The sequence below is a fragment of the Perognathus longimembris genome, chromosome 28 (assembly GCF_023159225.1).
Source record: "Perognathus longimembris pacificus isolate PPM17 chromosome 28, ASM2315922v1, whole genome shotgun sequence".
In the NCBI taxonomy this organism is placed as follows: Eukaryota; Metazoa; Chordata; class Mammalia; order Rodentia; family Heteromyidae; genus Perognathus; species Perognathus longimembris.
The window spans coordinates 76,755,232-76,827,320 of NC_063188.1; the positions used below are offsets into that span (position 1 = coordinate 76,755,232).

The following is a 72,089-nucleotide window of genomic DNA, read 5'->3' on the forward strand; positions in this document are numbered from 1 at the left end:
TATCAATCATCACAACATTATGACCTCCGAAAGGAGAAACGATGGGCTTTCTCTAGAGTTTAATATAAATTTACCCTCCTAATTTGATGCAGATATGCTTCGTGGATGTGTCCACCTTGAATGTGGAAGATAAAGATTCCAAGGTGGGTATTTTCTGCTCAAAGTTGAAGGGGAGCAGGAAACTTCTGAGGATTAGCAGTGAAGTATGAGGAAAGGGGAAGGCTGTGCAGAGGGCAGAAAGAGGAAAATCAGGAAGAAGGCCACTATTTTTATGAGCTTAGAGTCTCTGGTTCTGAAGTTATTGTCATCCTTTGGGGTTTTTTGTGTGTGTCAGTATTGGGGCTTGAACTCAGGGTCTGGGCAATGTCCCTTGGCTTTTTCACTCAAGGATGGTACTCTACTACTTGAGCCACAACTCTACTTCTGGCTTTTTGGTGGTTATTGGAGATAAAAGCCTCATGTACTGTCCTGCCTGGGCTGCTATGGAACTGTTATCTTCAGATCTTAGTCTCCTGAGTAGCTAAGGTTACAGCCACGAACCAATAATGCCAAGCCTATTGTCACTCTTGATACCAAATCTCATTTCAGAAACCACTTAAATACTTGGTAAAGTTAAAATAAATCATGGAAGATAGCATGTGAGAAAAAAAATCTTTTAAAAATACAACCTATCCAAGAGTGGTGACTAAGCGAGTATGGGTCTTGGGAGTGATGGTCTTATAAGCATGTTGATACAAAGTAATAATTTATGGAAGGAATTTGTCTTTTTTCAAAGACTAGCATTTAGAAGCCTACTCTTGTGCAGAAAAAAATGGTAATAGACATAACATTCATAATCTAAAGTCTGGAAAAGCAACTTCATAAGAATCTCACCCCTAAGCTGAGCACCAGTAGTTCATGCCTGTAATCCTAGCTACTCAGGAGACTAGGAGCTGAAGATTGAGGTTCAAAGTCAGCCCCGGCAGGAAAGTCCATGAAACTCCAATTAATCACCAAAAAATAAAGCCAGAAGCAAAAGCTGTGGCTAGAACACTAGCCTTAACCTGGAAAAGCTCCGGCAAAATGCCTAAGCCCTGAGTTTAAGCCCAGGACCAGCAAAAATAAAATAAAATAAAAACCCTCACCTTTTAGCATGAGTGCTTAGAATGTTAAAGTGCTTGTCTAGCAAGTGCAAGAACCTTTGTTCAATCCCCAGTACAACCAAAGAAAAACAAATTAACCCTTTAATTTCATAGGGTGCTGCTGGTTCCAGGTCAGAAGGTGAATTAAATTTAGAAAATCTGGAAGAAAAAGAAATTATCGTGATCAAGGACACTGACAAACAAGATCGATCTAAGGTAGACTTAGCATCTGAGATTCTACCATTCCTAATTCCTAGGATCCAATATTGAGTCTGAGGACTCTGGTTCAGAGATAGTAAGAAAAGTACTGTTCAATAGGCCATCAGTTTGTATATTATGATATTCTAGACAACATAGGACTGAGGTCAACATTCAGGTACCTAAATACGGTAAGTTCAATACCTAGGTACTTAAAACATGACACTTATCAATCACAGGGTCTCAGAATGCCTTCTCCTCATCTCTAGATACTTACTCCAAACATAATCTTGCTATTCTTTACTCTAACAAAGATGTAATCTTATAATAGAGTGATGTGTTCTACATTGCCCAAAATCCTGAAAAGGAAGGAAGAGGAACATATAGTCGAGAGAACCCATAACAATGAAAAATTTAAGTACCTAGTTCTCATCTTCTTGTTCAAGGGAATCCCTCAGGCTGTAGAGCATCTTTGAGTTAGAAGCAAACAGATTTGCATGCCCCAGTCACATGCCAAATCCATTTGTTTCTGTATAAGTTTCAAGTTGTCTGTTAGCCTTTTGGTTTAAGGAAGGCACTAGTGCACACAAAAAAGCAGCCTTTCATTCCCACAAGCATAGAGTGGCTGGCATTAATATAGATATTCAGCTTCAGTGCAGAGGAGTCAACTGTTTTCTGTTCTGTATCTGTATGTTCATATGCTATAGCTGAAATATTTCTTGTCCCAGACACCTTTGAAATGAGGAGAGTAGCCCACCCCCAGGAAGAAAAATAAGTTATACAACATTAATACAAAAGGTTGGTCTCTTTATGACCTCATGTTTCCCAAATCTAAGTGTAAAGAGGGGATGAAGCAATGGAATGATAGAGCAGCAATACTTGGTAATGTTTTGAAGATTTGTGCATAGTACATAATACATTTAGCCAGACATGAATATACAGTCACAAAGCACAGAAATATATATATATATACATATATATAATATAAATATACAGGAAGTTAAAACAGATATCAATAACACGTTTACACTATTTAAAAGTGATCTAGTACCAGGGCACAGGTGGCTCACACTTGTAATCCTAGCTACTCAGAAGTCTGAAATCTGAGGGTCATGGTTGGAAACCAGCCTGAGCAGGAAAGTCATGAGACTTTATCACACATGAGACTTTTATCTCCAGTTAATCACCAAAAACCAGAAGTGGAGCTGTGGCTCAAGTGGGAGGCTCAGGGACAGTGCCCAGGCGCTGAGTTCAAGTTCAAAAAAGTAATCCAGCCAGGTACCAGTGGTGTACTCCTGTAATCTAGCTACTCAGGAGGCTGAGATCTGAGGATAATGGTTCAAAGCCAGCCTGGGAAGGAAAGTCAGTGAAACTCTTATCTCCAATTAACTACCAGAAAACCAGAAGTGGCTCTATGGCTCAAGGGTTAGAGCGCTAGCCTTGAGCTGAAATGCTCAGCCACAGCACCCAGGCCCAGAGTATAAACCTCATGTCTGACCAAAAAAAGTAATCCAAAATAATCCAGCTAAGTGTAGTGGCACAAGAGAGTCATGAGTGAGAAGCCAGCCTGGGCTGTCTTGCCTGTTTCAGGCTAGCCTGAGCTATATAGTAGGACCTTTCTTAATTAAAAAAAAAATGCCTGGCTACATGTAACATTTACAAACACATATGCATGGACAAAATAAATCTAAATACAGTGAGCATTCATATACATAGACCTATACACATATAAAAATATAGTCATGAGATGCAGTGACATGTTCACAAATGAAACACATGAACAATCATAGTCACATTCACACACACAATGCATAAAAAAACATATTAACACATAGTAACCATACAAATTCAGGTATATCTCAGCAAGTTTTATATCATCATACACAATAATGCTAACATGCATATACAAAAGCTTACCTAAAGTGATAGACTCACACACTTGTGTGATGCATTAATGAGCACTAATACAAATGAAATAACATCATTTATTCACACATATTTAAAGGTCCTGGAACATTCAACAGTGGCATACAAATCATTAAACACTGACATAATTTGTAGCATAAATTGACACACAATTTATCACTATCCATATTCATTATACAATCATCAATTTGCACATACCCATAAGACACATTCATGAATATATTATGTCATGATGGATAAAGTGAAGAGATTACTCAAATCCACACTTCCTTATCTGTATACTCAGAGACATACACAACCAAATATTGAGGTTCACAGACATGTACATATTAACATGGACATGTTAGCGTATATAGTAGACATGCACATGTATAATGATATCACCATATTATTCCAGCTGATTATACATGGTCATACATATGCACATGCACACACAGAATGGCACTCTTTCACACACGAGCAATACAGATGGACACATTTACAAATCTATTGTTCACACACACAAATTGCTTGATACATACATGTACACAAAACTGACGCTTTTTTTGTACAGGAACTTGGGCTTGAACTTAAGGCCAGGGCACTATCCCTTAGCTCTTACCATTTGAGCTACACTTCTACTTCCAGATGTTTGGTAGTTAAATGGAGGCTAAGAGTCTTACATACTTTCCTTCCTGGACTGGCTTCAAGCTTCAATTCTTAGATCTCAGCTTCCTGAGTAGCCGAGATTAGAGTCATGAGCCACCAGCACCAGGCTAGTTTAACATATTTTTTACATTGTGACAAACACATACATAAACTCAAACCACTGATAACAGTTGTGTACAGTTAAGTCAACAACGATATATACTCTTTTTTGTTATTGTTGGTTGAGTGGCTTGAACTCAGGACCTGGACACTGAGTTCATTTTGAGCCATTTTGAACCACAGCTCCACTTCCAACAACTGTACATTAATGTATAACACTGGATTTTATGTCCCATGCAAATTCCCTAAACTCAAATCTGTCTTTTAAATAAAATAGGGGAAAGTTGTATCCTACCCAAGCCCTTACGTATAGGTATTCTTCTCTTTTTTTAGACGGAGGGTTCAGTATGCCTATTCAAACAAGCTCCCTCTGATCCCCTCTGTGTCCTGAATTGGCTTCTCAATGATCTCCAGAAGTATGCCTTGGGTTTTCAACATGCTCTAAGTCCCTCAGCTTCTAGCTGTAAACATAAAGTAGGAAACACTGAAGGCGAACATTCTCATACCCCTGAAAACTGCTACAGTGTATATGCTGATCAACTGAATATGGATTATATAGGCAACGGACGTCTAGAAATGACAGCAGCCAAAAACACCAATAATAACCAAAGTCCCTCAAATCCTGCCAATAAATCTCCTAGCAGCCAGAGAGCAGGTAATTCCTCTGAAGGAGAATGCTCTATGGATGATCTTTCCTTTTATGTCAACCGTCTGTCTTCTCTGGTGATCCAGATGGCCCGTAAAGAAATTAAGGACAAATTGGAAGGTGGAAATAAATGCCTTCATCATTCCGTATTTCCACCCTCCTGTGAGAAAGGGAAAATCAGTCCTAGAAGTGCTGTTAGCAAGATTGCTTCTGAAATGGCCCACGAAGCAGTAGAATTGACATCTGCAGAAATGCGTGGACCTGGAGAAGAGGGACGGGACTGTGGCCGGAAAACCTTTCTGTACAGTGAATTATCCAACAAGAATAAAAGTGGAGAAAAGCAGATGTGCCCGAGAGATAGTAAAGAATTTGCGGATTCCATCAGTAAAGGGCTTATGGTTTATGCAAATCAAGTGGCATCAGACATGATGGTATCCGTTATGAAAACTCTGAAGGTACACAGCTGTGGAAAACCAATCCCAGCTTGTGTAGTCCTAAAGAGGGTATTGTTAAAGCACACCAAAGACATTGTGTCTGATCTGATTGATTCTTGCATGAAAAACCTGCATAACATAACTGGTGTCCTCATGACCGACTCAGATTTTGTTTCTGCTGTCAAGAGGAATCTTTTCAATCATGGCAAACAGAACGCTGCTGATATCATGGAAGCAATGCTGAAGCGTCTGGTCAGTGCCCTGCTGGGTGAGAAAAAAGAGTCAAAGTCTCAGAGTCTGGCATATGCCACTTTAAAAGCTGGGACACATGATCCAAAGTGCAAGAATCAGAGCCTTGAATTCTCAGCTATGAAAGCTGAGATGAAAGGAAAAGATAAATGTAGAACAAAACCAGACCCATGCAAGTCGCTGACCAGCGCTGAGAGAGTCAGCGAGCATATCCTCAAGGAAAGCCTGAATATGTGGAACCAAAAACAAGGGTGCCCCATCAAGATGCCTCCCAAAATATGCCCTAGTAAAGAGGACAAAAGAGAGAAGCTCAGCCCTTCCACTGATTCACTAGCTAAAGACCTGATTGTATCTGCCCTTATGCTGATTCAGTACCATCTGACTCATCAAGCTAAGGGAAAAGATGCATGTGAGGAAGAGTGCCCTGGTTCCTCAATGGGATACATGGCTCAGAGTACCCAGTATGAAAAGTGTGGAGGTGGCCAAAGTGCCAAAGCAGTCTCAATGAAACATCTTGAAACTCGTGGAGGTTGTGGACCATCTACATCTGCAAAAGAGAATCAACAGCTGGATTCACAGAAGATGGACATGTCAAATATTGTTCTGTCACTGATTCAGAAACTTCTTAATGAGAGCTCCTTTAACTGTGATGAACTATGTGAAGGCGAGAGTAAGCGTTGTGAACCCAAACCAAACAAACCTTGTACCTCCAAGAAACCGGACAAAGAAGACTGCTGCCCAGATAATCTAGAAATGGAGTTTGCTAGTGGAATGAAACAAATGAACCGCCAATTTATAGATCAACTTGTAGAATCAGTGATGAAACTATGCCTGATCATGGCTAAGTATAGCAACAACGGGGCTCTCGCTGAGCTAGAACAAGAAGCCTGCAGTTCCAGATGTCATGAAGGTGGGATGTCACAGAACTATCAAAATGCTTGTGGGCCAGAAGTCATAGTCAATAATCAGTGTTCAACAAGCAACTTGCAGAAACAACTCCAGGCTGTTCTACAATGGATTGCAGCTTCTCAGTTTAATGTGCCCATGCTCTACTTCATGGGAGATGAAGATGGACAATTGGAGAAGGTAAGCAATGGATCAAGGCACAAGAAAGAACAAAAGAATAGAATGACTAGGGGTAGGAAAGTCAGCTCAAGCACACCACGCACGCACGCACACACACATCCCACAGCTACATTAGATGGATTCCAGAAAAATCATTTAGCCAAATTATTTTCAATCCAGGAACTAAATCTATGTAGACAATCCTCCCTACCCTCAATCTCATGCTTTCTTAAGGGGAGCAGAATAACAGTAACTCTAAACCTTGACATAGCAATCAGCACAGACTAACTTAAGGACCTAACACCTGGTGAGAAATATTGGTAAACACAAGAATCTGTGATCCATGTCACTAGAGAAGGCTCAAGGGAAAAGAAAAGGAATGCCATCCATTCTGTGACACACTTTACTCCTTTAGAATCATGGGTGGCCAGGGGTGAGGGTGGGGGGGCTACGATGAGGGGGATTAAAAAGAGGCAGGGCTAGGGATAGATTCTTCCTCCAAAAAGCCTTGGAAGACTCAAACTATAACTTCTCTCTTCACAGCTGCCTGAAGTTTCAGCCAAAGCAGCAGAGAAGGGTTATAGCGTAGGAGATCTTCTTCAAGAGGTCATGAAATTTGCTAAGGAACGCCAATTGGATGAAGCCGTGGGCAACATGGCTAGAAAACAACTGCTAGACTGGCTGCTGGCCAACCTGTAAGCTGAGAACTCCAACTCCTCTCCATCTTACTCCTCCCCACCCCACACCCTTAGCAGCATTTCACCCCAGCTGGAGCCATTGCTACCATCAAGCAAACTGCGATTGTATTGCCCAATACATCTGAGCACTGCTCAAATACCGGGTGCCCTGCTGGGCAAGATCGTGAATAAAAAAAGAAAAAATTAAAAAAATTAAAATTTGTCATCATTCTCTCTAGCATGTGCTCTCTCTCTCTCTCTCTCTCTCTCTCTCTCTCTCTCTCTCTCTCTCTCTCTCTCTCTCTCTCTCTCGTTTGCTTCCCCCTCCCCCAACCATGGGGCTTGAACTCTGGGCCTGAGCTCTGTCTTTAAGCTTTTTTTGATCAAGGTTAGTGCCCTACCATTTGAGCCACAGCACCACTTCTGACTTTTTCTGAATAGTTTATTGGAGATAAGAATCTCATGGACTTTCCCGCCTGGGCTGACTTCAAACTGTGATCTTCTGATCTCAGCTTCCTGAGTAGCTAAGATTGCAGAAATGAGCTATCAGCATCCAGCCTGTTATTTTTTTTTTTAACACTGGTGATAATGTTGGATTTTTTAAGGACTCAAGACAGGTTATAACACAGGTACAAGTCCCTTAAGTAATCATATTAGTCCAATCTCAATTCTCAGCCAATTTAGAACTGGAAGAACACCACACTTAACCTGTGATAATTCCCTTTCCAAAAGCATGGATATCAAAACCTTTCTTAGTGTGGATTACAGGCTCATGCCTATAATTCTAGCTACTCAGGAAGGAGGCTGAGCTCTCAGGATCACAATTTGAAGCCAGCCTGGGCAGGGAAAGTCCATGAGACTCTTATCTCCAACTGACAATTAAAAGACAAGTGAAGGGCTGGGAATATGGCCTAGTGGCAAGAGTGCTTGCCTCATATACATGAAGCCCTGGGTTCGATTCCCAAGCACCATATATATAGAAAATGGCCAGAAGTGGTGCTGTGGCTCAAGTGGCTCAAGTGGCAGAGTACTAGCCTTGAGCAAAAAACAAAAAAAAAAGCCAGGGACAGTGCTCAGGCCCTGAGTCCAAGGCCCAGGACTGGCAAAAAAAAAACAAAAACAAAAACAAAACAAAAAACAAAAAAACAAGTGAAGCTGTGGCCCAAGTGGAGACAGGGAGTAAAAAAGCAAAAATGCTCAGGGACAGTACCTAAGCCCTGAGTTCAAACCCCAGGACTGGCATAAAGAGAAACAATAAATGGAATTTGAAGTGTGGCTCAGTTGGCAGAGCACTAGCTAGTGAGCCAAAGTGTCAGGTACCAAGTCCGGGACAAGAGCGTATGGATGAGCTATCTCAGACTACAAACAAGTTGAAAAAGACATTCCTGGCCTTGCCATGTGAACACTCACCCCCCCCCCACACACACCTCTTCCCAGTTCATGGCTAAATGCTACTCAGAATCACAGTGGAAACTGACCTACCCCAAAGTGTGAAATAAAGCCACCTTCAAGCCATTTCAAGTAATTTCCTTCAATTAATAAATTTCATTTTCTAACAAAATATTTCCAAAAACACAAAGGTATAGGATGGTAAGTTCCCTGTGAGTCCCCAAAATCTCCTTTGGAACCAATACTAAGTTTCTAGATCTATTCTGTTCTTTTAGTTTGCTTCTTGCTAGGCATAAGAACTTAGCAGGCTTAGATCATTTTGTTTTGGGAAAATCTAGTTTAAAAATTACACTGTTTTAGCCAGGCGCTGGTGGTTCACACCTGTAATCCCAGCTACTCAGGAGGCTGAGATCTGAGAATCAAGGTTAGAGGCCAGCTCTGGTAGGGAAATCTGTGAGACTCAACTCCATTAACTATTATAAAAAGCTAGAAGTAAAGCTGTGGCTCATGTGGTACAGTTCAAGTCTTGAGCAGAATAGCTCAGTGATAGCACCCAGCTCCTGAGTTCAAGCCCCAAGATCTGGAGAAAAAAAAAACACCTATAATTTTAGATATAAACTGGAAGAATGTTTTGTATGGTGTTTTTATGGGATGGATTGTATTGCAAATATAAATATGTGACAGAAACTTTATCTCCAAAAACTGTCCTAGGGCTGGGAATATGATCTAGTGGTAGAGTACTTGCCTTGCATACATGAAGCCCTGGGTTCAATTCCTCAGCATCACATACACAAAGAAGTGGCACTGTGGCTCAAGTGGTAGAGTACTAGCCTTGAGCAAAAAGAAGCCAGGGACAGTGCTCAGGCCCTGAGTTCAAGCCTCAGTACTGGCAAAAAACAAAAAAACCTATCCTAACACAGGTTTTATTCACTAAAAGATCTGAGTAGAGGAGCCACATAGCCACTTTTTTTTGCCAGTCCTAGGGCTTGGCACTCAGGGCCTGAGCACTGTCCCTGGCTTCTTTTTGTTCAAGGCTAGCACTCTACTACTTGAGCCACAGTGCCACTTCTGGCTGTTTTCTATAACTATGGTGCTGAGGAATTGAACCCAGGACTTCATGCATGCTGGACAAGCACTCTACCGTTAAGCCACATTCCCAGCCCCCACATAGGCACATTTTAGAGGAGGTACAAAGCACACAGTTTGCCAACTCCCCATAATGCTTGGACCAGCCAGAAAGAAAGGCAGACTCCTTCAAAGTAGGATCTTTCAAACTCACCAGCTCCATGAAAGCTAATCACACTACAGTTTCACCCCTCCCCAAGGCACCACAGTTCCCTCCATTTGTCCCTGAAGAAAATCCCTGATAAACAAATCTGGAGACCAAGACTACACTTCTAAAGACTCAGTCCTCCTAGAGCACAGCTGGGTCCCATAGTTTACTTCCTTGATTTACTTGGCTCTTAACTTACTCCTGATTTTTATTATGAGTTGACCTTGGGGATTCCTTGGAATGTAGAAATTGAGCAAAAGAAGTTATACATTCTTTTCAATGAGGGGATTTGGAGCAAGCTGGTCTCCAAGGGCCCTTTAGCTCTGACATTTGAGGATTTAAAGGACATGTCCTTTTCCATAATTTCTCTGGGAAACTTGCATGGATGAGATAAGTAAGTTCAGGGCAAGGAAACTTGATTTTTGCCAGAGCTAACTGACAGACTCCAGAAGAGAAAGGAACGCTTTGGGCTACAAGGTCCCCAGACAAGGTCTGGAGGAACTCAATCCATGGGGTTTATTACTGGAGAGACCCTGACCTTTGACCTTTGCAAATTAGAAGTGATCTTGGGCATCCCAATAAGCAACATGGCCTTGCTCAATACCAGCAATTGAAAATGGACAAGTACTTAATACTAAGCCGTGAGCCTTGCATGTACTAAGGAAGGGATGGCAAGAGCAGCCACAGATGGAAACATGATCCTCTCCTGGCAGGCAATAGAACAGGCTTGCAAGTCCCTTGATAATCTCAGTCTCTCTGAGATCAGGCCTCCATTTCTAAAGAAAATTTGAGGGAACTGTTTCCCCAGGCAATTTAGGATTGCTTTCCTAAGGCAAGAGTGGACTGGCTAATACCACAGGGGACTGGAAAGGAGTGGTAAGGATTGGTTGAGGAATGGTAAAGCCATTTCTTCTAGTAAAGCTAACCCATCAGAAATTAAGAGTTCCCTGTAACCAGGCTCATCCATGGACCACCAACATCTCCATCCTGATTTATTGCATACTATTTCCTAATTAATGACCTCACTTTTAAAAATTATTGTTATTATAGATGTTATGTACAAAGGGGTTACAGTTACATATGTGTGGTAAAGACTACATTTCTTTTTGGACAGTGTCACCTCTTCCCTCATGCTCTCCTGGTTTTTCCCTCCCATCTCACCATAAGTTATATGGTTAATTTTCAACATAGTATCCCGTGAGTACCATTGTTGCATTTTTTCACCCTTTGTCCCTCCCCTAACACTCTCAAAGACATACAAACATATAGAACAAAAAGGAAAGAAAACAAAAACAGCAAAAAAGAAAACTATTGTTTTCATTTCCTGCAGTTCATTTTCATAAATACTTTGTATGAGCAGATAGATGCACATAGGCATTTTATCTTTCTATCCCTCTCCTAAGAGTGTCTTCCTTTGGTCTCATTGTGTATGAATGCCTAGAGACCTGTACATTTTATTATGTGCTAGTATTTTAGATTTAACTAGCACTCTTTTTAACTTTAGGATCTCTCCCAATGCAAAGTTACATTTGCATTGTAATTCAGCAGATTGTGTTTGGCTTTTAGCAACTTTAGCCTGATAGCTACAAGAGAGATTTTTCTTTAAGAAACACTTGGAAATCTTTAGGTTATTTATGCTCATCTCGTGCTGGGAACTTGAATCCCTGAGCTAATTCTTTTCCTTTATTACTCTGTCCAGGGATACTAGGAGCAACCTAGCAAACATCACTGTATTCCCTAGTTTTCCACAAAGGTCCAAAAGTATTGTGTATAGAAACACTAAATTCGGGGCTGGGGATACAGCCTAGTGGCAAGAGTGCCTGCCTCGGATACACGAGGCCCTAGGTTCGATTCCCCAGCACCACATATACAGAAAACGGCCAGAAGCGGCGCTGTTGCTCAAGTGGGAGAGTGCTAGCCTTGAGCGGGAAGAAGCCAGGGACAATGCTCAGGTCCTGAGTCCAAGGCCCACGACTGGCCAAAAAAAAAAAAAAAAAAAAAAAAAAAAAGAAACACTAAATTCATTGCATCTCATGAATGATGAATTAGGAGTATTAAATGATTTTACATTGTATATGTCTTTAAACAATTTATGACATGAACTATGAGTGTTATCTATACTGCCAGGAGAATCTTTAGCAGCTTTAGGTGTAAATCAAATTAGCCAACTACAGAAAGCACAAAATCAATTATGGAAATTCATCCTTAAAAACTGCTTCTCTAGAACTCTCCTCATATCAAAATCAAAACTTGTAACTGTTGGGGATCTCTAGAACAGAAAAGAATTTTTAAATGGTTTTATGAGCACTGGTAGCTCACACCTGTCATCCTAGCTACTCAGGAGGCTGAAACCTGAGGATCATGGTTCAAAGTAAGCCTGAACATGTAAGACTCTTATCTCCAATTAACCAGCTAACTGAAAATGGAGGTTTGGCACAAATGGTCTAACCTTGAGTGTTAAAGCCAAGCAAAAGTGGAAGGCCCTAAGCTCAAGCCCCAATATCAGCACACAAACGCACGGACGTGTGTGCACACACACACATGCACACATGCATGTATATGCAAATTGTTATATACCGCAACTATAAAGGAGGTTTACTAGACTGGATTGTTGGCAGATAGGAAGACATGGACAGGAATTGGAAAAATGCCCCAGGCTAGGAGATCGCATCCTAAAAATCTCCCAGAAGGCCCACACTTGGATTAACAATTAAATCATGGCCTACACCTTGGGTCCATGATGAAGATTATGTCCCTTTCAAACAGGAAGTGTAAATAGGCTCAAATGAGAAGGGCAGAGAAGAACAAAATAGGAAAAGCAAATCAAATTCCAAACAGGAAGCAGATGTCTTCCAACATCTGGGTAGCCTCTGCTCAAACTGTTTGGCTTTAGTGTTTCAAAACTTAATAATCCTATCCTCTTAGGCAAAACCCCAACCACCAAAAGATTCTGGGGGCTGTTTTGGCACTTACACAGCCACCTCCATTACCCTTAAAGTGTACTATTTCTGTTTAGGTGGTTGACTTTTAACTGCCTAACTCATACCTGGAGGTGTGTATTTTGCTTCCTTAGGAAATCACTCTTTACTAGCAAAAAAAAAAAAAAAAAAAGAAAAAGAAAAAGAAAAACAGAAAGAGAATTGGGACCAGAAGTTTTCTGGGAAGTTATCTAAATATTGGTAGGGCAAGAGGGCTAATTGCCTTAGGGGTCAAAAATAGCAATCAAGATAAATATTTTAATAAAATATTTTTTTCTCAAGGCTAGCACTCTATCACTTGATCCACAGTGCCCACTTCTGGCCTTTTCTGTGTATTTGGTGCTGAGGAATCAAACCCAGGGCTTCATGCATGCTAGGTGAGCACTCTACCACTATGCCACATTTGCAGCCCCTTGATACAATATTTTAAAAATACATATTAAGCTGGGAATGTGGCTTAGTGGTAGAGTGCTCGCCTAGCATGCATGAAGCCCTGGGTTCATTTCCTCAGTATCACATAAACAAAAATAGCCAGAAGTGGCTCAAGTGGTAAGCACATGGATAGTGCTCAGGCACTGAATTCAAGCCCTGAGACCAGCAAAAAAAGTCAAAATTAATGTCCAAACCTTACAATGAACAAACTACGAACAGTTGTAATACAGAAGATCAGTAATGGTTCCATGTCAAGCCATAATATGGAGCACATGAAGTACAAGGAAACATTGGTAGAAGTGATTCTGTGGAAGTGAAACTTTATAGCAAATAGCTGCATAGAAAAAGTGTTGTCCTAGCCAGGTACCCATGGCTCATATCTGTAATCTTTGCTAGGAGGCTAAGTTCTGAGGACCATAGTTCAAAACCAGCCTGGGCCGGAAAGTCCTGTAGACTCTTATTGCCAATTAAACACCAAACCCTGGAAATGGAGCTGTGGCTCAAGTGGTAGAGTGCTAGCCTTGATCAGAAAAGCTAAGGGACAGCGTTCAGGCCCTTCATTCAAGCCCCAGGACCACCATTAGCACATGCACACACAGTTGTCCTGCCACTATCGCCACCACTAAAAAGGGTGAGATCCCTGCCTAAAGAACTTAGGAAAGGAACAGATAATAAACTAAGTTTAGAAAAGAGGGCAAAAATCCAGAGCAAAGGAAAAACCAAACAGAAAAAGTGATGTTTCACTAAACAAATCATGTTGGGGATTGGGAGCTGGTGGCTCACACCTGTACTCCTAGCTACTCAGGAAGCTGGGATCTTAAGACTGAGGTTCAAAGCCAGCCTGGGCAGGAAAATCTGTGGCACACTTATCTCCATTTAACTACCAAAAAGCTGCAAATGGAGCTGTAGCCCAAGTGGTAGACTATTAGCCTTAAGCAAAAAAGCTCAGGGACTGCTCCCAGCCCTGAATTCAAGCTCCAGGTCCAGCATAAAAAAGAAAAATAAAGAAATATAGATCACATTGAGAAATGCTTCAGTGCTTTCTCTTTTATGGTGATGTTTCCCAACAGAAGCTCTTAGTAGATAAATTCTGATTCAAAGCAGAAACCATACAAGATTTCCCGTTAAAAACAGTACCTTAAGATAGTTCTGATAATAAAAATAAGTTTAGAAAAAGATATGAAAGGTTAAAAATGCATTTTTGCAAATGATATGTTTATACATCCATGAAAATGAAATCTCTAAATACTAGAGGTAATGAATGAGTTCTGCAAGGGACCAGACAGATGATATTGGTGAGCTACAACAATTTATCACCAAAAAAACAATCCCAGCTGCTTTCTCCCCAGTGAGTCCAACATGCAAAAAAAAAAAAAGTCAACAGTTCTCCCACACTAAAGTTGTAGTGTCAGAACATAAAATACATCTAAAATAATCTATTAAATTCCTATATCTTAGGGCCACTCAGACAGAAAGAAGAAAGTCTATTTATAACAGTGATAAAATTAAAGGAGGAGTGCCAGACACTAGTACCAGGTGCTATAATTCCTTCAAGGAACCTTGTGAGACAGCTTCTTTTTTTAAAAATTTAAATTTATTTATTAATTAAACAAATATTTTTTGATAAGGTGTTGTGCAAAAAGGGTACAGTTACATAGTAGGGCAGTGTGTACATTTCTTGTAATGTCTTACACCCTGTTTTTCTTTCCCTTCCCTAGGTCAGGCAGACATATATACAATACCCAATGTACCAAGAACATATACAGTAGCCACATGGCCTACGCCAAAAAAAAATTCACCTAGGACTTTAAATGTAATGTCGACATTAGACAATATGTCGACAGTAGTCTTATAAGAACATACATACATAGCTTTTGAGCTGTTGTATTCCACTGAGAGGTCAATTTTTGACCTTTATATGTTGAGTAGTTGTTTGGTTTTAGTTACATAATGTTGGGTTGCTGACCCAATCCTGTGGGAAATACCATTTGACAAGCAGTTTTGGTTTCACAGACCTGGTCTCTATTGGTGAGACAGCTTCTTATTTGCTGCTTATTTATGAATGAGAAGTTAGAGGGTTGAATTTAAATTCCTTCCCAATGTCATATAATCAGTAAGCAAAAGAGATTTAAACCCAGGTTTATCTCAACTTAAATACTATGTTTTTATCTTCCTACCATACTTACTTCTTATTAATCCAGATCAATATGAAAGAATAAAAGTATAAAACACAGCTGGACACTGGTGGCTCACATGTGATATCCAATTAAGAGGCTGAGATCTGAGACTCACAGTTCTAAGCCAACCAGGGCAGAAAAATTTCATGGGCCTCTTATCTCCAATTAACAAGCAAAAAGCTGAAAGTGAAAGTATGGCTCAAGTTTTAGAATACTAGCCTTGAGTAAAAAAGCCAAGCAAGAGTGTGAGGCCCAGACTTCAATCCCCAGCACTGGCACGCCCCCCCCCCCCCCCCGCATACACCTATAAAACATAAGTGAGGAAAAAAATAAATAGAAAGATAGACAATACTCCTGATCTGTAAAACTATAGTAAAAGCACTCCCTAGTTTAACATATTGCCCTCGCATACTGCCAATTTAAATCTTTATGGGAGAGTCTCAATGCATGGCTTTCAAATTTTTAATTACAAAGGAAAAAGTAGTATTGTTACTATGGAGAAACTTCAGTCACATCTTAAGTAGATTATTAAGTTAGCATCACCACAGACACTGATATCACCTATTTCTTGCTTGATATCATGTGATGAGAAAGGTATATTACTAGTTTATCATTCTTGCTAAAGAGCCATAATCCCAGTTGGCTCATGACTAATTCTAGTGCTCTATATGATGAAATCTGAGGATCTAGGTTTGCAGCTAGGCTGGGCAGCAAGTTCCATGAGGTTCTTATCTCCAATTAACCACCAAAAACCAAGAATTGGGGGGAGTAAGATGGCGCCACCACAGTAGGGAGGCACCCCGACTCGCTTCAACTGAATAGTGAGCTGGGAACTCCAGCACCCAACACCCAATCAAGAACCCAGCAAAACCAGCAGCCAGAAGCAGTGGAGAAACACAGGAAAACAAAAAGGAGCAAAAAAGAAGAGCCGAAAACCTACACGGAGCCGGAGAATCTCCGGGTCACCCTCCCCCCACCAGCCGACCCTGGCCCGAACAGGGCCAGGCTGGGAAAGGGGACCTGGCGATCAGCAGACCGACTGCTGAAAACTCACACCAGGAGGGAGCGCAGAGTCCAGACAGCGGGACTCCAAGGACACCAGGGAGAGTGCAGACCAAGACACGCAGCAACAGCAGCGACGGGAAGTTTGGGTCCACAGGGCTGGGAACGGACATGAGTGGCTGGGGATCTGAGTGGTGCAGAAGGGGAGAGCCGGGGATGCCACCACAACCTTTCGCCACACCACAGCACTCCACCCCCAAAGGACCAATGGCGGCATGGGACACACACATAATCCAGGACCAGTGAGTCCCCCCTTACCCCTTCCCCCAACAGGAGACCAGCTATCAGAGACCCAAACCCTACAAAGAAGGTAGATCTCCCTCCCTCCCCCTCCCCACCCCAGGGAACAAAGAACCCCCAAATCAGGCGAGAAGGTCCCATCAGGCTCTGGGAAGACACAGGAGTTAACAGGGGAAGGGCGGAGCAGCGACAAGGCCGCCAAGGAGCCTGAACTGGTCACACCAGCCCCACCCCTTTCCCAACAGGGTCCGGGGGACGGCCGGCAGTGCAAACCCCACCCGAGGCGCCTGGACCTCGCGGACTTTTACAACTAAAATCACAGGTGCTGGTGGGCAATACCAGCACAGCAGAGACAACTGGGCCTGATCACGCGCCCCCCCCCCCACCAGCGGAGGTGCAGTTTGAGGGCGCTAACCTGCGCCCGGACAGTTGATCCCACTGTGCCCCTCATATACCGACCCCCCATAACGAACTCGCGGGAGGGCGCAAGCACAACCCAACAACCCGGGGCTCGCTCTGGTAGGCGTACCCCACTCAGGTGGGCAGGGCCACAGCTGCAGCGCCCATTGTAGTGGGCGCACAGCGCACAGGTGGGCGAGGCCCCCAGTGACAGCACCTGCTTTGGTAGGTGTGCCTGCACAGGAGGGCAGAGCTCTCCATCGGCCTGTGCCCAGTCAGTTTGGCGCATTTCGCACAAGTGGGTGGGCCACCCCCTCAACAACACCGGCCCCAGAACGGTCCACACAGGAAGGTGAACTGCCTGAGAGGTGAGCTCCTCTGACCAAGATACAGAGTGGAAAAAAGAACCAAAGAAGAGATAAGCCTCCATGCCATGCTAAATCAGTGACCAGCAAACCCCCACCAGGGGCACGCTAGAGTCAGCACAACACAGCGGCAGGACACTGTCCCTCAGAGATAGACACAGAACCTACCGGCCCCCAAGTGCAGGGAGAGTGACCACCTCAGCAACAACCAAGAAGGTCACGCTCACCCATTGGGAAGCAAGGTTCAATAGCCAAACCCAAAGCCAGAGCCAGGACACCAAGACACAAGGCTCCCACTGACGGACCAGCGGGAACCAGCACAAAGCCAAACCAGGGAATCCACCCACAGACCTCCAGATGCACAAATCACAAAGAAATATAACACAGTTCATCAAAGGGCAAGCCAACTCAATAGCTCCAAAAAGCAGCATGACTGAAGAGGAGATGGAGAATAAAAAAATCAAATAAGGCCATGTTAACAGAAATGATGGAAAGCGTCAGAAGCGAAATTAGAAAACAATTCCAGGAGTTTAGAGTGGAAGTCTTGAAGGACATCCAGGAAGCCAAGAAAGAAATGGAAGAAAAAATGGATACAATGAAAACCTCTGTTAAAGAAGACCTTAACATCCTGAGAAGTGAAATGCATGAAAAAATAGATTTAAAATACAACTCTTTATTTTTATTTTTTTATGAAGTATATTTTTATTCTTTTAGTGATTATGATAACATTGAAGAATTAAAATACAACTCTTTAAAGGAAGAAATTTCCACGATCAGAGCTGATCTGACAACCATAACTCTGACATCCATAAAGTCTGCAATTGAGTCCACAGCACAAAGAATTAACCATATGGAATTAACCATATGGAATCTTGGACGATGATGCAGCCGACAAGAAACAGAAAATTACCACACTCCAAGAAACCGTGAAGCTTCAGGGCAGACTAATCTAGGAACTAGTGGACAAAGACAAGAGATATAATCTGCACATAATTGGAATAGAAGAAGGAGCTGAATAGCAGAGCACAGGGCTTCATCATATTTTCAATAAAGTTATTGCAGAAGACTTCCCCAATCTCACAAGGGAACCCCTCCAGGTAACTGAAGCCTATAGGACACCTGGCAGGCCAAACCCCAGAAAAGCCACGCCAAGGCACATAATATTCAAGATTTCAGATCTCAAGAATAAAGAGCAAATTCTGAATGCAGCCAAAGCGAAGAAAGAAATTTACTACAATGGGAAGAGGATCCGAATAACAGCAGACCTCTCCACACACACCTAGCAAGCGCGAAGTGAGTGGAAGAACACCATCCAAGTTCTACAGGCCAACAACTTGCAACCTAGGATTAAATATCCAGCGAAGTTGGAGTTCACATTCGAGGGAAAAATCAGATCTTTCCATAGCAAAGAGGATCTAAAGGATATGTGAATAAAAAACCAGCCCTACAGCAAATTCTAAGAGGGGAATCCCACCCAACAGAAATCATACAGGACACACAGAATGAAACAGAAAGAAACTACAATAGCCAGAGCCCAACAGGAAGAGCAGCTCACTAAAGACAAGAAAGAAAAAAAAAAAGGAAAAAACGGCCCAACAAGAAAATGGAAGGAGAAAAAACACTCTTATCCTTGATCTCTTTGAATATAAATGATATAAACTCTCTGATTAAGAGGAGCAGACTGGCAAAATGAATCTGCAAACAAAAAGTTGGCATCTGTTGTCTACAAGAGACCCACCTTACAGCAAGGGACAAAAACAGGCTCCGATTGAAAGGATGGAGCAAGATCTTCCAAGCAAATGCACCTACCAAAACGGCAGGTGTAGCCATCCTGATCTCAGACAAGCTGGACTTTTCATTAAAATCAACTCAAAAAGACAAAGAAGGAGACTACATTTTAATACAAGGAAAAATCCAGAATCAAGACATCACGGTGATAAATGTATACTCCCCGAACAAAAGAGGCCCTACATATGTCAAGCAAATTCTCACAGTTCTACAGAACAAGATAGACCCAAACACAATCATAGTGGGAGAACTTAATACCCCACTCTGTCCAAGAGACAGATCCAACACCCAGAGGATCAGCAAGGGAGCTGAGGACCTAAGTAACACCATATCCCAAATGGATCTGACATCTATACAGAATCTTCCACCCTACAGAGACCCAATACACCTTCTTCTCAGCAGCCCATGGATCATACTCCAAAATAGACCATGTCATAGCCCACACAAAGAACCTCAGCAAATACAAAAGTATTGACATCATCCCATGTATTATATCTGACCACAGTGGATTAAAGGTAACCCTCAATAACAACGGTTACCACAGAGGCTATACACATTCTTGGAGGCTAAACCCCACACTGTTATCCAACACTTGGGCCACAGACCAAATTAAAGATGAAATCAACAAATTCATAAGCCACAATGATAATGAAAATACATCACAAAGAAACCTATGGGACACAGCTAAGGCAGTACTGAGGGGCAAGATCATTGCCCTCAGCACTCACATTAAAAGAATAGAAGCAGAGCAGGTGAATACCCTCACGATGAAACTAAAACAACTGGAGAAACAAGAAATGATCGAATCTAAAATGACTAGGAGGAGAGAGATCACAAAGATTAAAGAAGAGATAAATCTGATTGAAATAGAAAGACCATTCAACAAATAAATAAAACTAAAGGCTGGTTCTTTGAGAAAATAAATAAAATTGACAGACCCCTCACAAGACTTAGGAAAAAAAGAAGAGAAGAGACTCATATACGTAAAATCAGGGACTCCACCAGAAAAATTACAACAAGTACACACGATATTCAAACAATCTTAAGGAGCTATTTCCAGAACCTCTACTCAGTAAAAAACAATAATTTTACAGAAATGGATCAATTCTTAGAGAAGTATAAACTGCCCAAACTGAACCAAGAAGAAATAAATCAACTAAATAAACCAATAATTTACAGTGAGATACAGGGGGTAATCACGAACCTCCCAACAAAGAAAAGCCCAGGCCCAGATGGATTCACCAATGAATTCTATACAACCTTTAGTGAGGAGCCTATACCAATACTCCTCAAACTCATCCGCGAAATAGAAACAGAGGGAGAAATCCCAAACTCATTCTATGAAGCTAATATCATACTCATTCCCAAACGAGGAAAAGACGCAACAAAAAAAGAGAACTACAGACCAATATCACTAATGAACACAGATGCAAAGCTCCTCAATAAAATATTAGCTAATAGGATCCAGAAACTGATCAAGAAAATTATACATCATGACCAAGTAGGCTTCATCCCACAGACACAAGGATGGTTCAACATCCGTAAATCAATCAACGTAATTCACCACATAAACAGAACTAAAATCAAGAATCACATTGTTATCTCAGTCGATGCCCAAAAAGCCTTTGACAAAATAAAACATCCATACTTATTAAAAGCTCTGGAGAGAACAGGAATAGATGGAACATTCCTCAAAACAATAAAAGCCATATACAACAGACCAACTGCTAACATCATATTAAATGGAGAGAAACTTAAATCATTCCCCCTAAACTCAGGAACAAGACAAGGATGCCCACTCTCCCCACTTCTTTTCAACATAGTGCTGCAATCCCTAGCCATAGCAATAAGGCAAGAGGAGGACATCAAAGGGATCCACATCGGCAAGGAAGAAATCAAGTTACCCCTATTCGCAGATGACATGATCTTATATCTGAAGGACCCAAAAAACTCAGTCCCCAAACTCCTATACCTAATAAACCATTTTGGCAAAGTAGCAGGATACAAAAATCAATCCACAAAAGTCAGCAGCTTTTCTGTACACCAGCAATATACAAACAGAAAAGGAAATTATGGAAATAATTCCATTTACAGTAGCCAAAAAAAAGAATAAAGTACCTAAGGATCAACTTAACCAAGGATGTAATGGACCTATTTAATGAGGATTATAAAAATCTAATAAGGGAAATCAAAGAAGACACAAGGAGATGGAAAGACCTCCCATGCTCATGGGTAGGCAGAATCAGTATAGTGAAAATGGCCATATTGCCCAAATTGTTATACAAATTCAATGCAATCCCTATCAAAATCCCAGTCACATTCTTCACTGAAATAGAGAAAGCAATCCATAAATTCATATGGAACAGTAAAAGACCTAGAATAGCCAAAGAAATTCTAGGCAAAAAAAGCACAATACCAGACTTCAAGCTCTACTATAGGGCCATCATAACAAAAACAGCCTGGTATTGGTATAAAAACAGACCTGAAGACCAATGGATTAGAATTGAAGATCCAGAAATAAAACCACACTCTTACAGTCAGCTGATATTCGACAAAGGAGCTAAAGACATACAATGGAATAAACATAGCCTCTTCAACTACTGGTGCTGGGAGAACTGGGCAGCCATATGCAGAAAACTCAAAGTAGACCCAAGCCTATCACCATGCACCAAGATCAATTCAAAATGGATCAAGGACCTCAATATCAGACCTGAATCCTTGAAACTACTGAAGGACAGAGTAGGAAAGACACTAGAACTTATAGGCACAGGAAGGAACTTCCTGAATATAGTCCCAGGGGCACATCAAATAGGGGAGAGACTCGACAAATGGGACTACTACAAATTAAAAAGTTTCTGCACAGCTAAGGACATAGTCACCAAAACAGAAAGACAGCCAACCATATGGGAAAGGATCTTTACCAGCACAGCAACCGACAAAGGCCTAATATCTGTCATCTACAGAGAACTCAAAAAACTAAGCCCCTCCAAACCCAATAAACCAATTAGGAAATAGGCAAAGGAGCTAAAGAGAGACTTCACAAGAGAAGAGATAAAAATGGCAAAGAAACATATGAGGAAATGTTCAACATCCCTGGCAGTAAAGGAAATGCAAATAAAAACAACCCTGAGATACCACCTCACCCCAGTTAGAATGGCCTATACTCTGAACTCAGGCAACAATAAATGCTGGAGGGGGGTGCGGAGAAAGAGGAACCCTTCTCCATTGTTGGTGGGAGTGCAAATTAGTACAACCACTTTGGAGAACAGTGTGGAGGTTTCTCCAAAAGCTCAATATAGACCTACCCTATGACCCAGCCATACCATTCCTAGGCATCTATCCTAAACAGCAAGTCCCAAGATATCAAAAAGACATTTGTACTTCCATGTTTATCGCGGCATAATTCAAAATAGCCAAAATATGGAAACAACCCAGATGCCCCTCCACAGATGAATGGATCCAAAAAATATGGTACCTATACACAATGGAATACTACATAGCGATTAGGAATGGTGAAATATTGTTATTCGCAGGGAAATGGTCAGAACTTGAACAAATAATGTTGAGCGAGACAATCCTAGAACACAGAAAACAAAGGGGCATGATCTCCCTGATATATGACTGTTAAGAAAGGGAGATGGAGAGACAGTAGAGACCAGGTCTGTGAAACCAAAAACTGCTTGTCAAATGGTATTTCCCACAGGATTGGGGCAGCAACCCAACAGTATGTAACTAAAACCAAACAACTACTCAACATATAAAGGTCAAAAATTGACCTCTCAGTGGAATACAACAGCTCAAAAGCTATGTATGTACATTCATATAAATCTACTGTCGACATATTGTCTAATATCGACATTACATTTAATGCCCTAGGCGAATTTTCTTGGGCGTAGGCCACGTGGCTACTGTATATGTTCTTGGTACATTGTGTATTGTATATATGTCTACCTGACCTAGAGAAGGGAAAGAAAAACAGGGCATAAGATATCACAAGAAATGTACACACTGCCCTACTATGTAACTGTACCCTTTTTGCACAACACCTTGTCAAAAAAAATTTGTATTCATTTAATAAATAAATTAAATTAAAAAAAGATCTTTTGTCTCTGTTTTTGAAATCTACTTGAAAGATAAAATTTCTCAAAATTCAAACCCAAGCACCTCAGATATGGGCACAAAACTACTCATGAGACGTCCTCAGCTCCCATCCTTAACAATACTCTATACAGAGCCTAACACCACAGACAGACCAAGAGCCATTTGCCTCCCCACATTCTGAGCCTGGTTTTCAAAATTCTGCAGCACCAAGACCAAAGGGAGGTTGAATCAATGCAGACCCTGACATCTGGGGGTGATCTCCCCACGTTGGTGACAGCGACTCTCTCCTTTTAGCTTAATGGTAATTAAATGTTATTTATATCAAAGTAAAGTGCATTGGTTTGAAAAAAAAAACACAAGAATTGAAGCTATGGCTCAAGTAGTAGTGGCCCCAGTACTGGCACACATGCACACACACACACACACATACACATACACACACACACACACACACAAAACCTCTGTGTAATCATGAGAAATCAGCTACAAAACCTAATTGAGGGACATTCTAAACAATACATAACCAGAATTGATGGCCATATATTTTTAAAAATATATTCTTTTTAAAAATAGTATTTTTATTATCATTTTTCCTGGTCTTATGGCTTGGATTTAGAACCTAGGTGATGTTCCTGAGCCTTTTTTATTCTCAAGGCTAGCACTCTACCACATGAGCCACAGCTTTACTTCTAGCTTTTTGTTAGTTATTTGGAGATAAGTGTCCAACAACTTTCTTGACCAGGCTGGCTTTGAACCACAATTCTCAAATGTCAGCCTCTCTATTAGTTAGGATTACAGGCATAAGCACTGATACCCATCTGATATTTTTATTATCTTTAAGTAGTTGACAATGAAATATTAAGGTGGTTGAAATATTGTCTATATCTTGATAGGGAGGTAGCATACACAGGTACATTCCTCAAGACTCATTAGTCTGAACACTTAAATCAAGTAAATTTCATCCTACATAAATCCCATCTCAATAAATTTGGTTTAAATATGTGTAGGGCTAAAGATTGAATGGTAGAGCACATGGTTAGGACACATAAGACTGTTGCAAACTGCAGCCCAAGGCAGCACAATGGGATACCGGAACCTAAGAAATGAGAAAAACACCAAGAAGATAGAGAGAGTGGGGACCAGGGGAACCAAGGCTCACTAGCTCTTGGACCCTGAGTTCCTCTAAGCAAGTTTATTTAATAGGTTTAGTACAGGGACGGTTACTGTGGGTACATGCAGAAAATGATGCATCTGTACTGTTATCAGAATCAGAGACAAAACAGAAATTGTCAGAATAACAGGCTCCCTTATTGTTTTGAGAGTAGAGACTCTAACCGAGACAAAATCCAAACATCTAGCTTTAAAGGTCTAGCTCTCAGCCATTCTAGCACTAAGGAAGGGGGAGGCATTCCAGCCTCTTAACCCTCTACAGAGATGTCTGTTTTAACCCTTCTGTAGGCAGTTCTCAGCATTCTGAGTACTGTTGAGGCAGCATGCTAACCCCTCAAACCAGGTTTCCAGGTTTCACAGCTCAGCTTCAGAGTCCCACATATGAAAACCTGGGTTCAATTTCTAGTGCACACACAAAACCTGCTTACATTTAATAAATACATATTAGGGCGAAATCCCCTTTTACAATTTCAAATCTTTCTGACTTGGAACTCTAAGCTACCCTTACCTTGCAGCACTCTTCCTCCTTCTGCTTATCTGTGATGGTCTTTTGTTTTTATTTTTTGTCCTGGGGCTTGAACTCAGGGCCTGAGCACTGTCCCTGGCTTCTTTTTGCTCAAGGCTAGCACTCTACCACTTGAGCCACCAAGCCACTTCTGGCTTTTTTTCTATATATGTGGTGCTGAGGAATAGAACCTAGGGCTTCATGTATATGAGGCAAGCACTTTACCACTAGGCCATATTCCCAGCCCTCTGTGATGGTCTTGAGTAGGACCTACCAGATCCAGTTACATATCAAAGGTCAAAAGCTCTCTAGCTCAACTGCTCATCATGACAATCACCTTCTCAGGAAAGCCTTTCATCACAATCTTATCTCTTATAGTTACTTTTAATTATGTCATCCTCTTTTGTTTTTATCACACTAATATATGCTATTATTTAGTTGCTTATTTATTGTTTCTTACTAGAATGGTAACTTTAAGAGCACAAGTATCTGAGTATCTTACTACTACACTCTCAGTGTCAAACATAGTGCCTAGCAAATAGTAGCTTATTGAACACTTATTGAACAAATAATAATCCTTCTATTTCATGAAGAGGGGAATGAAGAGTCAAAGTAAACCCCATTTTCAGGCAGCCCCCGTTTTGCTGTCTGTTTAAACTATGAGCAAACCCAGGGCAAGCTTATTAGGGCCCAGCTGGTCAAGAACTCTAACCGCCTGGGAATGCTTACCTCTAACCGGCCCCGGAATGCCTCTAGCCCTGAGCCAATCAGATTTGTACCCGTGTCCTAATCTTGCTTGCTTGAACACCTGATTGCTGTAACTTTGTTTTTTGTTTTGCTTGAACACCTGATTGCTGCAACTTTGTTTTTTGCCTTTATAAGCCCTGTGCAATTGCAGCTCGGGGCTTCCTCCTAACCTCAGCTCGGGGCTTCCTCCTAACCTCCACTGTGTCGGTGGGTAGGACGAGGTCCAGGCCACGGCCCGCTTGAATGAAGTCTTGCTTTACTTTTGCATTTCGGAATGTCTGAGTCGCGATGGTCTTCTTGGTGGTCGTTTCGCTACTTGGCATAACATTTCAATGTTACATGGTAGGGGAAAATAAAATTGTATATGAAATCAGAAACATGGCATTAAACTAGGCCATCTAACTAACCTTGAAGGCTGGTGTTATTTTCATCTCAAAAAGTTGGATGCTTGCTAACATCTGTCATCTTACTTGTCTGGAGGTTTTATGCAGATCAAAAGAAGCCATCATAGGGAAGTTTGACAAGAATTGTCTGTGTCCATTAAAAAACTTCAATGTGAGGAAGTGGTGCTGTGGCTCAAGTGTAAGAGTGCTGGCCTTGAGCACAGAGAAGCTCAGGGGCAGTGTACAGGCCCTGAGTTCAAGCCCCACAACTGACCAAAACAAAACCTTCAATGTGAGCAGAGTTACTGGTGGCTTATGCCTGTAATCCTAGCTACTCAGAAAACAGATCTGAGGATCTTAGTTTGGAGCCAGCCTGGGAAGAAAAGTCCCGGTGAGACTCTTATCTCCAGTAAACTACTCAAAAAAGCCAGAAATGACACTATAGCTCAAGTGGTAGAATGCTAGCTTTATAGAACAAAGACGATCAGGGAGAGTACCCAGGACCTGAATTCAAGCCCCAGGACAGGCAAAAAAAGAAAGAATGAAATTGCAAGCCAGGCACCAATGGCTCACGCCTGTAACTCAGGAGGTTGAGATATGGGGAATCTTGCTCCAATTAATTACCAAAAAGCCAGAAGTGGAGCTGTGGCTCCAGTAGTAGAATGCTGTCCTTAAGCAAAGTAGCTCAGGGACAATCTCCAGACTCTAAGTTCAAGCCTCGGGACCAGAACACACACACACACACACACACACACACACACACACACACACACACATACACACACACACTTTTCAATTTGTGTTGAATTGAGACCACTTTGTACAACTACTTAAAGATAATAAAGAAAAAAATTCAAACTTCCTTACAAAACAAAGATAATAACATTTGTAGAGATTTCACTATGGGTTAGACTTTCTCAGTACCATTTAATCTTCCCACAACCTTATGAAGAAGTTATTGGCATCCTTATTTTGCAGATGAGGTAACATAGGTAGAGAAAGGATACAGAACTTTGCCCACAATCATACATCTAGAAAGTGGTAGGGCCCAGTTTCAAAAATATAGACTCCAAAGCTTTCTCTCTATACTGTTCTATAGAATATTATGACCTTGTCCATAATGTCACATGTCAGGATGAATCCTAGCATAGTGCTGGATTCTGGCAGAATGAAGTAGACACATCTAGGAGGTGATGAAGTTCCAGAGCAGGATGGATGAGTGGCTGGACAGATTCCAGCCTAGGAGACGGACATGTTTTCAATAGCTACTGCAAACTGAAGGAAGATGTGATCCTGTCCACAGGAGAAATGTACACATTACCTGAAGTGTGAAATAGTAACCCTCTTTATAACGCCTTAATAATAACAATACAATTATATTTTTAAAAACAAAAGCTAGCTAGTCACTGTTGGATCACACCTGTAATTCTAGCTACTCAGGAGGCTGAGATCTGAGGATTGCAGTTTTGAGCCAGCTCACTAAGGAAAGTCCATGAAACTCTTATCTCCAATTACCCACCAGAAAACGAAGTGGTGCTGTGGCTCAAGGTGGAAGAGCACTAGCCTTAAGTGAAAGAGTTCAGGGATAATGCTCAGGCCCTGAGCTCAAGCCCCATGGCTGATTGATAAATAAATAAATAAATAAATAAATAAATAAATAAATAAATGTATGTTGAAGTACTTTTGTACTGAGGAGCAAATATCTCAAGCATTCTAAGTGTTTTATAACTTCACTATCTCTTCTATCTGTCACATTCTAGCTCTCAGATACACTAGGGTGCATGTTTGTCAGCCTCTCACCAGCTGCTCTTTTACTCTGGATTCCCCTTATACCCATGGTAAGCAGCCTTGTAAACAAATATGAACTTCCCATCTGTTCTGTGAGGCTGAAATTTGGACACAGTTTCTGCTTGTTTTTAGGAATATTGCCCACTCTGTGAGTCCTGGGGATTATGCCTGCTTTAGGGGATGCCTAGAGCACAGCAAACATTTTAATAGCTAGTAGGAAGATTACGATGCCTAAAGTTTGAATATCATCCCTAAACTGGAAATTATAGTCTCTTATCTTTCCCAAGCTTTGGGGCTGGCAAAGTAATGACTTGGGATTAATACCTAAGTGAGTCTGATTGAGAAGCATGGGCAAGAGGAAAAAAAAAAACAAACCCTGAGTTACGTCTTCTCTCTCATACAGCTCTATTCTTATTTCCACTGTCTTTAAAAGTCCTGGTTTTATGCTTACCTTTTCACCAAATTGTAAATAGCTGGTAATAAGTGGACGTAAAAGACCTCCCACTGACCAGACAGACAGCCAGTCAACGTATATGGGATAATAGCAGATTGACCTGTGTGTTGACTTTGCCAGACGCTGTCTGTTGTTTACAGCATTCCCATTTTACAGCAGTCCCACTTTGCAAGCAAAAAAATGAAGACAGGCAGGTGCTAGTGATTCATGCTTAGTATCCTAGCTACTCAGGAAGCTGCTTAGGAGAGCTTAGGATCACTGTTCAAAGTCACCAGGCAGTTCTGGGGCTTGAACTCAGGGCCTGGGCATTGTCCCTGGGCTTTTTACTCAAGATTAGTGCTCCATCACTTGAGCCGCAGCTCTACTTTTGGCTTTTTTGGGTGATTAACTAGAGATAAGAGTTTCACAGACATTCTCTCCTGAGCTAGCTTAGAACCATGATCCTCAGAACTCAGCCTCTTGAGTTTCTATGATTACAGGCATGAGCCATCAACCCTGGGTCCAAGAGACTTTTATCTCCAGTTAATCACCAAAAAGCTGGAAGTGGAACCATAGCTCAGGTTGCAGAGGGCCAGCCTTGAGTGAAAATGCTAAGGTACATTGCCCTGGCCCTGAGTTCGAGCCCCAGCACACTTTTTTTTAAATGAATTAAAGGCAGAGAGCACCAGCAGCTTGTCCCTATCTGAGCTTAAACAGAAATAATAATTCTGAAGTTGGACTCTTAACTCCATGCTGCACTTGAGTGGCTGGTTGGTGGCCATACAATGGGCAGACAATCAGAGATAATGGTAGATGGCTTGTTTAGGAACTGGGTAGACATAGGTGAGCCGGAGATAATGGTATGTGAAGGGACAGTGAGGGGTGATAAAGCTAGGGAAAGTAAAGTGCCATCGAACTGTGAAATCTTGTAGATCATGTTTTAAATTTTGAACTGATTCCTGAGGTCAAGAGGAAAATATTTGCAGGATTGAACCCCTACCATTTCCAAGTGAGATTTGTGCTGGTGCTCTGGTATACATTCTTATTCCACTGTGAAACAGATGGATTGGAAGGAGCAATGTAGTGATCTTCTTTCTTTTATTGCCAGTGTTGGGGCTTAAACTCAGGGTCTGAGCACTGTCCCTGGCTTCTTTTCGCTCGTGGCTAGCACTCTACCTCTTGAGCCATAGCTCAAGGCCACTTCTGGCCTTTTTTATGTGGGTTTTTGTGGACTTCGTGCATGATAGGCAAGCACTCTACTGCTAAGCCACATTCCCAGCCCTCTTTCTTTCTTCAACTTCATCCATTTATTTCTATTTCTGTTTCATTCCTTTTTTCCTTTTAAAAATAATTCCCAGCCTCTGGATTTTACTGAAGGTTGAGTGAATTTTTCCACACCTGGGACAAAACACAGTTTATGAGGCAGATGGAGAAGGTGAAAGAAATAGACTAGAACTCCCAGCTATAATGGAGTCAATTGGTGAAGAGGAGGATATTTTAACTTTTCTTCCCTGAGGCTTCACTTTGTCTCATGGTATGTATTTCCACTGTCCCACCAGATGCCAGGAACAGATGTCCCTCCCCTAGTCCCTCACCTATTCCAGGTGACCAGTAGATGTATTTTTCTCTTACCCTGAAGTGGTTTTGCACAACACCTCCCAGAAATTATAACTCCTATCTGTGGATTCAGCAGGAGAGGAGATGCAAAAGAAAACACCTTGACCTACTAACCTCCCTCTTTGGGCTTTAGTAGCATCTGAATCCCAGAGATCTTACGTTTAGATAAGGAAATTCTCCTCCTACAGATTTCAAATTTCCTTTATCAGCCATCCTCATGGTATAGACTATCTGCTGATAGGAATGAGGGGAGATGTAAGGAAAATATCTGGGCACCAAATGGTCTCTGGGCATCAAATGCTCCAAACTAATGGAGCAACTTAGTTCTCTTTATCCCAGTGCAACCATCAGGCATACCTCCATTAACTTGTGTTTTCTCATTATCCTCCTTTGAGTCCATCTTGGAGTTTTCTTCCTACTTCTCTGGGCATTCTTTCCTTTACAGTGTCTTTCATGGAATTGACTTTATCTGACATATGTTAAAAGGTCTCAAGAATTGGCCTCCGCTGGCTGCTCTTCTTAATACCCTCACTTCCTTACTGCACCTGCTTTACAGGGGTTTTGAATAGGCTCAGATGGGACATTACTAAAGTGAACTCACCCCAGGATTTGGTCCTAAAGGATTGCAAGAGTTGCAGAAGAAAAAGTAAGTGGAACTAATCAAGTTGTGTTTTTCAGCTGCAGACCTGGATGATGATGATGATGATGATGATGATGATGATGATGATGATGATGATATGATGAGGATGATTTGACAGTACTGAAACATGAATTCAGAGCCTTGACTTTTCTAGGCTGCCACTCTACCACTTGACCTCTGCCCCTCCCCCCAGCCAGGATTCTGAGACAATTCTAATTTTATTCTTTGCTGGTTCTGGGGCTTGAACTCAGGGCCTGGACTCTGTCCCTGAGCCTCTCTATGCTCAAGGCTAGCACTCTACCACTTGAGCCACAGTGCCACTTGTGGCTTTTTCAGAGTAGTTTATTGGAGATAATCTCACAGACTTTCCTGCCTGGGGATGGCTTCGAACTGTGATCTTCAGATCTCAGCCTCTTGAGTAGCTATGATTACAAGTGTAAGCCACTGGTGCCAGGTTTTAATAAATTAATTAATTAATATTTGCCAGTTCTGTGGCTTAAATACAGGGCCTAGACATTGTTTGTGAGCTTTGTTTTTTGCTCACAGCGCCACTTCCAGCTTTTTCTGCTTATGTGGTAGTGAGGAATCAAGCCCAGGGCTTTTTGCATACTAGGTAAGCACTCTACCACTCAGCCACATTTCCAGCCCTCCCGACATTTTTTTTTTTTGGCCAGTCCTGGGGCTTGGACTCAGGGCCTGAGCACTGTCCCTGGCTTCTTCTTGCTCAAGGCTAGCACTCTGCCACTTGAGCCACAGCGCCGCTTCTGGCCATTTTCTGTATATGTGGTGCTGGGGAATCGAACCTAGGGCCTCATGTATATGAGGCAAGCACTCTTACCACTAGGCCATATCCCCAGCCCCCCTCCCGACATTTTTAAAATGCAAAGTACCAGGCTGGGTGCCAGTGGCTCATACCTGAAATCCTAGGTACTCAGTAGGCTGAGATCTGAGGCCCACAGGAAGTCCATGAGACACTTATCTCTAATTAAGGTCTATGAGACTCTTATTTCCAATGAACCACTATAAAGCTGGAAGTAGAGCTGTGACTCTAGAGGTGGAGCACTAACCTTGAGCAAAAAAGCTTAGGGACAGTGCCCAGGCCCTGAGTTCAAGCCCCAGGACTGCTACACACACACACACACACACACACACACACACACACACACACACACACACACACACACACACACACACACACACATGCTAAGTCCCAGCCTGCCACAACCAAGGAAATTCTCCATTCGATAGCTTGGGTCTACAACATAGCCATGTGTGTTTTGAAAAATCTTCTCCAAATAATATTCCTGCCCTCCATCCTGCTTTTCCACGTGTTTTTTTTTTAATTTTGCTTTATCTAACAAGAGTGACTAAAATTATGTGAGGGTTGTTTGAGACAAGACCTTGTTATGTAGCCAAAACTGGCAGGAGCCTCTGCCAGGTCCTGGTGACTTTTGCCTGTAATCCTACCTACTCAGGAGGCTGAGATCTTATGATCATGGTTCAAAGCCAGCCAGGGCTTTGAGTTCATGAGACTCTTATCTCCAATTAACCACCAGAAAACCAAGAGTGGTGCTGTGGCTCAAGTGGTTGAATGCTAGCTTTGATCTGAAGAGCTCAGGGACAGTGCCCAGGACCAGAGTTCAAGCACCACAACAAACAAAAATAAGTAATTTTCCTGCTTCAAGCCTCTTGAGTACCAAGGTTATAGGAGTTCACTACCATGTCTCTCCTAATATTATTTTTTGTTTGTTTTTGTTTTTGTTGCCAGTTCTGGGGCTGGAACTCAGGGCCTGAGCACTGTCCCTGACTTCTTTTTGCTCAAGGCTTGCACTCTGCCACTTGAGCCACAGCGCCACTTCCGGCTTTTTCTGTATATGTGGTGCTGAGGAATCGAACCCAAGGCTTCATGTGTATGAGGTGAGCACTTTACCATTAGGCCATATCCCCAGCTCTCTCCTAATATTATTTTGCTGAACCCTGAAAGTTAGTGTACACATCATGATAGTCCCTAAATCTGCCAACGTATACCTCCTAAGCACAAGAAAATTCTTCTACATACAATTAACATGCACTTGTTCTTACATACTATAGTAATAAATATTGAATAATAAATTTTCCTCAAATAGCTCAATAATGAATGAGCCGATGACTCATACCTGTAATCCTAGCTACTCAAGAGGCTGAGATCTGAGGATCGTGGATCAAAGCCTGCCCAGGCAGGAAAGACTATGAGACTCTTATCTCCAATTAACCACCAAAAAGCTGAAAGTGGAGCAGTGCTTCAAATGATAGAGCACTAGCTTTAAGCAAAAAAGTAAAAAATAAAACATCAGGGGAAGAAGAGAGGGAGGTGGAGGAAGAAGATGGCAGGTGCCTTGGAGGAGGAGCAGAGACCAGAGCGGGATAGAGAGGAGAAGGCTCCTGGGTGGCCTGGTATTCCTTCTCCCCCAGGCCCTGCTCTGTCCTGTCAACTAGGGCTGAATCCCTGCAGGATAAGGAAGCCTGTGTGGGTACAAACAATCAAAGCTATAGCTGTGACACTGCTGTGGACAGTCTCCGAACTGCAAAGATTACTAAAAACTCTGGTGGTTCTGGCTGGTGTTGGCCATCATCATCATCATCTTGAGCTGCTGCTGTGTCTTCCATCACCACTAAGCTAAGCACTACCTTCAGGCTCAGCAGCAGCAACATGAAACCAAGCTGATGGCCTATTAGGAAGCCCACAACTACTTAGCACTGCCATTTTTGTCAGTGTTTGTTTTTTTTTCCAGTCCTGGTGCTTGAACTCAGGACCTGAGCACTGTCCCTGGCTTCTTTTTGCTCAAAGCTAGCTTTTTCTATATGTGGTGCTGAGGAATCAAACACAGGGCTTCATGTCTAGGAGGCAAGCACTCTACCACTAGGCCATATTCCCAGCCCTAGTGCTGCCATTTAATTTCAGGTTTTTGTCAAACTATTTACTATCTATTTATGAGGAAGTGGTATATAGACCTCGAACTTGTCCCCCACCGTACATTGCCTTCCAACTACAGTAACAGCAGCCCCAGCAGCCTCTGTCTCCTCAGTGTGACTCTACAGATGGCAACCCCCAAGGGCTAATCCCACCTAGGACTCTTAGGGGGCACAGAGTAGCTCCTTGTCTCAGTGTTGTGGAAGCAACAGAAGGTCCCCAAGAACCTTTGATCCTCAGTCCAGCTGACCAAACAGCCAATAAGACCACAAGAATGGAGCCTGGTGGCTCAGTGGCTGGCCTCATGGGGCTGGACTCTTGAGCCTTCCTGGATAAGGATTCAGAATGTAACGAGCAGCTGCAAAAAGATTCCAGCTGACAGCAAAGACAAGATGCCTGGCAGACATCACCCCTTCACAGGTGCCTCAGGCATTTAGGTGTGTGTGTGTGTGTGTGTGTGTGTGTGTGTGTGTGTGTGTGTGTGTGTGTTTCAGTTCAGCTGGTCCTGGATGATCTTCTGGACTTCTGTTTTTTTTTTTTTTTGCCAGTCCTGGGCCTTGAACTCAGGGCCTGAGCACTGTCCCTGGCTTCCTTTTGCTCAAGGCTAGCACTCTGCCACTTGAGCGACTTCTGGCTGTTTTCCATATATGTGGTGCTGAGGAATCGAACCTAGGGCTTCATCTATATGAGGCAAGCACTCTTGCCACTAGGCCATATTCCCAGCCCCTCCTCTGGACGTCTGTGACAGATGCCATGTGTGACCTCTTATTGCTGAGAAGGAAGGCCTCTGCCAAGACCTCTAAGGAGCAGGCTTGAAAGCCTGGGCACCTACCTGCCATGGCCACTAGAATGCCTGCTGCTGAACACCATCAATGAGCAAGACTTCCCCAAACTCCCAGAGCAGCAGTTTCCCCAACTACAGAAGGTCCTGCCTGTACTTGAGAACAAGCCACCAAGGTGGAGAAGACCTACAGGAGAAGTATTAAGCAACTTTCAGAAGTGGTGGAGCCACTTTGTTCCCTTTTTGTTTGTTGTGCTCTCCTCTCCTACATTTCCTACATCTCCAGGCACAGTTTGGAGTGTGGATGCCTTATCCCCACAAAAGCTCAATGTTGTGTAGGACTGAATTCTGGTTCTGTCACTCATTCCTCATGACCCTTTCACATCCTCTTCTCCAGTTTTCAGTCCTATCTCACCCACCTACCTGCTTGGGTTAGGGTAATATGTGTTTTCAAAAGCACTCCAGGAGTGGGGGCTTGAACTATACCCCAAGAAGATGGACTGGATTTAGGCTTTTTTTTAGTTTAAGAGAACTTTACTGTATCTCAGTCCAGGAGAGGCAGTTTATCTTGGCCCTGGAGGAAGAAGGAAGACCTCAGGGGCCAGGGCATTGTCACAGTGTCTAGAGCTGGCATTGAGGTAATCCTGTAGAAGGATAAGAGCTGTAGATTGTTGAGCTCTCAAATCCCAGATGACAACTTCAATGTACCTCCATGCATCCTTGAGGAACACTTTCCTAGGAGGCTCTGTTGGCTGTAACTGATTCAGGATATACTGCCTTTGACTTTTTCTTTTAAAAACAAATAAAAGATGGTTGGAAATAAGAATATGACCAGTGGTCAGGGAGCAGTTCTCTTCTGGACAAGATGGCTTTCAAAGACCCTGGCTGCAGTTGATTCAGAAGGGACTGTGGGCAGGCCTGAGTGGTGGTGGCTCTGGGCTTTCTATAAGCACAAGGCCCTAAACTTGGGGTGGACACAGGTGCAGCTTTCTGCATCTCTGCCCTTTGGCCTGTGTCTGCAGGTGAGCAGTGATCTCATCTATCCCAAGCATCCTAAATCTGTGGGCCATTATGTCTTTCTGTCTTTTATGAACAGAGGGACTACAGAAGCTCTGTGTCTTGGGAAAGGCAGCCTCTTAACCTGGCTCTCAGTATTTTCTCTTTGATTCTGAGTGTGTCTTGTTTGTTTTCAAATGACCACTTGGAAGAGATACCTTGATTATCTGTGGTTCTCGCGGTCTGTTTCTGCCCCTTGCGTGTTAGAGTGGGGTGCCTCCGGAACAGGCCTGAAGACCAATGGAACAGAATTGAAGGCCCAGAAATGAACCCACAGAACTACGCCTACTTAATCTTTGATAAAGGAGATAAAACAATAGTATGGAAGAAAGATAGCCTCTTTAACAAGTGGTGCTGGCAAAACTGGCTCAACACATGCAACAAACTAAAACTAGATCCTTATATATCACCCTGCACCAAAATCAATTCCAAATGGATTAAAGACCTTGAAATCAAAACAGACACCCTGAAAACATTAAAGGAAGGAGTAGGAGAAACACTTGGGCTCCTTGGCACAGGACGGAACTTCCTTAACAAAGACCCAGAAAGGCTACAAATCAAAGAAAGGTTGGACAAATGGGACTACATCAAACTGCAGAGCTTCTGCACGGCAAAGGACATAGCTCGCAAGATAAACAGAAAGCCCACAGACTGGGAGAAGATCTTTACTGGACATTCAACAGACAAAGGCCTCATCTCTAAAATATAAGCAGAACTAAAAAAATTACCTTCTTCCAAAACAAAACCGCAAAGAACCAATAGCCCCCTCATCAAGTGGGCTAAAGACTTACAAAGAGACTTCTCTGATGAGGAAATGAGAATGGCCAAGAGACACATGAAAAAATGCTCTACATCACTGGCCATAAAAGAAATGCAAATCAAAATAACATTGAGATTCCATCTCACCCCAGCAAGAATGTCATATATCAAGAAAACTAACAATAACAATTGTTGGAGGGGATGTGGCCAAAAGGGAACACTACTTCATTGTTGGTGGGAATGTAAACTGGTTCAGCCACTCTGGCAAGCAGTATGGAGATTCCTCAGAAGGCTAAATATAGAACTCCCCTATGACCCAGCAGCCCCACTTTTGGGTATCTATCCAAAAGACCACAAACAAAATCACAGTAATGCCACCAGCACTACAATGTTCATCGCAGCACAATTTGTCATAGCTAGAATCTGGAACCAACCCAGATGCCCCTCAGTAGACGAATGGATCAGGAAAATGTGGTACATATACACAATGGAATTTTATGCCTCTATCAGAAAGAATGACATTGTCCCATTTGTAAGGAAATGGAAGGACTTGTAAAAAATTATACTAAGTGAAGTGAGCCAGACCCAAAGAAACATGGACTCTATGGTCTCCCTTATTGGGAGTAATTAGTACAGGTTTAGTCAAGTTACAGCAGAGCATCACAAGGCCCAATAGCTATACCCTTATGAACACATAAGATGATGCTAAGTGAAATGAACTCCATGTTATGGAAACAATGGTTATATCACAGTTGTAACTACTTTCAACGTCCTATGTGTATCTGTAGCTTCTATTATTGATGATGTTCTTGTATCACCTTCCTGTGGTTGTACCTACACTTTCTCTGTAACATTATCTGAGTATATTGGAAACCATGTATACTGGTATTGGAAGTAGGAAATTGAAAGGGAATACCAAATTTGAGAGACACAGGGTAAAAAAAGACAAACAACTACAAAAGCAATACTTGCAAAACTGTTTGGTGTAAGTAAACTGAACACCTCCGGGGGGGGGAAGGGAAAGGGGGAGAAGGGAGGGGGGTATGAGGGACAAGGTAACAAACAGTACAAGAAATATATCCAATGCCTAACGTATGAAACTGTAACCTCTCTGTACATCAGTTTGATAATAAAAATTTGAAAAAAAAAAAAGAAAGAAAATAAATATCTGCTTGCACTGAAAAAAAAATAGAGTGGGGTGCCTCACTTTCCTGTAGCCCATGTAGAATCTCAGGGGCCTGAGTAAGACTCAAGGGGTGCCTCCAGCAGTGTCGGGCTCGCGCATGTCCCGCCCCATCCCGCTGGGCGGGGCGGGGGGGGAAGCTGGAGTGCAGCCCAGTGTGCAAACCTTGGGGGTGCGTAGTTGCGAGACGCCCCTCCTCCCCTTGGTCCCTTAAAGAACGACACAGGACGCCAGTGCGGGCAATCTAGGGGTGAGCTTCTGGAACTCCCACTGGGTTTACTGGGGGGTGGGGTGGGGGGGTGGGGCGGGGCTTATATAACAGTAATGGCAGCAGGAAGGGGAGGGACTAACTGGGTATTAACGATTGGCTACTGAACTGTCCATCACGGTGATGTCACGGGACTTCCCGCAGAGGCGGAGACCATGGCCCACAGAACCGCCTCCTTGGGCTTGGCCTAGCGCCATTATGATATCACATGTGGCCGAGGCAGAAGTCGGGGCTGGTTTGCTATCTCTTCCGGTAGAACCCGGAAGGGGGTAGGAGTGGATGGTAGCCACGCAGCCCCGGGTCTTAAAGGTATAGCCATCCCCTACACAGCAGGACCACAGATACTTGGTATTGTTTTGTTTCAGTACAACTGTGATAGGAAAACTCATAAAGAAGCAAGCTTCCAAAATAAATATTCACTATCCAACCATATTCATATAAATTTTGTTCTTCCTGTGCTCTTGAACAAGGATATTCAGACTACTTATTGACATTATGGTAAGAAATGAAAAACAAACATATAAACACACACACACACACACACACACACACCAGACAAGTCCAAGACTGTGAGGCAAATGAGTGTCTGCATGTGGATCTCACAAAACTAAAATCTATGTTGAACAAAGTGAAGTCTGTACACAATGATTTTGAGAAATGTGTATGTGTGCATGTGTGTGTACTTGTATCTATATATCTCTGTTGTGTGGTGTATGCTGTGTAGGAGCTCCAAGCCCTGTTTTCCTGTGAAACTACTTTGAGCGACAGCCATTCTGCTCATGATAGGCACATCTGGAGCAGGTGTGGCCCTTTCAAGGTAATTTCTTCCTTTTTACTATTTACTAAACAAACGTGTACCTGTGTACTTGGGTGTATTCAGCAGCATGTCCATTGCTGCTGCCTGTTTGCCACAGACACTGCTTTCCAGGAGATGCTTTGCTCTGATCACTGCAATTTGCATAGTGTTCCATGGACACTCAGAGGCCTGTGTTCTTTTCCTTAAACATGGAAACATGCTCCAAATAAATCTTCCTGCCTCTATTGGTCTTTGCTCTCCATGTCAGCCCTCAGTGGTGTCCACAACCACCAGAGACAGAAGGTGAAGTGTTGGGTCCTCCCAGGAAAAATGGCCCTTTTCTCCTTTTGTATTCTTCTATGTACATGTGGCCCCAGTCCTAGAAGTCCCTGCCTAGAATTTGTAACCCAGATAATTGGTACACCAGGGGACAGTGAGAGGTTCCCCCAGGCTCTGAAGTCATGTCTGTTTTCACTGCGGCGACATCTTCTTCTGCCCTCTCGTTATAGAACCAGTATCCATGACACAAGTTGCTCCTTCCTCTCTGCACACCTCCATCTGGTACAGCCCTCTGTATACCTCCACCTTGTATGGGGCAGGCAGTTCAGTTCTGCTAATAAACTCTCCTCTTCCTGAACAATCACACGGAGGTCTCCTTTATCCAAACCTTACATGTGGTGCATTGGCCAGGAAGAGATAGTGTCAGGAGTTGCCAGACCTCTTCTCTCTCCAAGTCTGCCTCCTGGCCCCCCTCTATGGATCCAAACTACCCAAGGAGCCCACACTGGATTTCTCACCTTTACCATTGCTGACCACACATTCACCACACTATCTGTGGTCATCTATGTCTGTTGAGTGACTCCTGTTTACCAGTTCCCTCTAATACTCTCTGTCTCTTTCTCTCTGACTCTCTCTCTTTCTCTCTCCCTCCATGCCAGAGGGACCCCTTACAAATTTTGGCATACTTTCTATGCCCAAGGGACTCTTCTTCGATACATCCTCACCAGACTCCCCTTAAAGGACTCCACAAAGTGAAAAATGCCTTATTTTTATTGCAACAATTTCTGCCAATGTGAAGGTAAATGGTCAGAGGATACATTCAGGCTTTCTTTGTTCTCCCTGCTTGTCCTTCTCTCTGTCTCTCTCCTATGTCCTAGGCCTCCCAGATATCTTCTTTAGAAAAGTAACTTTCCTTGTCTCTCCTTCCCACTCCCCCTCTTTCCTTGTGCCCTTGAGAGTGAGATGCAGGCTGGGTCCTGGGGCCCCACTCTAGGTTCCCTCTTGAAGGATAGTAGTATCTTCCTTTCTGTTTGTCTGCTTTTTGTCGACTTATCTGCTTGCTTACTTAATGCCGTTCTACCAAGTTTTCTTACTATTGTGACTTGTCCAGAGATTCACCATCTTGGCCACGTGGTGAGTTTTCATGTGACCCCCATCCTTCTAGCAAGTCTTCAAAGGCCCATTTATATGCAAATGTGTCACTTTACCAAAATTGTTTTAAAGGTTTTCTGGTAACTACTTAACTGGCTCCACAAGCCAAAAAGGCAAGGGGGGGTGAGGGGGGCATTTAAAAACTCAAACTGCATGCAGTTCTAAGGTAACCAAGACTTAACTGGCTCCACAAGCCAAAAAAGGGCAGGGGAGCAGTTTTATTCTCAAGCCACAAAGATTTATGTGTGATCAAATGTATCTAATGTCTGTTTCCCAAGTGTGTAAGCTACCTTGGATACAGAGCTGAAAAGGGTTTCAATCTTAATTAATACCCTAAATTGCTATATTCAGTTAATAATTAACTAAATTGTTTAATCAATTGCTATTTCAAAACTCTCATCATGTCTACTATTGAGTTTTGTCATGGCAGATTTTACCCTCTGCAACATTTAGTCAGACCCACAGAGGGATAAATAACTCTTATAAGTATGTGTTGGTGAGAATTCTATTCATAACATGTCCCAGGTAAGCCCTACTTAAAAACCATTTTTATTGATCTTGTTGCTGCGGTTGAAAATCAAAAGGATCTTGTGGCAAAAAACTCACTTGCTTGATCTTCTACCTCACCTTTCACCATGGGACATGCCATCAGCAAACTGGGACATGCCAACCCAGCTACTAGCAAAAATGCCAACTGGGACATGATATCCCAGTAATGAGTAAAAATGTCAAATGGGACAAGCAATCCCAGCACCAAGCACCTAGACTCCCTGGACAAAGCTAGTCCTGTTGATAAGGGATCATGGACAGGAGTAAGAGGGAATAGTGTCAGACTCTAAAGGGAGTCAGTTTGTACTTTCCCTTTCAAAACTAACCAGAGCTGAGAGATCAAAAGAAAATAGTAAGCATGCCTATCTAATGTTCATACATGTCTACCTTCTAACTGGACAGGAACTTATAGCTATTGCCTGCTATTTCTATTTATAGTGGGTCTTCCATCCATAGTCTATAGTCCAGACATCTATAGTTCAAGAAATGATCAAGACCTCCCTTTGGGCCCTTAACCACTTCAATCCAGCTCCAGCTTCTGACTGTTTAGTCTTAACCAGTCCACTATGTTCTCCCTCTACCCAATTACCAGTTGTTAATCAGTCAGAAGTTGCTAAGGATATGATTCCTCAACTCCAGGACCACCTGGAACACAGGAGACAGGAACTAGCCAAGTCATCCTTTTTTTTTCTCTTCTACCCTAAATGGATGGCCACCCTTCCTTCTGCCGTTTGTATGCCCTCTAATAATATTTTTCCGATTCAGCCCCTGCCTCATAAGACTTCTTTCAGATTTCATCCAAAGACATGTATGCTCACCACCATGTAACTCTTAATTGCTGCTTTCTGCTGGACCGGACCACATCTCTGCCTTCTACCCTTAATGTTGATGCCCTTTGCCAGAAGGAAGTAGCCAGAGAGAATCAGTGCCTCTTTATAACTATCAAAAGGCTGGAATGTGCCAGGTGCTTCTGGCTTACACCTCTAGTCATAAGTCTGAGTTCTAAGGATAATGGTTCAAAGCCAACCCAGGCAGGAAAATCAATGAGACACTTATCTCTAATAAAGTATTTAGAAAAAGCAGGAAGTAGCACTGTGGATCAAGTGGTAGAGCACTAGCCTTGAGCACAAAGAGGCTCAGGGACAGTGCCCAGGCTCTGGGTTCAAGCCCTAGGACCAGCAAAATAAAAAAGCCTGGAATGTTAAGTCTGCACATTCCCCTTTTGTTTTTCCTCTGTGAACATAGGGCTCATTCCCTAGAAGTACCTGCCCAGCATCTGTAACCCAGGTAACTGGTGCAACTAGGGGCAGTGGGAGGTCCCCCAGGCTCTTGAGGTTGCCTTTGCTTTTGCTGTGACCACACTTCCTCCTGCCTTCTCCCTATATAACTAGTCCCCAAGCCATAAGTCACCCCCTTCTTCTCTGCACACCTCCATCTGGTACAGCCCTCTGCACACCTCCATCTTATGCAGGGCTTATGGATCAGGTCTGCTAACAAACTCTCCTCTTCCTGAACAACCACATGGAGGTCTCCTTTATCCAAACCTTATATGAAGGTGAAATTTCATGCCGAAGCTTGGTTAGATCTTCAGTGATTAGCCTAGACTGTCTGTATCCCAGAGCTTGTCTGTTCAGGATTGCTAGGAAGCCTTGGCAGACATCCTGATGCCACAGTCCAGACTACCATCCACTGACTCCTGACAGAATCCAACAGGTGAGTACAGCTGAGGCAGCAGCCCTTACCTGTCCTGCTACCTTCTTTATTTTTATCTTTTGCCATTCATGTGGTTTGAACTCTGGGCTTAGGTGCTGTCCCTGAGCTTTTAAGCTAGATCTCTCCCACTTGAGCCACAGTGCCACTTCTGGTTTTCTGGAGGTTAACTGGAGATAAGAGTCTCGTGGACTTTACTGCCCAGGCTGGCTTTGAACTGTGATCCTCAGATCTCAGCCTCCTGAGTAGCTAGGATTACAAGCCACCCGTGCCTAGCTCCTGTTACCTTCTTTGAAACCCAAACAACTCACTGAAGTGGCTCAGAGGAGAACATGTTTTACCAGAACAAATCCTCCTCCACTTCACTGGTCAGATGATGAACTCTGACCAGATCAAGCCTTGCTCCCCACTCATCAGTGGTCTGTGTGATGACTGCTGGCTTCCCTGCAGTGTCCTGTCCTGAAGGCATGAGAAGAAAATGCAATAGCTGACAGTGAGTAAGAGCTAGAAGTAGGGAACTGAAGGAAGAGTCAAAGCAAGAGAAGACCTAGATTGAGTCTGCTTTCTGTCTTGATTTAGGAGAATGACAAGGAAGGGATTGGTGGAGGGTTTGGAGCTACAGATGGCTGGAAGATTTGCAAATGCTAACATATTCCCATAGGAGGCACATTCCCATTTGTCAGTTATTGTGAATATGTGTATTTTAAACAATAAGATGCAGCTGATCAGACTTTTCTGGGCAATCTTGGTGATGCATTTCCTGTGCTGTGATCGTTCTGAAGACAGAGTGGCTCTAGCCACTGTGAGAAGCCCAAATACAAATCAATCCAAAACAGCCACCAAATAAAAATCAGGGACAGTACCGAGGCTCTGAGTTCAAGTCCAAGGTGGCATACACACACACACACACACACACACACACACACACACACACACATCCAACAATAGCCCCTATAGATGTTTCCCTGTATCTCAGTCCATATGCAAGCATTGTCATATCCTTTTAACCCAGAATAGTTCCCTGACTCTCTTTTCCTGGTCTTTCATGACACTGCATTTTAAAGACTCATAGCTAGTGGTTTTGCAAAATTCTGAGAGATTTTGATCAACACCCATGGTTAAGAAGTTTAAACCATAGTTTTTGAGGTCATGACCAGACAATGAACTAAGGACCAAAATGGAGATAGGATCACCAGTTAGGAATGGTATGAAAACCAGCAGGCATTTTGGAGTTAAGTGAGGAAAGATGGTGGCTGAATGGGTTAGACTTGGTTTCAAATGTAAAATCAGTGCATTCAACCTTCTTTCTTCTGTTTTGAGATATACAGTGCACAGGGAAATATATATGTATGTGTATATATATATGTATATATATACATACATATATATATATATATATATATATATATATATATATATATATATATTTCCAAGACACCACACTGGCTGAGTGCTGGTGGTTCCTGTATGTAATCCTAGATATTTAAGAGACTGTGATCTGAGAATCACAGTTCAAATCCAGCCTGGGCAGACAAACCTGAGAGACTCTTATCTGTAACTCATTAGAAGTAAATTGAAAGTGAAGTGTAGTTTAAGTGGTAGACTTCCAGCCTTGAGTAAAATAGCCAATCAAGAATGCAAAGCCCTGAGTTTAGTGCAGACATACACACACACACACACATACACACACACACAAACACACACACACTCTACTGTACCCTAGATATATCCAAATATTATGTGTCCATCAAAAACTAAACTTAGGGGCTGGGAATATGGCCTTGTGGCAAGAATGCTTTGTTGGGGGCTCGGGACCCCCTTCCCCCCCCCCGCGTTTCTCCTGGGGGGATGCCTGATCCCAAATTGTGAAAGACACTCGGCCCTACCCCTCCCACCGGCAGAAGGAGTAAAGCGTATCTTTGTGGACAGCGCTAAGCTGAGGAGAGATGCCGAAATCTCCTTCCCCGTCCGTCCCCCTCACGTGTCCGGAGCCGACACAGGAAAGAAATTCCAGAGAGCCGGTCTGGATGGTCCACCAGTCTCAAAAAGCTTTACTCAGGGAAGGGTTTATAACGATAATGGCAGGCTGGAAGAGGAGGGACTAATTGAATATTAACGATTGGCTGATGGGGCTGTCCCTCAAGTGATGTCACCGAACTTTCTCTATGGGCGGAGACCACCGCCCCCCAAGGACTGGGCCTCTGGGGGTCTCCGGCGCCATTGCACACGTGCTCGCCCCCAGGGGTGGGGGCTGCTTTGCTTCTCTTCCGGCAGAACCCGGAAGATGGGAGTGGCTAGCTTTAACACTGCCCCAGGGCTCGGGGAAGGGCAGCATGAATTCCCAACAGTGCTTTCCTCATATACATGAAGCCCTAGCTTCATGTAGCAGCACCACATATATAGAAAAGGCCAGAAGTGGTGCTGTGGCTCAAGAGGCAGAGTGCTAGCCTTGAGCAAAAAGAAGCCAGGGACAGTGCTCAGACCCTGAGTTCAAGCCCCAGGACTGGCAAAACAAAACAAAACACAAAAACTAAACTTAATATAAACTAAACTTAATATAACTGTATAAAGCCACACCAAGTATTCTTCCGATGGGTCCAAATACCACAATACAGTCAGCTGTGATTCACAGGATGATTTCTTCAGTCCTCTCACTCACCTCCCACATTCCAGGCCCTTACATTGTTTATCATCAACTTTTACTCATATACACAGTATGTCAAGCACTGTCTCAATACATTACATATATTATCTCATTTAACCTTCACCCCAAGACACCCTATGGAGCAAGACTATGCTTATCCATGTTTGATGGCTGAAGAAATTGAAGGCTAGATGGTTAGTCACTTGTTTGATGCCACATTGCTAATGCTGGTACTAGAATTTGAAGGCAAGCTGTCTTAAAAGTCTCCACAGCCTTCACACACACACACTCACACACACACACACCCATAATATGTAATACATAACTATATATAACATAAAATGTATATTACATTGTTGGACCCGGGAAACTGCAACCGTATTCCGGACACGGGGGATGCAAGGCGAGTGGACCAATGCATACTTTATTTCAGTAGGGCCAGAGTTTATATAGGGTTAGAAATCAATTTCACAACTTCAAGGGTAAAAATTAATACAGCATGATATCCATCTCAAATACAAAAGTGGGGGATGTTACTACTGTGAGGGAGGAAACTAATACAAATCTTTCCTATTACAGGAGGTAGTTACCACAAAGATTGTTGATATCAAAACAAGGGATTATAACCAGTTGAGGCAAAATTCTAATTATCACCTAGCTACTATTTCCTCAAGACTAATTAACTTTGATCATGACTTCTCCATTTACTTGTGAAGAGACTTTCCTATCTACAGTGAGAATCTTTCCCTAAAGGCAGCTGGTCAAGCCAGTCTCCTCGGGGAGACTCTGGGGGTGGGGGGGAGGGGAGATTCTCAAAACAAAAGGTGGAGTCCTTTGGACTGAAACACAAAGGAACTCATTAGGCAGGATTTTTCCCCACAGGCCTATTAGTGTTCTAATGAGACATCTGAGTAACTGTGCAGAGGCTAAGTTTTCCACTGGTCAGAGAAGTTAATTCTCCAACATTACATACAAATTAATATATAAATATTATACATAACATAAATAAAATATACAATTATATAACATAAATATATTATATTATATGAATTCCTTATTATTCCTCAAATTTGGCTTTTCTTCCTTTGGTTTATTTTTCTATGAACTTAAAAAAAATAACTTGAAATAGTAACCCCTGTCCATCCCCTTCATCATAATAAACAAAGAATAAAACTAAAAATTATCTTGCATTGGTTATAACGGGGGAGATTTTATTGTTTCCTTTCCATACATTCTGACCATACATTTCAATCAATGTCGCCCACTCTGTCCATTCCTGCCCCTTCCCCCTACTCCTGTGAATTTTCACACGTATAGAGTGATGGAGTCCCGTCACAATCAAGGACAGAAGAGTTTTGTGACTCCGCAACTTGAACTGCCTCTGCGCCCCTCCCCCAAAAGGGGAGACCCTGGCTCCCCAGCAACCACCCCACTCCCACCCCACCTTGCTTGTGTTTCCACCAATAGCAGCTCAGCTTCCAAAGGCCGTGCCAAAGGAATCTACCGTTTTCACCTCACGTGATCACCGGCTCAGTAGGCCCTTTAGAAGTATGATGTGACTGTCCTCAGAAGGTCCCTGGGGGTGCGCGAGCTCGGTTGACTTCGCGCCCCTGAAGGATCGGCTCCCAGGGACTGGGAGCGTTTTCTGCGGTGGCTGGAGCCGGAAAAAAAGACAATGGCATCCACCGAGTGACTTGGGTCCCTCCTCAGGGGGCCCAAGTAGGTGGCAGTGGTGGCAGCGTTACCGCCACCGAAACTGACCGTGCCCGGTTTCCAGCCCCCTGGCCTGGCAGTGAGATCCAGCCGGCAGCGGCCTTGGCCTAGGCAGAGGCCCAGGCCTTGCGACCGCGACTCCTCACAGACTGCGGCCTGACTGAAAGAGACCAAACGAAACCTGACTGAGCAGTGGTGATCGCGTTCTCCGTGGCCCAGTGTCTCCAACAAAGACGTCCATTCTCCTGCCTCCCTCCCTCCTCAGCTTTGCCCGACAGACAAATCGCCAGAAACTTCCATCAATCCTGGAAAGGTATCGTTGCCTAGCCCTAGACTACATCTTTGTGTTTCGAAATGGCGACCAGCAGCAACAGCAGCACTGTACCCAAGGCCAAATTTATAGCAGGCGGCAAATACAAACTAGTGCGGAAGATAGGGGCTGGGTCTTTTGGGGATATTTATCTGGCAATAAACGTCACTAATGGGGAGGAAGTGGCAGTGAAGTTAGAATCTCAGAAGGCCAAACACCCCCTGCTACTCTATGAAAGTAAACTGTATAAGATACTTCAAGGTGGGGTTGGTATTCCTCACATTCGCTGGTATGGCCAAGAAAAAGACTATAATGTGCTAGTCATGGACCTTCTGGGTCCCAACCTTGAAGATCTTTTCAATTTCTGTTCAAGGAGGTTCACCATGAAAACTGTCCTTCTGTTAGCTGATCAAATGATAAGTAGAATTGAGTATTTGCATACAAAAAATTTCATTCACAGAGATATTAAACCAGGCAACTTCCTCATGGGTATTGGGCGTCATCACAGAAAGTGTTCAGAATCCCCAGTAGGAAAGAAGAAAAGCGGGACACAGACTAGCTCTCAAAACCCATCTTTCTCAAGATTAAATCAATTGTTCCTTATTGATTTTGGTTTGGCCAAAAAGTATAGAGACAACAAAACAAGACAACACATACCGTACAGAGAAGATAAAAACCTTACAGGCACTGCCCAGTATGCCAGTATCAATGCACATCTCGGTATTGAGCAGAGTCGTCGAGATGATATGGAATCACTAGGATATGTCCTGATGTATTTTAATAGAACCAGCCTTCCATGGCAAGGACTAAAAGCCACAACAAAGAAACAAAAATATGAGAAGATCAGTGAAAAGAAAATGTCCACTCCCGTTGAAGTTTTATGTAAGGGATTTCCTGTAGAATTTGCCATGTACTTAAACTACTGCCGTGGTCTGCGCTTTGAGGAAGCCCCAGATTACATGTACCTAAGGCAGCTATTTCGCATTCTCTTCAGAACCTTGAATTTACAGTATGACTACTCATTTGACTGGACAACGATAAAGCAGAAAGGGCCACAGCCAGCAACCTCTTCCAGTGGGCAGGGGCAAAAGGGCCACCATCCCCCCCCTGGTTTGTAAGCATTAACTGGTGAACAGAAGCAGCAGAGTACAAGATCGGAGCAGCAATTGTTTATCCCAAACGTTGAAATTTTAGTTCATATGTGCACTGGCCAGTGGTTGTAGACAACCATTTCCTTCGTATAAAGAACTTAATAGAAACTGGTTCTGGGCAGCATTGGTAATGCTGCATCCTGAATTGTACCTGCTGTTACTTTGTGAACTGTGATGTTAATAAAACCAAGTTTGTGAGGTTTACCTTTAGTTCAATGTTCATAGTCTTTGTTTTGCTAATTAAGATTATAAAACTCATGCAATGGTCAAGGGTAAACCATAGAGTTTGGGCCCATTTTCCTGAGTTTTTTGTTTCCCATTATGTTCCCAGAACTTTCTTGTTCCCTGGCCTCCAGTTTATAGTAAATGACCCATGTCAGAAACTAAGCTGACTGAGCTGTGTCTGGGCTATGAGGGAAGGTATAGGTTGGGGGTGGGAAGAGATAGAGATTTTTAAAAGTAAAAAAAAAAAAGGAGGGTAAAAAAAAAGTAAAAAAAAAAGTAAAAAAAAAAAAGGGTAGGAAGGGAGGATAGAGAGAAGAGAGTCAGAAAGAGGCAGGGATGAAAGGAAAGAGGAGGAAGGAAATGGGAGGGAGGAAAGGGTAAGAAGGCAAGAAGAGGTGGGAGGGAGGGGATAAAGAAAAAAAGTGAAAAAAAATACCACAAAGGCTTGGTTTTGGGCTCTCTTTATAGAGCTGCAACACCTCTGAATAAGAAAAAAAGATTCTGCAGATTTTTGATTTCTGCAGTTTCCCATTTGGGTTGCTCTACTGTCACACCACCCTAATTGGAGGACTGCCTGGTAACCAGAAGACAAGACAATGGTAAGAGGTAGGACAGGTAAAAGCACCTACAGCGGGATGGTAGTGTGTTGGGATCCGGCCTTTAGACTTAACGGGGGGCTTGACGCCCTTCCCCCCAAGCCCTAGGGGAATGCGGAAGCAGGCTACTTTCTCTGGGTCCGGAACCAGAAGAACTGGCTTTGCACCCAGCCCCCAACTCCCGCCAGCCCAGGCGCCTACCTGTCCCGCCCTGGCTCGGCGCTTTTGAGTGACGTTAGCTCAAGGGGATCAGGTGACAGCTTTCAGCCTATCGGCGTCCTGGCCGATCGCCTTCTCTCGGAATTATCTCCCTTTACCTTCGCCTTAATAAAGCAGTTGGCTCCAGAAGCTTTCTCCGAGACTTGTGTACATCTGACTTTATCGGTAAGGAGGCAGGCACGCTTTCTTGTTAGGCCATGCGCGTGTGAGGTCGGCCCTGACCCTTCCATCCCATCCTGGCTATCTGCTGGCCGGGTGCCCAGGAGAGAGGACGAGAATAGGGGGTGGCGAGAAACCTAGCTGAGCCTTGTTCCCCACACCGGGAGAGGCTACCGAGCCCGACAGTAGTGGTTTATGCCTTTAATCCTAGCTACTCAGGTTGCAGATATCTGAGGATCTGCAGTTTCCCATCCTGAGTTGCTCCACTGTCACATCACTCTAATTGGAGGACTGCCTGGTAACCAGAGGACAAGAGAATGGTAAGAGGTGGGAGAGGTAAAAGAAGCACCTGGAGTGGGCGATGGTGGCTTATGCCTGTAATCCTAGCTGCTCAGGATACAGATATATGAGGGTCACGATTCAGATTGCAGCTCAAAGCCAGCCTAGGTAGGAAAGTGCATAAGACTCTTATCTCCAATAAGCTACCCAGAAAAAGCTGGAAGTGGTGCTGTGGCTCAAGTGGTAGAGCACTAATCTTGAGCACAAAGAGGCTCAGGGACAGCAGCCAGGCCCTGAGTTGAAGCTCATGAACAGCAAAAGCAAAAAGAGAAGCACCTACAAATCCTCCACTCTCATTTGCTCCTCCTACTTCAAGAATAGGTTTCTTCTACTGGATCTGTTTAGAGCAGTATGCTTTTTTTTTGGCAGTTGTGGGGCTTGAACTTCAGGCGTAGGCATTCTCTGGTGGCTAATTGGAGATAGGAGTCTCTCGGACTTTGCTGCCCCGGGCTGGCTTGGAACCATGATCCTCAGATCTCAGCCTCCTGAGTAGCTAGGATTACAGACATGAGCCACCAATTCCAGGCTTCTGGTATGCATTTTCTTATCCAGGTTGGGTAAAAGAGATGTTAGAGGAGCAAATGTCATAAACTCACAGTGCCATAGGTGGTTAAATTCTAGCATTCTTCCCTGATCAGCCTCCTGATACTTTTTCACAGCTTTTTAGAGTTGTCCATGCATTTTGTACAAGTTGTATAGTCAAGTTCCATCATACACAAAATAAACAATAATTCATATCCACTGTGCCTTTTCACATAAATTTTCCTTAGATAACTTGTCAGTCTAAGAAACTGGAAACCTCAGAATAAGGAGTATTAATTATGCAAACCCAGCCCAAGTCTAAAAGTTTGGAATTCCTGGAGAGTCATTGTTGTGACTCTCCTGTGCAGGCCCTGCCCAGGGCCCTGTGCATACCTCAGCACTCGCCATTGTGAACAGATAACTTGTGACCAGAACACCATACACATAACATCCCAGAATTTAGGCATAACTTTGAGGGCTCACATGAAAAACTGAGGGCAATTTTTTTCTCAACAGTGAAGGAATTAGGTGTTAAAATGATTTTATTCCACTTTTAAAAATTCTAAACAAATGTGCTTTTCAACTGAAAGACTGAGGTTTCTATCTCCTACAGTGATCAAAGCTCGTACTAAAGCATAAAGCATATGTGTAACAATAAATATAAAAACCCTAGAAAAATAGATTACTTCTAGGCTTAATAATTTGGGGAAGTTTTTCTTTTGCTGGTCCTGGGGCCTGAAGTCAGGGCCATGGTCCTGTCCATGAGCCTATTGGTACTCAGGACCAGTGTTCTACCACTTGAGCCACAGTGCCACCTCCGGCTTTTTCTTAGTATATTGGAGATAAGTGTCTCACAGACTTTTCTGCCTGAGATAGGCTGGCTTTGTGCCATGATCCTCAGATCCCAGCTTCCTGAGTAGCTAGGTTTAGAGGCATGAGCCAGCAGCACCCAGCTTGAAAGCTTACTTTTTTTCCTGAGCTGGCACTGTGGTGCCAGACTTCAGATGAGTAAAGTAGAATGTGGGCTGATTTTCAGCCACTGAATCACACACAATCTGAATATCTATACCTAGCAATCCTGAGTGAAGGATTGACCCCCTACTCTATTTTCCCAGTTGCATAGAGACTTCAGGCAAGCAACCAAAGATATGCACAGACTGCCTGACACAGGCAGGGTGATCCGTCCTAAGCCCGGCTGTAAACATTCCATTGTAGGCCTAGCCTGTAGGGTTCAGAGGCTGAACCCTTAGGCCAGGAAAGGGTTAAGAAGTTGGAAGGCTGAGAACTATATCCTGTGAAGGTCAAATTGTCTGGCAAGATAGATGTAGAAGTGTTCGAACATTAAAACACCTGAGACCTTGGATAATGGAGTACTTACCCTATTCTCTGCCCATACCTGCAGTCACTACCCACCCCCATTAAAATCAAGTAACACCTGTCTCCTTACACTCCATAAAAGCCTTAACTCTACCCCCCACCCCCAGACACAACTTCCAAGCCTGTGGGAAAACTTGTTGCTCCTTAATAAACAGTCCTAGCCTGTGAAAGATCGAGTCCAGCCTGTTTCCTTCATTTCTCCTCCATTTTCCTAACATTTGGTGCCTGAATCCGGAAGAGGAAAAGCACCAGGAGTAACTGGGTCTCCTCCACTGAAGGACCACCAACTTCCTGGTCACCTTGCATCAAGCCTTTTTCTACCCTCCTCTTTCTGAGTCCTCTCTCCACTAGGAGCACGGAGCCTCCTCTGCTAACTATTCACACTCTATTGTCCCCAGACTCTTGATTTCCAAGCAAGAGACCCTCTACAGTTTGATGGGCTTCATCCACACCCAGAAGCCTTCAGGACAAGGTATCCAACCTTGGTCCATGGCAGAAGTGCCCTGACATGGATGAGGGGACTCCAAGAAGTCCCCCATGGACCCAGGGGCTCTGAACAGTCCCCCACTCCCTGTCTGAGGGGTTCCCAAAGACTTGCGTCTCTCATTCTTTGCGGATTCCCTGGAGCCCTTCAATTAAGACTTTTTGGGCACCCTCTCCTAATTATTGGTATCTGTTCATTTGCTTTCCCAAAGTATGGGGGATGCCTGAAGTTGTGTGACAGGTCACTCCATAGTCCTACAAAATTTTCCAAAATGGGCTCCAAATTGTCTGTTCCTGGAGATACCTCATTGGCTTCCCTGTGGTCTAACCTTAACACTCTCGGGCTAACTGATTTATAGCTTTAAAAAAAGGACTCACTTATCTACTGAAATGTGGTTTCACTCTCCTTTAGACCATGGCCACCACTGATCCGAATTCGGAGCCTTTGATTTTAATATTCTTACTAATTTAAACAATTTTCTCTAATGAAATGACAGAGTCTGAGGATGTATATGCCCATGCCTTTTTGATCCTATGTTCTAAACCTTCCCTCTGTTCATCTGTCCTGCCTCAAAAATTCTCCTTTGCCTCCCACCCTCCTCAAATTCTAAAACACCACCCAAATTGTCTCTATCATCACCTAGTCTTCTGAACTTTAAAAAAAAATTTTATTGTCAAACTGATGTACAGAGTGGTTACAGTTTCATACGTTAGGCATTGGATACATCTCTTGTACTGTTTGTTACCTCCTCCCTCATTCCCCCCTCCCCCCTCCCCTCTTCTGAACTTTGACCCTGCCAATGAGCTTCCTTCTTACTCACCCATCCTTCCCCTGCCACACTTTCTGTCCCCACTCCTGAGGCCTGTGGACCTCCAGAACCTCTAGCCTCTACCTCCCAATCACCTTCTGCTCCATCTCCTCTCATTGCCCCCATTCCACTCTTCCCTGCCACCTTTCACTCAGTCACCAATTCTCACTCACTATAAAGAGGCATATGCTTCCCCTTTTTGAGATAGCAGGACAGGATGGACCCACTCAAGTCCTTGTTCCTGTCACCCTAAATGAGAGGGATTATATTGAACAAAGATTGGAGTCATTTTCAAGACATCCTCTCTATTATAAACAACAACAACAAAAACAGTCTGCCAGGATTTCCCAATACAACTCTCTTGCCTGGCATGATATTCAGCATATTCTTAATCCAACCCTAATACCAGATGAAAAAGAGCACATTTTAAAGTTGTCCATGTATTACACTGATAGGCTAAATGAACAAAATGTCCCCTCCCTCCTGGGAACAGAGGCTGTCCCTGCAACCAACCCCCACTGGAATTATCAGAACAACGCCAGTGGTTCTGAATGCTGTGACTTCATGGTTACCTGCCTGGCAGAAGGCATGCATCAAAGTGCCCACTTGAGAGTCAATTATGAAAAACTTAAGGAAGTCACTCAAGTCCCCCATGGAAACCCCACCCTCTTCCTTAACTGCCTCTCAGTATATTAATGTTAAGATTCCACAGAGGGCTCCCTACAGGTTCACTTTATGAGCCTGTGCACACCAACGTAAGGAAAAATTTACAGCTCCTGGAAAAGGGGCCTTCCACCACCTCCCACCCCAAAATGAGCTTCTTGACTTGGCTAAAAACCTTAAAAAGGTTTGTAACAGCAGGGAGGAGGAAGCTAAAAAGAAAGAACAGGAAAGAAAGCAGGAAAGAAAGAAGCACCAGGCTGACTTTCAGCTGCTAGAGGACACCTTCCAAAAGGCCCAGTCCACCACATTCAGGGCTACTGGCCCCAGGCCCTTCCTCTCAGCCACAAGGAGGTGGACTCAGCCCCTGTTGCTTGCTTCAGATGCAGTCAAAAGGGACATTCACTCAAGGAGTGTTGGAATCCAAAACCCCCTACCAAGGCCTGCCCTAGCTTCGGACAGTGGGAACAATGGAAATGTGAGTGCCCTGTGGCCTGCCCTGCCCTGGAAAGACCACCTGACCTCCATACTTCCCCTCCCATCTAGTCCCATGCTCTGATACAGGTTCCCTGTCCCAAGCCAAACCTTCACACAGCTCTGTGGAACTTAGTGTCAAAAGTGTCACGGCAGGGCTCAAAGTGGTAGAGTGCTAGCCTTGGGCAAAAGAGCTCAGGGAGAGAGTGCCCAGGCCTTGAGTTCAAGCCTCGCCCCCGAAAAAAAAATCCCTTCATTTAAGGGCTGGGAATGTGGCTTAATGATAGAGTGCTTGCCTAGCATGCATGAAGCTCTGGGTTCAATTCCTCAGTAACACATAAACAGAAAAAGTCGGGAGTGGCGCTGTGGCTCGAGTGGTAAAGCGTTAGCCTTGAGCAAAAGATGCTCGGGGACAGTGCCCAGGTCCTGAGTTCAAGCCCCAGGACTGGCAAAAAAAAGTGTCATGACAGAAGAAAATATTTCTTTTCTTCTGGACACTGGGGCATCCCTATGGCATCTAACCTGGACAGACCCCTTGACTTCCTTAGATTTAACAATTACGGGGGTTACAGGAACTCCTTTGAAGCCCCTCTAAACTCTTGCCATGCCCTGCCAGTTTTGAAACAACTCTCACCCATTCATTTCTTATTATGCCTGTATATCCTCTGCCTTTATTAAGAAAGGATTTGCTTTATAAACTTAAAGGCTCCATCGTGTCTAATCCCTATACCCACCTCTCCCATAGCTCCCCTAATTCCCTACTCTTTTCGGTCTGACCTAAAGGAGGCCTTCTTTACTATCCCAATACACCTCACCTCAAGGCCATTTTTTGTACCTAGGAAGACTCAGACCCCTCAGGCCCAGCAGCTAACCTGGACCATGCTTCCTCAGGGGTTCCAAAGTAGCCCCTATTGTTTTGGCTAAGTCCTACAAGATTTGCGTCATTAAATTCTCACCAAGTCTCCTCCTTCAATATGTAGATGACCTTCTTCTCTGCAGCCCTTCAGAAGCCCTAAATGTCAAATACTCTACTCTCCTTCTTAACTCCTTTGCTTCTGGGGGTTATAGGGCCTCCAAGGACAAAACCCATGTATGCCAAAAATCAGCTCCATATTTGGAACTAACCATTTCACAACAGAGATGAACTATATCTCCCCAAAGGGTTCAGGAGCTCCTCAACTATCCCCTGCCTCAATCCAAGTGAGAGCTCCTGACCCGCCTTGGCCTCTTTAACTTCTTCCATATCTGAATCCCCAACTATTCTCTCATAGCCCAACCCCTGTACTCTGCCAGTAAGGGGTCTCTTGAAGAGCCCCTTCTGTCCTCTCAATCTCTCTATACTATCTGCCAACTTAAGCTCTCGCTATCCAAGGCTTCTACCATCTCCCTCCCTGACCTTAATGAATCATTCTTTCTTTACTTAGGTGCAAACAGAAGCATTAGCTATTCTCTGTCAAAAGGGAAGAGATATCTGCCCCCCCCCAGAATACCCATCCAAACAATTAGACATGGTGATATAGGGGTGTCCCTCCTTGTCTCCAGGCACTAGAAGCCTGGCATTTATAGCCCCAGGGACCCAAAAACTTTCCCTCCACAGCCCTCTCCACATTCTTATCTCTCATTCCCTTAAGGGGAATAAAGCCATAAAGCCTTTCTTCCCTGCTCCCCTTGCCAAATCCAAACTCTTCATGCCTTTCTCCTTGACCCTACCCTACAAAACTTCCCCTAATGGATGAGGGCTTATACTATTTACACCATCTTTCCTTCCATCCCTTTAATCAAGCTCATATCTCTTTCTTACTTTATTTAGCCAGTCCTGGGGCTTGAACTCAGGGCCTAGGCACTGTCTCTGAGCTTCTTTTGCTCAAATCTAGCACTCTACCACTGGAGCCACAACCACTTCCAGCTTTTTCTGTTTATGGGATACTAAGGAATTGAACCCAGGGCTTCAATTCATGCTAGGCAAGCACTCTACCACTAAGCCATATTTGCAGACCCTCTCTTTCTTACTGACTACTCACTCTTTAACTCCATAGAACAGACAATACCTGAAAAAAACTTTCAGCCTCCTGTGACATATGTCAGAAATAAACCCTAACTCAAATCTCCATCCACCCTAGTTGCCGGCACATCAAATGGGGCTCCTTACCTGCCATGAACTGGGAGATGAACTTTACCCACCTACCTTCTTCTCCTGTCAGACAGCACAAATACCTCCTGGTATTAGTGAACACTTTTTCAGGGTGGATTGAGGCATTTCCCACCACCATTAAAAGAGCCTCCACTGTACCCTGATTAATTCTTACTGAATTATTTCCCCACCTTGGCTTACGCTCCTTCCTACAATCAAATAGTGTGCCCAAATTTGTTTTTTCCATCACCTAACAAGTTACCTCCACCATCCAAATCCCCTGGAAGTTTCATATTACCTATCACCCTCTGTCCTCAGGAATGGTAGAGAGAGCTTACAGAACCCTTAAGGAAATTTTAACCGAGCTAACCCTGAAGCTCAAACAAGACTGAGTTCAACTTTTCCGCTAGCACTTCTTTGACTGTGCGCCCTTCCCTGTAAACTCTGCCAATAAGTCCCTTCCAAGTTATGTATAGCAGGCCCCTTTTGTTCATTTGTTTCTCTTCTAACTCATGGTCACTTCCTTTCTCTGCTCTGAACTCTGGAAATACAGTAATTCCAAACTTTCCACCCCTTTCCCAAATGTTCCCCTTCACCTATGCCAGATAGGAGATCTTGTGTATGTAATATGGAGGCCAGATCTGGCCAGCGCCATCATTTGCTGTTGAGGAGCATCAGACTGACTACATCTCAGACTAGTTAAAGAGAGCAGAAGCTGACTCCATCTTTGCTAAGCTCTCCCTGGCCCTATCCAGAGAAGTTCCCCTTCACTGTGATAAGATTGTGTAAACTGCTTGACCACCTGAGTAGTGGAACATTCAAGGTTAAACCTGTGCCCTCCCATGAGTAGGCGTATCTGCCTACATCATATGAGCCCCACCAACTCCGTGCGCCAAGTCTAACTAAAATGATAGGTTGGTTCAAACAGTTGCTATGAGGCAGATTGTAACTCCATTGGCCACCTGCGTGTGACCTGGCATGCTCTGTAAGTGTTGTAACCTCATTGGCCACCTACATGTGGCAGGCTTGACCATGTGGTGTTTGCCCTTATAACATGACCCCAAGCGTGGCCCGGGACACTGTGGCACTGGCGGGCCAGCCTGCTTTTTACGGTCGCAGTTTCAGCTCCTGAGTCTGGGCTGCAACCCTGACCAGTTGGTTCACTTTTTACTTCCCCAATAAATCCATCCTTTTATCATCTTTTTGCTGGAGACGGAGTGGTGGAATCCTGGAGGAACCAGGAATCCCCTCCTTTGGTGTGGGGGGGGGGGACTCCATTATAGTGTACATTTCCCAACCCCTTCCTTTGACTGGTATATCTTCTTTCCTTCAGGATTCTAAATGGATGGGCCCTCATAAAATTATTATTCTTACTCCACAGCCAAACTATAAGACATCATACCATGGATACACCATTCCTGACTTTAACAAAAATCCATTATACATCTAAAAGTTTGGGACCTACAAAACTCAGACTTTACAAACTTCCTCCAATCCCCAAAAATGATATAACCAACTCATGACCCTGACTCTTCTTAACTTTAGGACTTTCCTCACTGACCCACTGGATGATATTTGGCTGGCACCTCCACATATTTCAACTTTGTTTTTGCCAGTCCTGGGCCTTGGACTCAGGGCCTGAGCACTGTCCCTGGCTTCTTTTTGCTCAAGGCTAGCACTCTGCCACTTGAGCCACAGAGCCACTTCTGGTTGTTTTCTATATATGTGGTGCTGAGGAATCGAACCTAGGGCTTCATGTATACAAGGCAAGCATTCTTGCCACTAGGCCATATTCCCAGCCCCATATTTCAACTTTTGATGAACTTACAGAAGCCATCAACATATTCTGGCTACAAGAAACATTTACTTATTTTACACCTGAACAAATTTCTTAGTATACTTTGGCTCTATACTCCCTCCTAAATCCTTCTGGATGTTTTGACTCACTCTGTTCCTCATACCAGCAACTGCCCTTAACTTCCTCCTTGGACTCATCTCAACCACTCCTACAGAGCAGTCTGAGGGGGAAGGAGTTTCTCACACCCTCCTTGCGTTTTCCTAAAGCTCTTTAGTCCCCAAAGATTTCCACCCTTGAGGCTCCCTTGCCCTTAAGCCTTCTCTCCATGACCTTTGTTACAACCTTTCCATTCTTTGGATTCCACACTCTAACCACAACCTAACTTCAACAGAAACTGGTTTGGTCAGCCACTTTGACCTCGGGACCCACCATCCAGGATTAGAAGGAATGTCCCCACCCCAGCGACCCTGTACCTTTTCCTTCCTACACTGCAGGTCATATGCAGGGGCCCCTCATGAAGAAAGGTTTAGATTCATCTCTGCCTCTCAATGGTGTTGCAAATCTTCAAGGACCAGGGAATCACAACCCTATCTCATCCCAAATGGAATGAGCCTCAGTGAAGATGACCCAAAAAACATTGCAACCTATGGACTTGTGCCACAACTTTGGAGCAAAGCCAGGGGCCCTTCCCATGCATTTCAAAAATACTGATCCTGTGTGGGTCTCACTTCTAGGGGAGCCTGGCCAGGATCCCCTACATCAGGACAAATGATTTCTTCTCTAAAGGGACAGAAGGGTGACACAACTAAAGGAGGCATGCTGTGGGAACTATTGATTTCCTCCTCATACTTGGGGAGAGCGGAGCTTTAGAATTGGCTCATGGTTCAACTGTATGTATTACTATCTCTCATCCCCCTCCCCTTGGATCCTTTGACTAACTATTGTTTCTATGAAGTTTCCTTCCTTGTAAGGAAGGGTCACCATTTAGATCCTTGGAACCCACAACCAAAGCTTCTAGAACCCCATCTTCAGTAGCCTACCTTACCCCTTGACTCACTCTTGCTCCAGATCCTAGAGCTAGCAAATCCAAGCCATGAGCTTTTAAAACAGGCAAATCCAGATTTAGCCAAAGACTGCTGGATGTGCATATGGGCAAATGAGCTATCTTATGTGGGGGTAGGACTCACCCAACTCACACTTTCCAATGCTACCGCAAGCAACCCATGTACCTTAGGACCTCCTGTTCAAGTAATCGGGGAATCTCAATGCCTAGGGCAAAGGCCCAACTGCACCTTCCTGTCCCCCAGGGCCCTGGCCCCTGATGGCACATACTTTGCCTGACCGAAAGGGGTCTTGTTATCCAGGGGAACAGTGTAACATGTTTTTTCTAGCCCTGGACCTAAACATCCTGTCTGGCCCCGAGGTTGGCAATTATCTCACACACAATTACCCAAGATGAAAAAGGGTCCCAGTCCTTTTGCCTGTACTCTTCTTAGGCATGAACATGATGACGTTCAGAGCACTGGGGGACACGGCCACAGGATTATAACATCCAACATAGTCACTTAACAGCCTAGATAAACAGGGGTCTCTCCCTAATCCAACAAAATCTTGACATCTTACAAAACCAGTTAGACTCACAGGCTGAAATGGTCCTCCAAAACCCTGTGTTTCTAGAGGGCTAGATCTAATAACAGCTGAAAAGGGAGGGAGCTGTGCCTTCCTGGAGGAAGAGTGCTGTTTTTATGCTAACTAATCAGGCATCATAAGAGAAAATAACAAACAACTATTGCAAAATATAAAGACCCAGTACGAGGCATCCCATTCCTCCTCCTCCTCATGGAAGGACTCCTGGATGTCCTGGATTCTCTGGCTTGCTCCCTTCCTGGGACCACTTATCATGATTATTTACTAGTGATGTCTGTGGGACTCTATCTTGTCAAATGTCTTTTTTATTTTCTCCAGAAACCCATCCAGACTTTCACATGCCAGAGAATGACCAAGTTCTTCATAGCCACAGGATACAAACCCCTTAAAGAAGATAAAATGCCCACAGAACTCAGCCTCTCAACAGTGAAAAGGCCTGACCCACATGCGCCATAATGGGAGTATGACAAGAAAGACAACTACTCAATTCTTTCCTCTGTCTCTCCTCTAGGCCCAATCTTTTTATGTATCCAAAGACCCTATATGGAGTACTTGTTTCTCCCTTCTTGGTCCAATTTTTCTATGCAAAGACAGAACATGAAGGATTAACCCCCACTCTATTTTCCCAGGTGCACACAGACTTCAGGCAAGCCACCAAAGGTTTGTGTAGACTGCCTGATTCAGGCAGGGCAATATGACCTGAGCCTGGCTGTAAACATTCCATTGTGTGCCTAGCCTATAAGACTTTGAGGCTGAGCTCTTAGGCCAGGAAAGGGTTAAAAGGTTAGAAGACTGAGAACTGTGTTCTGTGAAAGTCAAACCATATAGGCAAGACAGATGTAGAAGTGTTTGAACATTAAAACACCTTGGGACCTTGGATAAGGGAGCCAATTATCACTATACTTACCCTATTCTCTGCCCACACCTGCAGTCATCCCCCATATTAAATTCAAGTAACCCCTGTCTCCTTACTCAGACTCCATAAAAGCCTTAACTCCAAGCCCATGGGAAGACTGTGTCCCATGTTGTTCCTCAATAAACAGTGCTAGCCTGTGAAAGATCAAGTCCGGCCTGTTTCCTTCCTTTCTCCTCTATTTTCCTAACACTGAGCAATTGGCTCATTTCTTGACCCACCAGAGTTCTTGTTCTGGTGCATATCTAGGTCTACATAAACACCAGCTCCTAGTCACATATTCCTCTTGAGCTCTTAAAGGGGCCCAACTGAGACATGCTGTCATTGTAAATACACCCCAAATTTTTTCATGGTTGTGTCTGAAAATAAATGTAAAATATTATTGATAATTGTTTATATTGATGATGTGTTGCAGTCCCGCCAGATCAAGATGACTGGGGTAAGATGGTAGAAGAGGAAAAGACACACACACACACACACACACTCTCTCTCTCTCTCTCTCTCTCTCTCTCTCTCACACACACACACACACACACACACACGAAAGCTGGGAGCAGGTAGGCTGTCAGCATCTAAAGTTCTGAGAGACTGAACCAGCCAGCACACAGCATACAACATAGTTCAGTAGTTCAATGCATTTATTTATACAGGCACATGCACAAAGTAAGGGCAAGAAGGAAACATGAGCTATCGACAGGAGATTGCCAGCTCACAATTTACATGAAGGTGTATGGTTTGCAAATGAAGATATCTGAGCATTTTGTGTATGCCTTCCCACAAAACTATTGCCACCTCAGGTCTTCATGCAGAGATGACAAGTTCCAAATAGGAATTCATGTCTCTGGCTCTCAACAGATGATATGTTGAAATGATATTTTGGATGTATTAAAATTTATCTTTTTCTTTTTCCTTTTGTGCTGCTAGGGATGGAAGACATTTGCTAAGCATGTGCTATACCACTGAGCAATGCCCCAGCCTCTGTCTCTTGTTTTTAGTGTAGCTACTGCAACATTTTAGGCTGCATACACAACTCACATTATATTCTTCTTTTCTTGTGTGCCAGTATTGAGGCTTGAACTCAGGGCCTTGTACTCTTGTTTGGCTATTTTACTCAAGGCTGATGTTCAACTACTTGAGCCACTGCTCCACTTCCAGACTTTGCTGGTTAATTAGAAATAAGAGTCTCCTGGACTTTTCTGCCCACTGGCTTCAAACTACACTCCTCATAGCCTCCTGGGTAGCTAGGATTAGAGGCATTTGCCAAAAGTGCCTGGCTCACATATACTATATTTTAGTTTATTTTTTATTATCTTTACATAGTTATACAAGGGAGCTTTAGTTCAACATATCAGTTTATCACATTAGATTCTCGGTGGACCGTGGTGGTCAACATAAAGCCCAGATTTCTGACTTTGAAACTAAAGGACATTACATAGAGATGTTCCCTTATTTATTGTACTGTCTCCTCTCCCATTTTTCTCCTATCTCCAACAAGGGCATATGGGTACTCATTCATTTGAAACTATAGCCACTTTAAATTCTTTATCATTTCCTTTCACACCTTTTGTTTTGGCACAAGCTTTTGTCTTTTCTTCAAATGTACATTTTTACCTTGGTTCTTGGGTTATTCATGCATAAAATTAAGTGAAAGCATCAGATATCTAACATTCCTTCCAGCCCAGTGGATTATCATTTAGCCTCGAAGAAATATGTGTGGCCCAGGTAACCCAATATTCATTTGCATTTGCACTTAATGGGAGAAAATGATGATAGACATTGTTATGCACTGGTAGCCTCCTGTGTGTGCCAGGCTGGATTCCCATTGCATTATTACATATGAGTTAAATCTCATCAGCAATCCTATGAGGCATGTACTATCACTATTTTGTTTCACAGATAGGCAAACCCAGGCTCATAGAATTTAAATGATTTGGTAAGGTTTCTAGATATGTCAAAGTTCATGTTCTGATCACAATGCCATGTTTAAAAAGATGGACATACTCAAACACGCTGTGCACATACACATATGCATGTGCACACACACACACACACACAACAGTTTTCTGGGCACTGGTAACTCATGCCTATATTCCTAGTTAGTCAGGAGAGTTAGATCTGAGGATCATGGTTCAAAGCCATCCCAGACATGAGGCCTTTATTTCCAATTAACCACCCCAAAGCTGCAAGTTGTAGAGCTAGAGCACTAGCCTTGGGTGTAAAAACTGAGCAAGATTGCATGGCTCTGAGTTCAAGTCCTGGTACTGGCACGTATACACACAAACACATACCCACACCCACACACACGCACACACACACGCACTCGGTTAGACATTATTATTTTTTAAGTATGCCAGATGCCATTGGCTTCCAGCTGTAATCCTTGCTACTCAGGAGGCTGAAAGCTGAGAATTATGGTTTGACGCAAACTGGGGGTAGAAGTCCTTGAGACTCTTATTTACAATTAACCATTCAAAAGAGCTGGAAGTAGAGCTGTGGCTTAAGTGGTTCAGTGCTAGCTTTGAGCAGAAAAGAAAAGAAAAGAAAAAAAGCTTAGGATAGCACCCAGGCTCTAAGTTCTAGCACTAGGACCAGCACAATTTTTAAAAATAAAATGAAAACAAGACAAGATCAACGTTTTGTGAGGAATTATACTTGGTGGTATGTGTGTGTGTGTGTGTGTGTGTGTGTGTGTGTGTGTGTGTGCATGCACACGTGCATGGCCTGTCCTAAGGCAGGGCCTAAGTGCTGTCTCTGAGCTTCTCTGCACAAGTCTAGTACTTAGTACTCTACCACTTGAGCAATGGCACCACTTTCTGGCTGTTTTGCTGGTTAATTGGAGTTTAGAGTCTCAGGGACTTTCTTGCCTGGACTGTCTTTGAACTTCCATCCTGAGATTTCAGCCTCCTCTCTTTTGGTCTCTCTTTTGTTTGTTGTTGTTTTTGCCAGTCCTGGGGCTTGAACTCAGGGCCCGAGCACTGTCCCTGGCTTCTTTTTGCTCAAGGCCAGAACTTTGCCAACTTGAGCCACAGTGCCACTTCTGGCCATATATATATATATATGGTGCTGAGGAATCAAACCTAGGGCTTCATGTATACAAGGAAAGCACTCTTGCCACTAGGCCAGACTCCCAGCCCCATCAGCCTCCTTAGTAGCTAGGATTAGAGGCATGAGCCACCAGTGCTGTATTCGGTGATTATTATAGTTTGAATATAAAATGTCCTCCACAGGCTCATGTGTGGAAGGCTTGGTCCCCAGAGGCTGGTACTATTTTGGGAGGTGATAGAAGCTTTAAGATGTAGGTCCTAAATGGAGGAAATCTCTCCCTCCTTCTTTCCCTCCCTCCCTCCCTCCCTCCCTCCCTCCCTCCCTCCCTCCCTCTCTCTCTCTCTCTGTCTCTCTCTCTCTCTGTCTCTCTCTCTCTCTCTCTCCCTCTCTCTCTGTTTTTTGCTGTGATTGTTGGGGGTAAACTTGGGGCCTGTGCCACTGTCCCTGGCTTCTTTTTGCTCAAGGCTAGCACTCTACCACTTTGAGCCACAGCAGCACTTCTGGTTTTTTTTTCTGGTGGTTAATTGGAGATGAGTCTCACTACCCAGGCTGGCTTTGAACTGAGATCCTCAGAACTCAGCCTTCTGAGTAGCTAGGATTCCAGGTGTGAGCCACCAGTGCCTGGATCTCTTTCATTTTGAAAGACTTTTTTATGCTATAGGATTTTAGCTTGACAGGGTTATTTGTTGTGATTTTTTTTTCTTTTGATAATTTGAATATGTCAGCCTTTGTGGTTTCTGGTGAGAAATTAACAATATTGTCAAAAGTCTCTTGCACATGAGTCATTTCTCTCCATACTTTCCACATTGACTCATTTTCATTATCTTTTATGACAGTTTGTGATGTGTTCAGGTACTGATCTCTTTTTGTATTATAGTGTTTGGAGTTCACTGAGCTTCTTGGATGTGTAATGCTTTCTCATCTAATTTGACAATTTTAGAGCTTTTCAAATATTTTTGAAGCCATCTTCTCTCTTTTCTGAAACTCATATTATATATGTATTGTTGTCCTTAATGATGTCCCATGTTATTCTAAGGCTCTATTTACTTATCTTCATCTTTTAGTCTGTGTTTTTCAGAGTGTATGATCTGTATTGATCTATCTCCAAGTCTAATAATTCTTCCTTCTGTCAGCTCAGATTTGCTGTTGACTGTTATAAAATTTTCAGTTCAGATATAATAGTTTTCAACTCCAGTTGTTTCTTTTTCATAGGATTTATTAATTTTTATGTTTCCTAGTTGATGAGACATGGCTGCTATATTTTCTTCTCATTCTTTAAGTGTGAGTTCTACTAGAACTTTGATCATAATAAAAATTGCTACTTTGAAGGCTTTACCTCCTGCACCACCATTGGGATCTTCTCTGATACTTTCTGTTGCTTGGTGTTTTCTTCTGTGTATAATTACCATTTTCCTGTTTGTTGTTGGGCTAGTAGTAGGACTTTATCTCAGGCTTTGGTTTCTGTTGCCTTAGGTTTTTGCTCAAGATTGGTGCTTTGCCAGCTTGAGCCTAAGTTCCACTTTTGGTGTTTTGCTGGTTAGAAGTAAGAATCTCATGGCCTTCTTTCCCTAAACTGGCTTTGAATCTTGATCCTCATACCTTGGCCTTCTTTTTTTTTTTTTTTTGCCAGTCCTGGGCCTTGGACTCAGGGCCTGAGCACTGTCCCTGGCTTCTTCCCGCTCAAGGCTAGCACTCTGCCACTTGAGCCACAGCGCCGCTTCTGGCCGTTTTCTGTATATGTGGTGCTGGGGAATCGAACCTAGGGCCTCGTGTATCCGAGGCAGGCACTCTTGCCACTAGGCTATATCCCCAGCCCAACCTTGGCCTTCTTAACAGCTAGGATTAAAAGCATGAGCCATCAGAGCCTGGCAAGTTTCCGGTTTCTTTTTTTAAAAAAAAGCAGGGGGGGGGGTATTTTAGGACAATGAGGGCAATAATGTGGCTCAAGTGATAACCTGCCTACCAAGTGTGAGGTCCTGAGTTCAAACCCTAGTACAGCAAATACAAACAGGATATTTTATATAATGTATTATACAAACTCTGGATTCTGCACAGTTGTTTGTTCATTAACTGACATGCTTAGTCTCATTTTGTAGAGTCTTTCTCTCCTGCAGTGAGTGTATAACTGAGAAGGCTACTCAGGTTTTAGTTTTTATTATTATTGTTATTATTGGTTTTATTATTAAAGACTAGAGTTACCACTGGACCATAATGATCAGCCTATGATGGGTAAGAAGTCGTGCTTAAATATGTTAAGCCAATAAGACATCCACTATCTGCTTGAATGCTGTTTGGGGACTATACTCAAAATTCAAGCACAGCAAGCCTTCCCAGGCTTGTATTTTCTCTGTGTTAAGCATTTCACATTCAGCCTAAGATAGGTAGATATCTAGAGCTTTCTCTGGTCTTCCCTAAGCAAGTGTACTGCCTTATACAAGTATATAGATATAGACTAGTAGGGTTATGGGGAAGGACATTGTGTCTGTCTTTTCCCCTAGATCTCCCTCACCAATTTCTGGCTAGTATGATGGTCTCTGCTGTTTTTTCAATCTTTGCAGAGCTCTTTCACTAGCTATGATGCTTACTTCTGCTGTTCTAACCCAGGCTGCACACTGTCCTTGGCTACATGCTTCTAATTTGTTGTAATCTTTTGGCCATATTTTTAGTGGTTTTATACACGCACGCGTGTGCATGCACACACACACACACGTGTATTTCCCATTTTTTTTGGTTTGGCTTTCTTTTGTGTGTGCTGGTCCTGGGGCAGAACTCAGTGCCTGAGCACTCTGCCTGGGCTTTTTTGGTCAAGGCAAGCACTGTACCACTTAAGCCATAGCTCCATTTCCAGCTTTTTACTGGTTAATTGAAGAGAATTCCTGCCTGGACTGACTTTGAGTCATTATCCTCAGATCTCATCCTCCTGAGTATCTAGGATTAGAGGTGTAAGGCATCAGTGCATGGCAACTGAGCAATATAGGAAATCTTATGCTTTCTATTCAATTTTGTTATGATTCTATAACTGCACTGAAATATTCTATTTCAAAAAACATAAGACAAAATTTGTTTCTTCACTGCCAACAGTCCAAAACAAATCTGCCATGATCACTTTCAAATATTCAACTTGGGGCTGGAATCTGGCCTAGTGGTAGAGTGCTTGCCTCACATACCTGAAGCCCTGGGTTCGATCCCTCAGCACCACATATATATAAAAAGCCAGATGTGGCTCTGTGGCTCAAGCGGTAGAGTGCTAGCCTTAAGCAAAAAGAAGCCAGAGACAGTGCTCAGACCCTGAGTTCAAGCCCCAGGACTGGCAAAAAAAAATCAAATATTCAACTCATTAAAAAAAATTCTTAGGTAATTTGGTGGTCGTTAACTATTATAAGGTATTTCTGTTTTTATGTGTTTGTCTTCTAGATGTGTTATATTTATATTTGTATTTTTTGTGCTGGTCCTGGGGCTTGAACTCAGCATTTGGGTGCTGCCTCTGAGTTTTTTTTTTCTGAGTGCAGAAACTTTGTATTTTGGTGTAGTCACACTTGTCAAGTCTCTCTTCTATCCTTTACCACATTTTAATCACTACATCACTGTGCTTGGTTTTGACATCTAGTAGGGCAAGTCTCCTCCCATTAGTTTTTTCAAAATGGTCTCAGCTATTCTTACAGCTATTCTTTTCAGAGTGATTTTTTTTTAGAATCAAGTTGCTAGACTCTATAAAAAAAAATAACAGAGCCAGATGTGGGTAGCTTGTGTCTCTAATCCTAGCTACTCAGGAGGCTAAGATTTGAGGATTGCTGTTCAAAGCCAGCCCAGGCAGAAAAGTCCCTGTGAGACACTTATCTCCAATTAACCACTCAAAAACCAGAAGTTGCACTGTGACTCAGGTGGTAGAGCATTTGCCTAGAGCACAAAGAGGCTCGAGGACAGCTTCCAGACCCTGAGTTCAAGTCCCACAATTGACAAAAAAAAAAGTGCCATTTGGGTTTTTATTGGGGCTAAATTTATAGATTTTAAACAGTAGTTGACATCTTTACAATACTGAGTTTTACTATACTAGAGTATAACAAATCTATCACTTCATTCAAATATTTGCTTATGTCCTTCAATAGTTTTACATTTTATACAGGAATTGTACATTTATTGCTAGACTTGTTCTAAATAAAATTTATAATCGTGGGAGATATTGTGACTGGGATTTTTATCAATTTTACTTTATGGAAGATTAATGCTGAGATATAAAAACCTTTATTCTTTTAGATGTTGCTTTATATATTGCTACTATGTTGAATCATTTGGGTTGTAATGGTAACTCAGTTAATTGTGTTAGATTTTTTTTTGCAGTCTTGGGGCTTTAACTCAGGGCCTGGGCATTGTCCCTGAGCTTCTTTTTTGCTCAAGACTAGTACTCTACCACTTGAGCCACTTCTGGCTTTTTCTGTTTATGTGGTACCGAGGAATCAAACCCAGGGATTTATGCATACTAGGCAAGCACTCTACTACTAAGCCTTATTCCCAGTCCCCATTGTGTTAGATTTTAACATAAACAATCATATTCTCAACAAATAATGAGACCCATACTTATTTATTTTTTACCTGTACTGAGGCTTGAACTCAAGGCCTCATGCTTGTTAAGCTGGTTTTCTACCACTTTAGCCACACTTTCACACCTGATTTTTACTGATTATTTCAAGAGATGGAGTCTAACAAGCTTATCTGCCCAGGTTGGTTTTGAACCACAGTCTTCATATATCAGCCTCCTAAGCAGCTAGGATTATAGCCACTAGCACTTGGCTTGGTTCTATATTTCTTTTTCATTATTCCTATTTATATTGCCAAAAGTTTATTCTTCCATTCAGCTAATGCTTATTGAGTAGCTGCTTTGTTCCAGGCATTGTTCTTTAACTTCAAGATGGGGTATTAGATCAAAGAGACAAGATTTCTGTCCTCTAGAGTTTATATGCTATTCAGCAAAGATCATGTCTACAAAAGACATGAAAAGCTCAATCACAAAATATCCCCAGGTTGGCTGGCTGCTTAAAATAATGAGTATTTATTATCTCATATACTTTATGTTAGTAAGAATCTAGGGGCACCTAAACTTGGTGGTTCTGGCTTAGAGTCTCTTGTGAAATTGCAGTCAAGATGTCATCCAGAACTGTCATTGTCTGAAGGATTGACTAGGGTTGTTACAAGCCCCTCACATGGCTGGAAGATTGGTGCTGGATGTTGGTTCCTCACCACATAGTCCTCGCTAGAAGGCTCCTCATTTTATAGTACCAGGTTTTCCCCAGAAAAATAAAAAATAAAGACAGACAGAAGCTATAAATGTCTTTTATAAACTAACATCAAAAGTCTCCACAATATACTATTTGTTTCTAGGCAAACCTTATTTGTTGTGGGGGAGGAAGGAGGCTCCACAACTTATGAATGCTCAAAAGCAGTGACTATTGGAGAGAGAGAGAGAGAGAGAGAGAGAGAGAGAGAGAGAGAGAGAGAGAGAGAGAGAGAGAGAGAGTTCCAGTACTAGAGATTTAGCTAAGATCTTCAGACTCTCACTTGGATTTTTTTGCTCAAGGCTAGTGCTATACCACTTGATCCACACCCCTCTTCCTGCTTTTTACTGGCTAAATAGAAATAAGGATCTCAGGGACTTTCCTGCCCAAGCTGGCTTTGAACCATGATCCTCAGATCTCAGCCTCTCAAATACCTAGGATTACAGGCATGAGCCACCAGCACCCAGCTTAGAGGCTATCTTAAAGCACAGATACCACAAACTATAAATGAATTTTCAAGAAACCGTAAGCCACAAAAACTGAGGGCTGGGGATATGGCCTAGTGGCAAGAGCGCTTGCCTCTTATACTTGAAGCCCTGGGTTCGATTCCCCAGCACCACATATACAGAAAATGGCCAGAAGTGGCGCTGTGACTCAAGTGGCAGAGTGCTAGCCTTGAGCAAAAAGAAGCCAGGGACAGTGCTCAGGCCCTGAGTCCAAGCCTCAGGACTGGCAAAAAAAAAAAAAAAACTGAAGGTATCCATAGTGAAATGCAGAGACAAGACATCAAGGCCAAAACAATAATGAACAATGAAGGAGCAGACTGCTGGTAGCTCATACTTCTAATCCTAGCTACTCAAGAGGCTGAGAACTGAGGACCGTGGTTCCAAGTCAGCCCAGGCAGGAAAGGCTGTGAGACGCTTATCTACAATTGACAACCAGAAAACCAGAAGTGGTAATGTGGCTCAAAGTAGTTGAGGCCCTAGCCTTGAGCCAACGCGCTGAGCCACAGTGCCCAGGCCCTGAGTTCAAGACCCATGACTAACAAGAACAAAAAAGGAAGATTAGAAAGAAGAAAATTCTAAGTTATTGATTGTCAACCATCAGCTCAATAATTATGTTATAACAAATCTTTTGTAAAACCCTGAAATGAAATTTATGGATAAATAACCTATCTAACCATGTTATTTGAAAAATGACTATAATATACAAATAATATGAAGGATATATAAAATTAAAATTTTTCAACAAAGTATATTTCAGCATTTAAATTTACTCAGTGATTTTATTGAAGATGTAATGAAGTCAGTTGCTTTTACATGCAAAAAAAAATGCTGGGTACCAGTGCCTCATACCTGTAATTTTATCTACTTAGAAGGCTGAGATCTGAGAATCATGGTTCAAGTCCAGCCCAGATAGGAAAATCTCTGACTTTTATCTCCAATTAACTATGAAAAAGCCTGAAGTGGAGATGTGGCTCAAGTGGTAGAGTACCAGACTTGAGTGAAAAAGTCATGTGAGGGTGCAAGGCCTTGAGTTTAAGTCCCAGTACCAGCACAAAAAAGTTTACTATGGCTCTTCCACAGGAGGCCTACACGCCGCTGCTGGTGCCACTGCTGGTGCCGCTGCCATGTCTTTAGTGATTCCTGAGAAGTTCCAGCACATTTTGCGAGTACTCAACACCAACATCGATGGGCGGCGGAAAATAGCCTTTGCCATCACTGCCATTAAGGGTGTGGGGCGAAGACACGCTCATGTAGTGTTGAGGAAAGCAGACATTGACCTCACCAAGAGGGCTGGAGAACTCACAGAAGATGAGGTGGAACATGTGATCACCATTATGCAGAATCCACGCCAGTACAAGATTCCAGACTGGTTCTTAAACAGACAGAAGGATGTAAAGGATGGAAAATACAGCCAGGTTCTGGCCAATGGTCTGGATAATAAGCTCCGTGAAGACCTGGAGCGGCTGAAGAAGATTCGAGCCCATAGGGGGCTGCGCCACTTCTGGGGCCTTCGAGTCAGAGGCCAACACACCAAGACCACTGGATGCCGTGGTCGCACTGTGGGTATGTCCAAGAAGAAATGAGTCTGTAGGCCTTTTCTGTTAATAGTTTATATACTGAAGAAAAAAAAGTTTACTATGTGCCAGACACTGTGCTCGTCAATGAACATGACAGTGAGGAATGAAGTAGAAACAGGGCTTGTATCTTCTTGGGGGAAAAAATAAACAGGAAAAGTAAGTAAAATATGTAGTATGTTAAATTATTGAAAATTACTAGCCAGGTGCCTGTGGCTCATGCCTGTAATCCTAACTACTTTGGACACTGAGATCTGGAGGTTGGCAGTTTGAAGCTAGCCCAGGCAGAAAAGATCATTACATTCCCCATCTTTAATTAACCAGCAAAGTACCAGACTGGAATTATGGCTCAAGTGTTATAGCACCAGCCATGAGCAAGCAAGCCAAATGAATATGAAGTTTCTGAGTTCAAGCTCCAGAACTGACTAAGAAAAAAATTTTGGCGGGGGGGGGGGGTGGTCCAGGAATTTAAACTAATTTAAACACTTGTCTGGCAGGTTTTCTAACAATTAAGCCACATCCCATATCCCTTTGCATTCGTTATTTTACAAATAGGGTCTCACGTTTCCCCAAGGCTAAGATTGTGATCCTCCTATTTATGCCTCCCATATGGCAGAAGTGACAGGCATGAGTCACTATGCCTAGCTCACTAATTGAGATGGAGATCTTTTTTCCTTAGCTGGCCTTGAACCAGAGTCCTCCTAATCTCTGCCTCCTAAGTAGCTGGGATTACAGGCACAGGCCATCCTTAGACAATTAGAATTTTTTTTCAGTACTGAGGTTTTGAACTCAGTGCCTCATACTTATTTGGCTGATAGTCTACCACTTGAGCCATGCTTCCAGTTTTGGCTTTTTTCTGGTTAATTAGAGAGAAAAGTTTCAAGGATTTGTTTGCACGGCTGGGTTCAAACCTCAGTCCTCAGATCTCAGCTTCCTATGTAGCTTGGACTAGAGTGAGCCACTGGTACTTGATTTGGTGGTTATTTTTTAGATAGGATCTCTCAAATTTTCCTGCACAGGCTGGCCTTGAAAGTCAACTCCTCAGCCCTCAGCCACCCAGGTAGCTAAGATTGTAGGCATGAGCCAACAGCACCTGGGGACAAATGCAAATTTTGAGGAGAAAAAATCAAAGAGAACACAGGAATATGTGTTGGAATGGAGTAACCAGAGAGTCTTGCTGAGATGACTTTTGGTTAAAGATCTGAAGGAAGCTAGAGAACCAGCTCTTTATCCATCTGGGGGCAAAAATTCTAGGCAGAGAAAACAGCAAGTTTGAGAAAGGATGGTGTGTGGACTGCTTGAGGACCAGTGAGGACGAGTGTGGAATGAAAGAAGTAAATAAGGGTAAAAGGAGCATGGGGTCTTTTAGGATCACGGGAGCAGGAGTTAGCACTTTGGCTTCTTTCGTGTGTGTGTGTGTGTGTGTGTGTGTGTGTGTGTGTGTGTGTGTGCGCGCGCACAGGGCACATGCACATGCACAAGTACACAGCA

At 43.2% G+C, this 72,089-nt stretch overlaps 3 protein-coding genes and 1 pseudogene across 3 annotated transcripts in view; all 4 read left to right on the plus strand.

Moving 5' to 3' along the window:
- Akap4 (A-kinase anchoring protein 4) overlaps window positions 1-7,085 on the plus strand; it is a 12,206-nt gene extending 5,121 nt beyond the window's left edge. The window contains exons 3-6 of the mRNA XM_048336536.1: window positions 93-143; window positions 1,236-1,337; window positions 4,326-6,407; window positions 6,930-7,085. Of these exons, the coding sequence (XP_048192493.1) occupies window positions 93-143; window positions 1,236-1,337; window positions 4,326-6,407; window positions 6,930-7,085 (2,391 nt within the window). The remainder of the gene's footprint in view (window positions 1-92; window positions 144-1,235; window positions 1,338-4,325; window positions 6,408-6,929) is intronic.
- An 18,892-nt stretch (window positions 7,086-25,977) lies between these two features.
- Window positions 25,978-34,486, plus strand: LOC125343118 (annotated as a pseudogene).
- Window positions 34,487-46,744: 12,258 nt separating this feature from the next.
- LOC125343119 (casein kinase I-like) lies at window positions 46,745-47,818 on the plus strand. The gene is made up of 2 exons (XM_048335399.1): window positions 46,745-47,211; window positions 47,284-47,818. Exons 1-2 carry the CDS (start codon window positions 46,745-46,747, stop codon window positions 47,816-47,818), a joined length of 1,002 nt encoding a protein of 333 aa, XP_048191356.1.
- A 22,314-nt stretch (window positions 47,819-70,132) lies between these two features.
- Window positions 70,133-70,644, plus strand: LOC125343483 (40S ribosomal protein S18-like). Its single transcript, XM_048335946.1, has one exon. The coding sequence runs from the start codon at window positions 70,149-70,151 to the stop codon at window positions 70,605-70,607; it is 459 nt and encodes a 152-aa protein (XP_048191903.1). The 5' UTR covers window positions 70,133-70,148; the 3' UTR covers window positions 70,608-70,644.
- Window positions 70,645-72,089: the final 1,445 nt, after the last annotated feature.

Coding starts and splice junctions, on each gene's coding strand:
- LOC125343119 (XM_048335399.1), top strand. CDS start 46,745: ATGGCGACCAGCAGCAACAGCAGCACTGTACCCAAGGCCAAATTTATA. Junction 47,212..47,283: donor ATTGGGCGTCATCACAGAAA/GTGTTCAGAATC, acceptor ATCTTTCTCAAG/ATTAAATCAATTGTTCCTTA.
- LOC125343483 (XM_048335946.1), top strand. CDS start 70,149: ATGTCTTTAGTGATTCCTGAGAAGTTCCAGCACATTTTGCGAGTACTC.